General features: G+C 52.3%; 4 protein-coding genes and 1 non-coding gene across 6 annotated transcripts; 1 reads left to right on the top strand and 4 right to left on the bottom strand.

The window, feature by feature from the left end:
• Positions 1-957: 957 nt before the first annotated feature.
• TRNAA-AGC lies at positions 958-1,029 on the bottom strand. The gene has a single exon. It is a non-coding gene; the product is annotated as a tRNA-Ala (tRNA).
• A 17,456-nt stretch (positions 1,030-18,485) lies between these two features.
• Positions 18,486-27,802, top strand: CALM3 (calmodulin 3). Its single transcript, XM_027515388.1, has 6 exons — positions 18,486-18,817; positions 23,058-23,088; positions 25,249-25,392; positions 25,533-25,639; positions 26,017-26,152; positions 26,235-27,802. The coding sequence occupies exons 1-6, from the start codon at positions 18,815-18,817 to the stop codon at positions 26,261-26,263; spliced, it is 450 nt and encodes a 149-aa protein (XP_027371189.1). The 5' UTR covers positions 18,486-18,814; the 3' UTR covers positions 26,264-27,802.
• A 3,241-nt stretch (positions 27,803-31,043) lies between these two features.
• Positions 31,044-37,517, bottom strand: PTGIR (prostaglandin I2 receptor). Its single transcript, XM_027515387.1, has 2 exons — positions 36,183-37,517; positions 31,044-35,128 (listed from the first exon to the last, which is right to left on the bottom strand). Exons 1-2 carry the CDS (start codon positions 36,948-36,950, stop codon positions 34,742-34,744), a joined length of 1,155 nt encoding a protein of 384 aa, XP_027371188.1. The 5' UTR covers positions 36,951-37,517; the 3' UTR covers positions 31,044-34,741.
• Positions 37,518-44,015: 6,498 nt separating this feature from the next.
• GNG8 (G protein subunit gamma 8) lies at positions 44,016-47,324 on the bottom strand. Of its 2 annotated transcripts, XM_027515386.1 has the most exons (3): positions 45,943-47,324; positions 44,643-44,728; positions 44,016-44,272 (listed from the first exon to the last, which is right to left on the bottom strand). In XM_027515386.1, the coding sequence occupies exons 2-3, from the start codon at positions 44,724-44,726 to the stop codon at positions 44,144-44,146; spliced, it is 213 nt and encodes a 70-aa protein (XP_027371187.1). In that variant the 5' UTR covers positions 44,727-44,728; positions 45,943-47,324; the 3' UTR covers positions 44,016-44,143. The 2 variants fall into 2 exon arrangements, with proteins under 2 accessions (XP_027371187.1, XP_027371186.1); XM_027515385.1 differs by lacking the exon at positions 45,943-47,324 and having other exon boundaries at positions 44,643-45,485.
• Positions 47,325-55,877: 8,553 nt separating this feature from the next.
• DACT3 (dishevelled binding antagonist of beta catenin 3) lies at positions 55,878-65,709 on the bottom strand. Its single transcript, XM_027515384.1, has 4 exons — positions 65,403-65,709; positions 59,721-59,817; positions 59,408-59,560; positions 55,878-58,113 (listed from the first exon to the last, which is right to left on the bottom strand). The coding sequence occupies exons 1-4, from the start codon at positions 65,649-65,651 to the stop codon at positions 56,714-56,716; spliced, it is 1,899 nt and encodes a 632-aa protein (XP_027371185.1). The 5' UTR covers positions 65,652-65,709; the 3' UTR covers positions 55,878-56,713.
• Positions 65,710-69,161: the final 3,452 nt, after the last annotated feature.

Here is a 69,161-nt window from a genome sequence, read left to right as displayed (position 1 = left end):
AAAGACAATAAATCAATCAGTAAATCAAATCAGCTTCGATAAATCGACAGATTGCAAATAAACCCAAAACATTCATCTTATTTTCCTTTACAACCAGAAGGCTTGAGTGAATTTTTCTGTTACCAACCTCCTCTGTTCTCTGTTCATTCAAGCCTGTCCTGGGAAAGATATTTTGAATAGGGGTCTTGGAGATTCTCATAGAAATTGTTGCAATTTCCAAAGAAAAATAACCTCTCAAAGAAGCCTAGGTTTCTGATTGGCTGTCTTCCTGGATTATTTGTTGCCATGGTGATAGCAAGACTAAATAGCCTTTGTGTATTTTTTTTTTAAAGAATAAATAACTGTAGGTCTTCTCTATCAAACCAGGAAAAGATTACTTCTATCTTTCCACAAACATTATGAAATAAAGGCCCAAGTCTTTTCTAGACTTGCTTTTAGATAAAGAAATTGAAAGACTCAGACCTCCCTGGTGGTGCAGTGGTTAAGAATCAGTCTGCCAATGCAGGGAAAATGGGTTCCATCCCTGATCTGGCAGGATCCCATATACCACAACTACTGAGCTTGCGCTCTAGAGCCGACTCGCCACAATTAGAGACAGCCCGAGCACAGCAATGAAGACCCAGTGCAGCCAAAACTAAATAAATAAATAATTTTTTTAAAGAAAGAAATCAAAAGTCTCATCTCAACTAAATTAACAGAAGCATTTAGCAGTGTCTGCTCTTCTACCTGTTGTGTTAGTCACTCAGTCCTGTCTGACTCTTTTCAACCCAGTGGACTGTAACCTGCCAGGCTCCCCTGTCCATGGAATTTTCCAGGTAAGAATACTGGAGTGTGTAGCCATTCCCTTCTCCAGGGGATCTTCCCAACCCAGGGATCTAATGAAATCTGGGTCTCCCGCATTGCGGGCAGATTCTTTACCGTCTGAGCCACTAGGGAAGCACAAAATACAAACAAAGATGGAGGTACTGGGGATTGAACCCAGGGCCTCATGCATGCTAAGCATGCGCTCTACCACTGAGCTATACCCCCAAATATTTCTCCAGTCTCAAGTATTAATATTACATCCAGTGCGCTATCTGGTGGTCAGTGGGAGAACAGCAGGATTGTATTTACTTAAGTTGTAGACACTGTGATGGTAGCCCTAAAAAGGCGATGGCACCCCACTCCAGTACTCTTGCCTGGAAAAATCCCACGGACAGAGGAGCCTGGTGGGCTGCAGTTCATGGGGTCACGAAAAGTCGGACGCGACTGAGTGACTTCCCTTTCACTTTTCACTTTCATGCATTGGAGAAGGAAATGGCAACCCACTCCAGTGTTCTTGCCTGGAGAATCCCAGGGAAGGGGGAGCCTGGTGGGCTGCCTTCTATGGGGTCGCATAGAGTCGGACACGACTGAAGTGACTTAGCAAAAACAAGTAGATAGGGAAACAGTGGAAACAGTGTCATACTTTATTTTTGGGGGCTCCAAAATCCCTGCAGATGGTGATTGTAGCCATGAAATTAAAAGACGCTTACTCCTTGGAAGGAAAGTTATGACCAACCTAGATAGCATATTCAAAAGCAGAGACATTACTTGGCCAACAAAGGTCCGTCTAGTCAAGGCTATGGTTTTTCCAGTGGTCATGTATGGATGTGAAAGTTGGACTGTGAAGAAAGCTGAGCGCCGAAGAATTGATGCTTTTGAACTGTGGTGTTGGAGAAGACTCTTGAGAGTCCCTTAGACAGCAGGGAGATCCAACCAGTCCATTCTAAAGGAGATCATTCCTGGGTGTTCTTTGGAAGGACTGATGCTAAAGCTGAAACTCCAATACTTTGGCCACCTCATGCGAAGAGTTGACTCATTAGAAAAGATTCTGATGCTGGGAGGGATTGGGGGCAGGAAGAGAAGGGAACGACAGAGGATGAGATGGCTGGATGGCATCACTGACTCGATGGACGTGAGTTTGAGTGAACTCCAGGAGTTGGTGATGGACAGGGAGGCCTGGCGTGCTGCAATTCATGGGGTCGCAAAGAGTCGGACACGACTGAGCGACTGAACTGAACTGAATAAATAATACAAAAGACTCATTCCTGGTAATCTTAGACTGATTGGGCCAGAACACCTGATTGCTTTGACCAACAGAATATGACCGAAGTGGCATTATGCCAGTCCAGGACCTAGCTTTTAAGAGGACAAGCAGTTCCATCTTGATCTCTTGGAGACTTGCTGCTGCTGCTGCTGCTAAGTCGCTTCAGTTGTATCCGACTCTGTGCGACCCCATAGACGGCAGCCCACCAGGCTCCCCGTCCCTGGGATTCTCCAGGCAAGAACACTTGGAGACTTGAGCTGCCATGTAAGAAAAGCAACTACCATAAGAGCTTCCCAGGTGGCGCTAGTGGTGAAGAATCTGCCTGCCAATGCAGGAGATGCCAGATACTCGAGTTCCATCGCTGGGTGGGGAAGATGTCCTGGAGGAGAAAACGGTAACCCACTCCAGTATTCTTGCCTGGGAAATCCCAGGGACAGAGGAGCCTGGCGGGCTACAGTCCACGGGGTCGCAAAGGGTCAGACACGACTGAGCTCACACAGGTACACACACAAGGGCATCCTGCTGTGACAAAGCCCTGGAGAATGAAAGGTCCAGACCTGTGAAGGAAGAATTTGTGTGCTTTGCCTCCTATCATAAATGTATGTGGGTAAATGTAAAATTAAGTTTGAGCGTTTTCAGGGTTTTTGTAACAGCTTAATTGATATATAATTCACATACCATAAAACTCACCCTTTGAAAGTGTACTAGTCAGTGGCTTGGGGTACATTCCCTGAGCTGCACAACCATCAGCACCATCGATTTTAGAGCATTTTTCATCACCCAAGAACAGAAATATTGAAGTATTCAAACAAAAACTTGCATACTTATGTTCATTGTAGCCTTATGCATGATGGCCAAAAGGTAGTAACAGCCCAAATGGCCATCAACAGATAAACAAATAAAGTATGGCAGGAGGCTTCCCTGGCGGTCCAGTGGCTAAGACTCTGGGCTCCCAAAGCAGGAGGCCTGGGTTCCACCCCTGGTCAGGGAACTAGATCCCACCTGCTGCAACGAAAAGCTCCTATATGCCGCAACTAAGGCCAAGCAAAGCCAAATAAGTAAATATTTTTAAAAAATCCAAAGTTCGGCATATCCATAGAATGCAACGCTGTTGTTATTTAGTCGCTAAGTCATGTCCGACTCTTTACGACACCACAGACTGCATCCGACATTGCAGGCAGATTCTTTACCACTGAGCCACCAGGGAAGCCCTACAATGGAATATTACTCAGCCATAAAAAAGGAACAAAGGACTGATATATGCTACTTCTTTTTGCCCCCACCATCCTTTCTGGCTCTGGCTTTTCTGACCCTATGGACACCTTGCTAGTAAATCTCCTGCATTAAATTTTCTCTCTTCAAAATACTTAGAGGAGCTTCTGTTGAGAAGCTGCAGCTGTACAGAGCTCAGTTTCTGTGTGTGTATTTTTATTGTGTACATAACACAGCTGGAAAGGGAGTAAGATGAAGACTGGTTATTATGACAAAGCCTCAACCAGAGAAGAATTCTAGGAAAATAGAACTTTTTCTCAAACTCTACCCACTCAGACTGATCTGGGACAAAATCCCTTGTTCAGGAGTGTTTAGGGGACAGAGGTGAAAGAGAGGTGTGTGTTAGTCTGTGGGCCACTGAGACTATGGGCAGAAGAAGGGAACTCAATATTTTAGTCTGCTTAGGCTTCCATGACAAAATCCCCTCAATTGGGTGGCTTTAACAACGGACATATATTTTCTCACACTTCTGGAGACTGAGGAGTCCAAGATCAAGGTGCTGCTTTTTTCTGTGATGTCAACCCAAGAGATTCAGAACCAGCTCTTTAACATGCAAGTCCCCAACTATTAACCAAGGGAGTGTGAAAAAGTGATTTGAAATTTTTAATAAAAATAATGTTTAAAATGTAAAAAAGAGGCAAAGATGTCCTTTCTCCCCTGCAGCTACACACAGAGATGCTGTTTTGCATATTAAACCATCTAAAGGATCCATCCCATAAGCAAGCAAACTGAGAGCACCCATCTGGTTTTCCTGTGCAACCTGGAGGCTGAGTTCCTGTCACCAACCTGGTCTGTTCATTTAAGACTGTCCTTGAAGGATAAGTTGAACAAAAGAGTCTCTGAGAGTCTCCTAAAAATTGTTGCCATGTCTTGAGAAAAATAACCTCCGGGAGAAACCTGCAGTTCTGATTGGTTGTCTTCCTTGATCATTTGTTGCCATGGTGATAACATCATCTCTATTATTAAAAGGAATAAATACTTGTCGGTTTTCTCTCTCCATCAGAAGAGGATGGTTGGCACTTTTCTTCCACAAATATAGTGAATATAAAGGCCCGTGACTCTGCCAGATTTCTTAATTTTAAGACAGACATTGAGAATCCTGTCTCATTTAAGAGAGCCAAAGCCGCGTGCAGTCAGATCTGCACAGACCGGGCTAGCTACGGTCACCGCAATGGAGATGAGTTGTAATCCTAACTTCATCAGAGCGCCCGCTGCTGGGAAATGAGAGAACAACAGGGCTGACCCGGCTAGAAGAACCCCACCCCTCCTTTTCTCTCTGGACCTCTCACCACCACCACTTACCCGGTCAGACTCGAGGTGGAGGACAAAGCGAGGACGAAGATCCCTGGAGATTCTGCAGAGGATGGAGGGAATACCCGCTCCTCTCTCAGCACACAGTATGGACACCTACTGTATGCCAGGCATTGTGTTAAGCCTTCCACACTAGCCAACTTCATTGCAACCCCTTAGGGAGGGAATATGACCTCTTGACTTTCTGCAGATGTGGACTTCAAAAACAGAGAGGTTAAATCTCTTGCACAAAGTTACACAGCCAGAAACTGGAGGAGGCTCAAGTTAGTTAAACCTAGATCTCTCTGACTCTGGGCTTCCCAGGTGTCTCAGTGGCAACACTCCACCTACCAGTGCAGGAGGCACAGGAGGCACAGGTTCGATTCCTGGGTCTAGAAGATTCCCTGGAGTAGCAAATGGAAACCCACTCCAGTATTCTTGCCTGGAAAATTCCATTACAATCCACGGGCTGCAGTCCATGGTTTCACAGAGTCGGCCATGACTGAGTGAGCATGCAAGCTCTCTGACTCTAGGCAGAGAAATTCAGCCCAAAGGAAGTGTGGTGAGATTCAGAAGCCTCCCAGCCTACCTTCTAGAGAGAATATCCAGCAAGAGACTTTCCACATCCACCCATAGAACAGTCCTAGTAAATTGTGACTAACAGTTATTGAGCACCGGTTACATGCTATATTCTTGGCTAAGCACTTGAGATACATAATCTTACTAAATTCTCCTGATTGATAACTCGTGCCTGCCTGACTCCAAGGGTTCTGCTCTTCTGAAGGATTTGGATGAGAGTGTGGCCCTGACTCGGTGCAAAAAATGTTTTCTGGACCTAGGCAACAGCTGTGCCATTTTCTGATTACAGTCCCTCTGTATCCATGGGTTCCCCGTCCATGGGTTCAACCACCTCAGATCAAAAATATTTGAAAGAATTCCAGAAAGTTCCAAAAAGCAAAAGCTTGAATGTGTGAATAGTTGCTCCAACAACTATTTACATAGCAAATACACTGTATTAGGTATTATAAGTAATCTAGAGATGATTTAAAGTCTACATGAGAACGTCCATGGCCTCTACACACATACTATACCATGTTATGTAAGGGACTTGAGCATCTCAGGATTTTGACATCTAATGGGAGAGTCAGGGGAGAGATCCTGGAACCAATTCCTTGTGGAGACCAAGAGACAACTGGTAGCTACTTAGTTTTTCGTGTGTGTCACAGTTATCTATTGCTGCGTAACAAATCACCCCCAATACCCGGTGGCTGAAAACAACAGCTATTCATTTTGCTCACAAAACTGCAATTCAGGGAAGGTAATGACAGGACTCTGCTCTACATGACATCACCTGCTTTCAGGATGGCACACTCTGGGGGACTTCCTTGGCCATCCAGCGGTTAAGATTGCACTTGCAATGGAGGGGACACAGGTTAGATCCCTGGTTGGGGAGCTAAGATCCCACATGTTGTGTAGCATGGCCAAATTTTTTTTTTAAATGCCACACTCATTTGAGTGTGTCCTCACACTCATTTGAGAAGTTCAGCTGGAACTGAGGGCTTGAGACTTCATTTCCTCCTCTTCCTCTGGCTGCTTGAGCTTCCTTACAGTATGGCAGTAGGATTCCAAGAGCAAGTGTCCCAAAAGAACAGCTCGGAAGTGTGTGGCATTTTTATGAGCTAGCTTTGGAATTACATAACATCACTTCCACTTTATTAGTCAAGGCAGTCACCAAGGCTCTCTCAGTTCCCGAGGAAGGAGACACAGAATCCAGTCTTGATGCAGGAGTAGCAAGATTCTAGAAACCTTGCTGCAGCCTAGACGGTTTTTGCAGCCATTTCCAGAAAAGAAAATCTGCCATACTCTTGAAGGCAGCCTAGGGCAGAGTGAAATCTCCCCGTGGATCTCTCCTTACCCCCTCCCTAGGAGGAGGGGACATTTTACTGGGGGGGGAGATGGGAGGATGAAGATTCTGCCTAGCTTTGGTCTTGAAACCCTAAGAATCCAAGAACTTAAGAATTGTTTTGAGGACAAAAGGTGTCATTTGGGAAGAGAGTATCTCTTTGGGAGAATATTTAAGGATTCATGGGCTGGATCTGCCTTTTATTGAATAGCTTATCAAAGACATTTAGATAAGTCCATGGATAATTCCAGAAGCAGAATAGCATCAAAGTCAAAATCCTGGAAAAGACCCTGATGCTGGGAAAGATTGAGGGCAAGAGGAGAAAGGGGCGACAGAGGATGAGACGGTTGGATGGCATCACTGACTCGATAGACATGAGTTTAAGCAAACTCAGGGAGATGGTAAGGGACAGGGAAGCCTGGCGTGCTGCAGTCTATGGGGTCTCAAAGAGTCGGACGTGACTTAGTGGCTGAACAACAACAAGATCCCAGCCTTTGGGGCCAGGCAGGCCAGTGCCCAAACTCAAGCTTTGCCACTATCTATGTATCCCTGGTCCATGGTAACCTTACTTTCCTAATTTTAAAAGTGGGAATCAAAAGAATATCCAGTTGGGACCTGGGGAAGACTGGGGCGCCAGGTGTATGGATCAGAGCGGGATCTGGAGGAAGAACCGGCATTGGCATTGCTGGCGGGTGCTTCAGGTCCGCCAAGGCCAACGTCTGCTTCCATCAGTGCCAGAGCTGGTCCCAGCCCCTGGGAGGGGGGGAGCCAAGCTGATACAACTGTGCCATCCAGGTTCACGGTCCCCGGATGACAAGTTTCCCATCAGAACTGCCCACAAGCTGGGATGCTCACCATATGAATGGAATAAAGCAACGACACTTGCCCCAAGGTGAGACATGCAATGAGTTCGCAGAGTACAAAGCCACCCCCTCCGGAAATTTTATGTCTGTGACAGTTTTGCCAGGAAAGAAAAGAAGGTGGCAGAAATATGTGCGAATGGTCCTGTGCACTGCTATTTAGTGGTTACAGACACGGATGTGGACGCCTGGGAGCATCTTTGCTGAATGTAGTACCCATCATTTATGTCCTGGGAGAGGGTTAATGGAGGGATGGAGATTAGGCTGTCCTACACTTCTGGGGTGAAAAAGATGATGAGGGTTTACGATTTATATATAATTCATATAAAGACAGAAAAGCACTCATCGCAGCCATGCCTTTGAAGAGTTCTGTACTTGTGAGGCTTCCCTGGTGGCTCAGATGATAAAGAATCTGCCTACAATGACGGAGACCCAGGTTCAAACCCTGGGCTGAGAAGATTCCCCTGGAGAAGAGAATGGCAACCCACTCCAGTATTCTTGCCTGGAGAATCCCTTGGCCAGAGGAGCCTGGCAGGCTACAGTCCATGGGGTCACATAGAGTTGAACACGACTGAAGTGACTTAAGACGCATCCACATGTATGTTTGGGGATTTCATCTTTTAGACTGGATAATTTAGATCCCATCTTTTAGGATGGTTCTTGAAAAGCAATCTGTGGGGGGAAAATGAAGTCATCTAAAGAGAGCAAGTGGAGGTTTGGTGAGAACTGATATTCACTCAGTGTTGGAGTATTTCCCTATGGATTAGTTATTAATTACAAAGGGAGAAAGAGTAACTTTACAGTGAGAAACATCACCATGGGCAGTAATGGGACAAAATGCATTGTCTGCCTCCTGATAAGAGGCACTGAGGACACAGAATGACTTTTACAACAATTTTTATTCTTTCAAAGTATATAACCTGAATCTGGTTGTGAGAAAACATCTGACCAACCCAAACTGACAGTCTACAAAATAACTGACATGAAACCTTCAAAACCGTCAATGTCGTAAAACAAAAAGAAAGGTCAAGGAACTGTTCCAAATGAAAGTGATATGATAACTAAATAGACTATGTCATCCTGACTGGTAAATTAAAGGTTTAAAACAAACCTTTTTTTTTTTTTTTTTTTTTTTGCTATAAAGGTCATTTTTTGAACAACTGACAAACTTTGATAAAGGTCTGTAGATTAGATTATTGTATCACTGCTGAATTTCCTGATTCTGATCATTGTACTATGGTTGCATTGGAGAAGGAAATGGCAACCCACTCCAGTACTCTTGCCTGGAAAATACCATGGATGGAGGAGCCTGGTAGGCTACAATCCACGGGGTCGCAAAGTGTCGGACATGACTGAGTGACTTCACTTTCTTTCTTTCTATAGTTCCTTTTGGAGAAGGAAATGGCAACCCACTCCAGTGTTCTTACCTGGAGAATCCCATGGATGGAGGGGCCTGATGGGCTGCAGTCTATGGGGTTGCAAAGAGTCAGACACGACTAAGCAACACACACACTGTGATCCCATATGCAAAAGTCTTTGTTCTTAGGAAATTCACATTTAAGCATTTAGAGGTAATCTGACGTGAGGCCTGCCACTTATTATCAAACGATCCAGAAAATATATAAATAAATGTATTCATGGATAATACTGATTCTCGGTTGCTCATTTTAAAGTCTTCCTCTTCGACAAATGTTAGTCAGGTAGCAGTCAACCTGCAGATGTCATTGGCTCTCTGCACACATCTAACCTTGGGCATGGGTGACAGTGACTTGGAAGAAAATCCTGGAGACAAAAACAGAGCATCCTTTAAGAAAGGTTGCATCGTGATGGCAGAGACAGTGATGTCTTGGGACTTTCTTGGTGATCCAGCAGTCAAGACTCTGAGCTTCCAATGCAGGTGGCGCAGCTTCCATCCCTGGTTAGGGAACTAAAATCCCACATGCTGCACAGTGGGGCCAAAAAGAAGAAAGAACAATATCTTGAGCAGCAATGGCCCTGAGCAAAAAAGTAAATCTGTAGTAACCTAGAAATAATCCAGAGAACAAACTGGTATAGTATTAGAATCAACCTCAATAGGAGGTTTCTCTGGTGGCTCAGACAGTAAAGAAGCTACCTGAAGTGTGAGAGACCCAGGTTCGATCCCTAGGTCGGGAAGATCCTCTGGAGAAGGGAATGGCAATCCACTGCAGTATTCTTGCCTAGAGAATTCCATGGACAGAGGAGCCTGGCAGGCTATGGTCTACGGGATGGCAGAATCAGATATGACTGAGCAACTAATGCTTTCAATAGGAGGCTGGATTCAAGATCACTTATAAAAACTCATCATGTCGATAGATCCTGGGCTGCTAGAGAATGTTGTAGGAAATTGGGCTCCTTTCACATTGTCAGCAAAAATACTTTAAAATACCTAGAAATAATCCAATCCCACATCAGTAGGAGTCAAATGAGGAAATTTCAAAAGAGAACATGCCAATTCTTCCCAAAAATTAATTCTTAAAGCTAAGACGATCATAGTTTTAGAAATCCATAAAGTATCAGTTTTACACAATCAGCCTCTCTTATAGCTAGAAGCAGCCATGAACAATATTAGACCAACAGGATGCAAGCAGAAGTGACGTTTGGAACGTCTGGGTCATCTCCTGTGGCAAAAAATGTCCACTGTCCATCAAATCTTGTTTCCTCTTGTTGGGCAAATGGCCAGATAGGTTTCCCAGTAACTCTTTTGCAGTTACAGCTGGCCATGGGGCTGGGTTCTAGCCAATGAAACACGGTCAAAATACATGCACTGCTTCCAGGACAAGTAACCGCATGACGCTCTGTGCCTTCTCTTTTCCCAAATTCTGGCTGGATAGAGGATCCAGAAGAGAAGTCTGAGTGTGCAGGGGATGCATGCGTGTGTGCTCAGTTGCTCAGTCGTGTCCAACTCTGCCACCCTGTGGACTGTAGCCCACCAGGCTCCTCTGTCCATGGAGATTCTCCAGGCAAGAATACTGGAGTGGGTTGCCATGCCTCCTCTGGGGGATCTTCCTGACCCAGGGATCTAACCTGTGTCTCTTACATCTCCTGCATGGGCAGGCAGGTTCTTTACTGCTAGCGCCACCTGGGAAACCCGCTGGGGAGAGCAGGACCATAAAAGAAAAGGAACCGGGGCCCTGTAGACCATCTGCCTAAAAGGAACTGCTGTGTTAGACATCGTGTAAGTGAGATACATAGTTTTGTGTTAAGACACTGAGACTTAGCAGTTTGTTTGTTACAGCATCTCGAATTACTTACCCTAACTACTGATCTTCTCAGTGACAATCCTAAATGCTCTTCTTTTAAAGATATATTTATTTATTTACTTATTTGGCTGCACTGGGTCTTTGTTGCAACAGGTGGGATCTTCGATCTCCACTGCAGCATGTGGGATCTTTAGTTGTGGCATCTGAATTCTTAGTTGCAACATCTGGGATCTAGCTCCCTAACCAGGGATCAAACTTGGGCCCTGTGCACTGGGGAGCATGGAGTCTTAGCCAGTGGACCACCAGGGAAGTCCCTAAATGCCCTTCTTGGCCTGTTTTTTTGCCTTCCTGCTAATTGGGACTTCCCAGGTGGCGTTAGTGGTAAAGAACCCGCCTGCCAATGCAGGAAACAGACACAGGTTTGATCCCAGGGTCAGGAAGATCCCTCAGAGGAGGGCATGGCAACCCACTCCAGTATTCTTAACTGGAGAATGCCTCCTCATAGACAGAGGAGCCTGGAGGGCTGCAGTCCATGGGGTTGCAAAGAGTCAGACATGACTGAAGTAACAGGCTACTTAGCGACTGTAACAGCTGCTTGGGTGCAGACATGGAAGCCACACGTTGATGACAGTAGGGCCAACCCTCCAGCCCTGGATGCCCTCATGCAGTAATGCTGGGATGAGTCAGCTTTGGGAGGAAGAAGGTGAATTTGAGGAAACTGCTTTGGGAGAAAAAGTTTGGAGACAAAATAGAAACAAGTCAAGCAAGGGGCTTGGGCTTCCCTGGTGGCTCAGATGGTAAAGAATCTGCCTGCAATGCAGGAGATGTGGGTTTGATCCTTGGGTTGGGAAGATTCCCCTGGAAAAAGGGATGACAACCCACTCCAACATTCTTGCTTGGAGAATCCCATGGACAGAGGAGCCTGACGGGCTATAGTCCTTAGGATCGCAAAGAGTCAGACACGACTGAGGGAGACTATCACACACACACACAAAGAAGGGGATTAAGAGTCTTTCCCCATATCATAGACAACTTAACTCTCCTCCTTTTTTTTTTTTCCCCCCAGGAATTTCCCAATAAAAATCCAAACCATTTCCACGGGATGGACCTTTTTCCCACCACACATCCCTCTCGCGCTAACCCAACCCCAGTATTGTCCAGGCGTCAGGTGACAGTGTACTAAGGAAAGCAAGTCTTGCCCCAAAAGATGAAGCCTGATTGGTCTAAACCTTGTTCCTGTTTGCTAGCGATTGACTTAGGAGTGATCATGTGATCCATTATGTGCCAATAAAACTTGAAGGGGTTTTGAGAAAAGGTTTATTCTCTCTGATAAAGAGAAATGAAAGAATCTTATTCCATTCCATCCTGACTTCAGTTACTGCTTTGAGAAGTAAGGTCTGAAGCCGTGGCAGCCATCTTGCCACCATATTTCTGTCTTCAAGCAATGAGCTTGAAGACAGAAAATACTGAAGATACTAGAGCAGAAGGGGAAAAAAGTCTGGGCTCTTTGTTACATCATTGAGCCACTGAACCAATCCTGGTCTCACCTGCCTCCAGACCACGTGAGACAACCATTAAGATTTTTAAAGAAAAATTAATGTGGTAGTAATTACAGATAGGTGATCAATTTAAGGATACTTGGAGCAATAACTATAATAATGCAAAGAGGTAGAATTTTAAAAAGCAGTCATCAATAGCAACAAGGACACTCAGAGCCCAGATCTTCATTTCTAACATCATTCTCCAACCAAAGGGGCCAAGGTTCCTTAGAGAAATGATTGATTCTAGAACTGAAGCAGGAACTATACAATTTGAGTCTGAAATGGTTTATAAGGCAAGAAACCATATAAGGAAGTGCTAATACACACACACACACACACACACACACACACTCACATACTTACACACACATAATGAGGCTGGTAGAATCAGTAGGTCACAATGAGCATAACTTCTGAAACATGAAATGGAATAGTTTCAAAAACATCAAGAGTGCCTTGCCCATAATAAGAATAAGTTCTGTTTCTGAAATTTTTGTTTCAGACTAATATATAGTTTCTGAATATATATATATATATATGTATATGAAACATGGCTGGGTTATGATGTAAAATGTGGTTCTTATTGTGAAGCTCATCCAAAACAATTTGAGGGACTTCCCTGCTGGTCCGGTGATTGGGGTTCCATGCCTCCACTGCGGGGGACACAGGTTCAATCCCTGATCAGGGAACTAAGATCCCACAAGCCATGGGGCATGGCCAAAGAAAAACCAAAAACAAAACAAACAAAAAAACAATTTGAAATGACCAAGGAGTGCTTGCTTCGGCAGCACATATACTTAAAAAAAAACGAAATGACCAAGGATACATTTAAGAGCAGAATTACTAGATTTTTAGCAAATGTACATGTTCGAGTTGTCTATAGAGGTGGTCAATTAGTTCTCCATGACCAAGACCATGATATGGTCACCACATTCTGTTTCCTATTTCTTCTTCTGAGGCACAGAAGAAAATACACTTCTCTATCCCCCAGCGGTGACATGGGACCGTGTGGCCAGTTCTGGACAATGAAATGTGAGCTGAAGTGACAGATGTCACTTCGACTAAGACAATGAAAACTCCCTGGGACATTCTCCAGTCTCCCTTCCCCTGCTGTAGCAACACAGAGGACTTCAGGAGACAGAAAAGAGCCCGGGACACTGAGTGACCACAGGGAGGACAGCTGTCCCATGGAGAGACTAAGACCCTTGGTGGATTTTATGTGAGTGAGAAAGAAACTTACTGTGTTAATTGAGGTTTTTGCAGTTGTTACTGTACTATAACCTAGCCTGTTCTCAATGGGACACTCACTAGAGTCTCTGTATCAACATATTCTCCCAGCAGCACTGCAAGAGAATTTCCACCTCCCCATTTTTATCTAGTTATTTTTTAAAACATTTACTGAGCACTTGTTATATTCCTGGCTCTGCTTTTGGTACTGAAGATACAACAATGAATAAAATAGAAAGTCTAGACCCAAGCTTCCCTGGTGGTTCGGTGGTAAAGAATCTGCCTGCAGATGCAGGAGACACGGGTTTGACCCCTGACTCAGGAGGATCCCACATGCTGCAGAATAACTAAGCCTGTGTGCCACAACTACTGATTCTGTGATCTAGAGCCCGAGAGCTGCAACTGATGAAACCAGGCACAACTCCTGAAGCCCGCAGCACTGTAGAGCCCGTGCTCCATGACAAGAGAAGCCACTGCCATGAGAAGCCCATGCACCACAACCGGAGAGTAGCCCTCTGCTCTTTGCAATTAGACAAAAGCCCATGTAGCGAGGCAGACCCAGCACAGGCAACAGTAAATAAATAAACAAAAATTTAAAAAGAAAAAGAAGACCAGACCTCATGGAGCTTGTATTCCAGTGGAAGAATCAAACTGTAAATAGAATAAATAAGAAAAGTATATCATAGTTGAGAAGGCGGTCATGCCTATGAAAAACTAAGGCAAAGGAAAGGGAGTCTGGAGTGTTGAGTTACAATTTTAAATGGGATGATCAAGGGAGGCCATCACTGAGGACGTGTCACTTGAACAAAGCTAAGGAGGAGACGAACCGCATGACTATTGTGGGGAGAGCATTTGAAGGAGAGGAAGCAATCCAGAGGTTCATACACAGGAATCAGCCACATGTGTTCCAGCAACAGCAGAGAGGCTGATGCAGCTGAGAGCGTGAAGGTGAGAGCACAGGGAGATGAGGCCAGAGAAAGAACAAGGCCACCAGATGCTGCTGTGGGCCCAGCAACAGATAGCATTATGGCTTGGTGGCTGGCCAGGATGTGGACTGGTGTATTATTGTGATTTTAACTTGAATTTCCCTGACAATAATGGGGTTGAGCTTTAGTTAATTGATCGTTCCTAAAGTTCAGAAAACTTGAAGCTGCTGTCACGATTCTTGCCGGGCTGTAGCATAGGACACTGCAAAGCCTGTTGGTCCCCTGTAAGGTCACTTAAGATCATTTCCCAAACCTGGAAAGAAAGTGCCTTGACATTATGATCATCAGATTTAGCAATTAGAAATACAGGACTCCAGTTGAATTTGAGTTCCAGATCAACAAAAAATATATTTCAGTGTAACTATGTTCCATGCAACTTTTGCTTAAAAATATTACATTGAGTGAAGGAAGCCAAGACCAGAAAAACGCATGCTATATGGATTCCATTTCTACAAAATTCTAGAACAGGCAGAACTAATCTCCAATGACAGAAGCCAGAACAATAGTTGCTTGAGGGGAACAGGAATCGACTAGAAAGAGCCACAGGGATCTAACTTCTGGGGTGATGGAAGTGTTCTATAACTTGTCTTGGGTGGTGGTTACATGGGTGTACACAATTCAACTGAATACTTAAGATCTGTGGTATTTTATTGAGTGTAAATTATGTCACACATGCAAAAAAATACAAAAAAACTTTAAAAAAGAGAAAAAGTCATACAATTGGCTCTGAAGCAATCAGAGGTAATGGAAGTAGGACATGATGACTGGTTAACACCTGAACCCCATGACCTCTCACTAAATTAGGCACAAGTCGGCTTCCACCAAAACAAGGGCAGTAACCAAAGAGAGGACATGTACATGTTATAACCAAGTGATCCAAAATATCAGTGGCTTAAGCAATATAAAAGTTTATTTCCCTCTCAAATAAAAGTTTGACCCTGGGGAAGGAAAAGTGGGCTCTCCTCAGGAAAATCATCAAAGTCCCAGGTGAGTATGGTCACCATTGGTCTCATGGCCGCTCTACCAGCAGGCAAGAAGAATAGGGAAGGTATGTCCTGTCCCTTTAAGGTTATACCCAGAAGTTTCACGTATTACTTCTGCTCACATCCTTTTGGGCCAGAATTCCGTCAAATGAGAACTCATAACCACAAGGACGGTTAGGAAATGTCATTTTTACTTAGGATGGCAATGTGCCCAGCTAAAATTCTATTAGGCTGGAAAACAGAGAAAATGGATAATGGAAAACAAGATCTCTCCCACCTGTAGTATAATGTGGTTAAGAGTGTGGGGTTTTCAGTCAAACTGCTGGCATTAAAATCCTGACTCTGCCTCCTACTGTGTGACCATAGGCAAGCTACTTCACTTCTCTGTTCTTGGTCAAGGCTTTATACCTCTCTGATCTCATCTAATTCCAGTGGCAATAAAACATTTTCAAAAGGTGGAAAGTGAAAGTAACAAACTCATAGGGAGGTTGTAAGAGTTATATGAACTAACACAGTCAAAGCAGGTGAAATGGTACCTGGAACACAGTACGTCTTCAAACGTGCTGATAGTAGTACATCTACTGTTTCGTAGGCCTAAGTAATTCAGAAGTTAAGGTCTTCCTGGTAGAAACTGAGACTCAAAGACACGGACAGGAGAAACAGGGAGAGAGAGCATGTGTGTGACTTCCTTTGCTTATTTGTTCAGCAAATGATGACTGGGTCCTTAGCCCTCTCTGTTTCAGGGCCAACGCTGACGACCAAGACAGAGTTTAGCCTGGGTCACATCCATCACAATTCTTTGGTTGTAAGTGACAGAAACTCAACTCAAACCAGCTTGGGATAAATGGGACATTTTTAATAACTCATATAATCAAAATCCTGGCATGATAGTGTGCAGCTGGCCTCAAGCTGGAATCAGGGAAGGAAACGGCACTCCACCTCTTCATCGCTTCTCCCTGGAATCAGTTTTATTGTCTCCTCTAGGGTGTGAAAAAGGTCATCAGTTCAGTTCAGTCGCTCAGTTGTGTCCTACTCTTCGCGACCCCATGAATCACAGCATGCCAGGCCACCCTGTCCATCACTGACTCCCGGAGTCCACTCAAACTCATGTCCATCGAGTTGGTGATACCATCCAGCCATCTCATCCTCTGTCGTCCCCTTCTCCTCCTTCCCCCAATCCCTCCCAGCATCAGGGTCTTTTCCAATGAGTCAACTCTTCTCATGAGGTGGCCAAAGTAATGGAGTTTCAGCATCAGTCCTTCCGATGAACATCCAGGACTGGTCTCCTTTAGGATGGACTGGTTGGACCTCCTTGCAGTCCAAGGGACTCTCAAAAGTCTTCTGCAACACCACAGTTCAAAAGCATCAATTCTTCGGCACTCAGCTTTCTTCAGTCCAACTCTCACATCCATACATTACCACTGGAAAAACCATAGCCTTGACTAGATGGACCTTTGTTGGCAAAGTGATAATCTCTGCTTTTTAATATGCTATCTAGGTTGGTCATAACTTTCCTTCCAAAAGGTCATCAGATCAGATCAGTCACTCAGTCGTGTCCGACTCTTTTCGACCCCATGAATTGCAGCACGCCAGGCCTCCCTGTCCATCACCAACTCCTGGAGTTCACTGAGACTCATGTCCATCGAGTCAATGATGCCATCCGGCCATCTCATCCTCTGTCGTCCCCTTCTCCTCCTGCCCCCAATCCCTCCCAGCATCAGAGTCTTTTCCAATGAGTCAACTCTTTGCGTGAGGTGGCCAAAGTACTGGAGTTTCAGCTTCAGCATCATTCCCTCCAAAGAAATCCCAGGGCTGATCTCCTTCAGAATGGACTGGTTGGATCTCCTTGCAGTCCAAGGGACTCTCAAGAGTCTTCTCCAACACCACAGTTCAAAAGCATCAATTCGGCGCTCAGCCTTCTTCACAGTCCAACTCTCACATCCATACATGACCACAGGAAAAACCGTAGCCTTGACTAGACGAACCTTTGTTGGCAAAGTAATGTCTCTGCTTTTGAATATGCATAGATAGGTCCAGATCTATTTCTTCACAGCCTCACCACACAGAAGGAAAAGACTTCCTGCCCCCAAAAGTCTAGATCCAAAACCCCAGGGAAGGCCTCTCATTGGCTCAGCCTACATCCTGTTCCAGGTGTAACATAAAGATTGGTCCAGCTGGACTCACTTGACACTCGTCAGCCAATCACCGAGAGGGGGCAGAGCACAGACGCAAATATAGCCCTAATTCAAAACAAGAGAAGTTAGGGGGCGGGGTGGGGGGGGGGGTGTTGCCGTTTCTGAGCGCCAGTAAATAGTCTCAGCTAACTTTCCCACTCTTCTTCCTTCTGTGGTTGGAACCCTGGAACAAGGAGTGCAAGACTCAAGTGGTCTGCAAGACAGCAAGACAATGGTTGGGAAGTTTGGTCTCCCCCTCCCAGCCAAGCACCGGTCCCTGAATTACAGCAGGCACCGCATTGAGGCTTATTGAATGAATGACTGAATTAATACCTTGTTCCCAGGGCTGTCCTGGAACAGCCCGTTTCACAGACCCTGAACCGATTATAAGCGAAGTGAAGCGAGGACAGGGGCTTCGCACACCTGTGGAGTGTGTCTCACGGTGAAGACACCTGCCCCGACGGCCGAAGAGCAGAACTTTCAGGCTAAAAGCTGAACCTTGAAGACCCCGCCACCCCGAGGGCCCATTTGGGGGCGGGGCTTCCAGACCAGCATTTTGGATTGCACCATGTTCCACCTGTCGGAGGGGAGAACCAAGAAAGTACTTCTGCACCTTCCGCCATCCTTTTTACCATTCCCTGACCACGAAGACGATGTATTTGCTTCTCTAACAGTCACACAATTTCCCCCTTCCCCTCGTTACGCCTCACGGTTCCACACCGTCACACATTTCAGCCTGCCCACCACCACCACACAGTGGCTCGCCCCAGTTTGACGCATTGCAGGGAAGGCCAGACCAATCGGCACCGCGCTCTTATTTCCGCCGTGGCCCGGACCCAATAGCCGCGCGTGTCACACAGGGACGCATCACGCGCCAGCCGAGCAGTGCCCCTCCGCCGAGGAGGAATGTAGAGTGGGCACAGGGGGCGGGGCGCATGGCGACGGAAAGTAGTCCCGCGACGGGTGCGCGCGCGCGCGCGCGGCCGACCATAAACCCAACTCTGTGAGGAGTGAGAGAGCCGCGGGCCCGACAGTCCGGAGAGAGGCGCGGAGGGATCCGTGGGAGCCGCAGTGCGGCGGCGCGCGGGCCGGGCGGGGCGGGGCCGGGCGAGGCGGGGCGCGCGCGGCGGCCGTTGAGGGACCGTTGGGGCGGGGGGCGGCGGCGCGGCGGCGCGCGCTGCAGGCAGTGAGTGTGGAGGCGCAGACGCGCGGCGGAGCTCGAGCTGCTGCAGCTGCTGCCGCCGCCGGAGGAACCTTGATACCCGCGCTCCGGACACCCGGCTCTCGCCATGGTGAGTGAGACTGAGGGCCGCCGAGGTTGGGGCCACTGAGGCGGGCACGGCGGAGCAGGACCCCTGAGAGCACGAGTGGACTCAGAATGGAGTGGGGTGGGGGGAGGGTTTGGGTCCCAGAGAGCGGCTCTGGACCCTTCTCTGCCCCTTGATCGGGGGCATTTGAACCCACAGTGGGGCGTTTGGCTCCCCAAAGGGAGTTGTGGACTTCCAGAAGCGACAGTTAGTACCAGGTGGGGTGTCTAGACCCCAGAAAGGGCACTTGAGCCCTCTAGGGGGGCATTTGAGCCGAAGATGGAGCATCTGGACTCTTGGACCCAGGATGAGGCGTTTGGTCGCTAAGGTGGGGTGTTTGGATTCCAGGGGGCCGAGGTAAGAGCCATTGGCTAGGGAAGGAGGTGATTTGTGGCCTGATGAAGGATTTTGGGTCTTAATAGGTAGCAAGGAAGGGGGATCGGAGGGAAGCCGGGCTGCTGGGGAACTCCCTAAGAGGGGGTGGTGGTTAGCTGGGCCTGGGTGGAGGGGGAGCCGTCCCAGGAGGCAGGGAGGAGGGTCGCTTCTGCAGATCAGACCCTTGAGGGGAGAAAAGGGGGTTCTCCAAAGACCGACATTGCAGAGGAAGGAGGAGGAGGGTGAGGTGCATGCTCTGGAAGGAAGAGCCTGGGGTGGGTGGCAGCCAAGGTTAGAAGATGCTCTGGAAGCCTTTTGAAGATGCCCTGGAAGCCTACAGGGACTGAAAAGGATGGAGTCGGGGAAGGGGTCAAAAGGGGGTGCCGAGCTTGTCAGTGGTGGGGGGACAGGGGCAGCCAGAGAAGGTTCTGAGGTTCCTATTGGGTTAAGACTATTGAACTAGGAAGGGAGATTGGGGGTTTTTTGGGGGAAGGGGGTTGTTGTATTTGGGTTCATGAGGAGGTGGGTTTTCAAAGTGAGGGGTGGGAGAGAACTTCAGCTTCTGTGGTGGGAGGTGAGATGGAAGGCGATCCGGGGACATGTTAAAGAAAATGAATGGCAGCCAAGGTGGGCCTAGGGTTGGAGGTGGATGTGGTGGGTAGCTCCCTGGAAGTTTCCAGGGCAAAGCCGGGACAAAGACTGTTCAGTCTGGATGGGGAGTGGGCTGCAGAGGCGAGAGGGAGTGGCTCAAGGGTCCCTTTCCCAGGAAGAATGGGGCTGGGCAGGAGACACCCGGCAGTGGGAGCAGGTGGGCGGAGTTGTTGGGGCCTCTATTGCGCACTGAAGCCGCATGAAATGGGGGTGGGGAGGAGCAAAGTTTGGGATGCATCAAATGAGCCAGCTTTTAAAGCCTTGAACCTCACCTGCTCACTGCCCTTTTCAGACGCAGAGAGCTGTTTTTCCCAAACAGGAATGCTGGTTTTATCTTGGTCTCCAGCTCCACGCACCGCTCTGCATCTCCTCACTTGTGCCGAATGACAGTGCAGTACAGTGTGGCGTCGGCGACAATCGCACGCCTGTTCTTGTGGCCTCGGGGTGGGGGCTGCAGAGAGGACCTCCACAGGGACCCCTTCATCGGCCCCAGGGCCACTTGTTCCTTTTGGAGCCCTCCCTGAGTGCTTCTGTTAATTCCCACAGCTTGGGCTTTGAGAGAAAACCAGCAGACTAGTTCTTTCCTGGTCCCTGCCACCCACAGTCCCCCAGCCCCCCCAGGCTCAGCCTCGGAACTGTGTGCAGCCATCCTCCCTGGCAAGGCTGGGGAGAACAGGCAGCCGCTGCTGTGTATCAGATCTCATACTTGCTGACACAGGCCTGATGGCTCCTCTCGCCGCTACCCCATTTTCCCCCAGCAGAGCCTTGCTAAAGGGGCACCAAATCATTGACAGGCGCCAGGAGGCCCCCACCTGCCAAATAAGACCTGAGCTTTGGCCCCACTAGTTTCTCTTTCCCTTTGTAATCAGCAAGGTATGGGTGGGACAAGTCACTGTTAACTGGCTTTGGACTTTGGCCTGAGCCCTGTGGCTCCTCCTTGGCCCGGGTGAGGGGCCCTGGCCTTGGTTTCTGATCTCATCTAACACTGCTGCCTGGCACTGGCTGGGGGCTGGGGCAAGGCAGAGAAATAATACCCTCTTCCCTCCCCCACCCCAGGATTTTTTTTTTTTTCTTGTCCAGCCTCTTGCTGGAGCCTAAAGGGATGGGGAAGCAGGGGACCAGCTGGGTTATTTTGCAGGTAGTTTTTGGTGAAAGCTGAAAATCTGCAGATCTGGAAAGGGAAAAAGCGCTGAGAAGGAAGGGATCCCCGGCAGTGATCAGTTGTCTGGGCAGCAGCCTTGCTTTGAGATCTCTAGCTGGGAGCTGGGCCCTTTGCTTCCCTAGCAGGGGAGAGGGTCTCCTAAGAGGAGGGAGGGAGTGTGACGGCCCTACCGGCAGAGAGCCACGCCTATTTGCAGCAAGCCTGGAACAGTGGCAGTACCTCCTCTGCGCGTTGCAGCCTGGCGGCAGGGAGCAGTAGACACCAGCTTCAGCGCCACTCGGGCATTCAGCGACCTGCCCCAGCCTCCTTGCCCCCAGCCCCTGCGGGTGCTGCCCAGGGTGATGTGGCAGGGGTGCGAAGGGCCCTGGTTGGGTAGCCCTTACCACGTTGGCCAGGGGAAAGGATGAAAGCTGGGGGAGGGCAGCCCTCTCCCAGCCCTCCTCCACGCCCCTGGCACTGCCTGGCCTTGGCAACAGAAGCCCATCCTGTCTTCTCAATTTCCCCCAGCAGCTTCCTCGGGTGTCAGGACCTAGGCGATCAGCTCAGGCTTCTTTGCCCATAGAAGCCAAGGGAAGCAGAGGAGCAAAGGGCTCATGGGCCTGGGGCTGCCAGGCTGGCATGCAGGAGCCTGGCAGCCCTGGGTCTCTTGAAAGCGAGGCAGAAGCATCTCCATTTGGCCTCCTAACCTTCCCTTTAGACTTTGGACTTTTCCAGAATGTACATGTGTGGTGTGTTTCCTTCTCTACCTTCCTGCTTCCCCCTCCCTTAGCCATTTCCCTTCTGTAATCATCACCCTGATTTCCCCTCCTGTTCTACCCATTTGGGGCTTAGCCTCAAGTCCTTCTTCCTTTATGTTTAAAAGAAAAAAAGAAAAAGGACATGTCAGACTTGTTCTAATGTGATTGGTCTTCACATTTGGGATGGGGCAGAAGGGGGGGTGGTGGGGCTCTTGCTAGATTCCCAAGGAAGTTCTAGAACCTCTGTGTAGAATAACGCTAGTGCACACAGTGGCACGCCTTAGTTTGAGGGGCTCTCAGACTCAGAGCTGGAAGCCTGCTGTAGATGTGGAGCCCCTTCCCCTAGTTGTAAGAGGAAATGAGGAAGGGGGCAGTGGTCCAAGGGCGAGCCATGCCTTCTGGCAGCGTTCACGGACCCCAAGGAAAATTCCTCTTTTACTGCCTAAAGCTAAACGTTGGGATTCAGCTCCATCTCCGCGTGGCTCCTCCCCCAGAGGATCCCTTTTCTGGGCTGGTTCAGGACAGGCTGGCCTCTGCTTCTCCTCTGCCCCGCCCCCAAGCCCAGCATGCAGCAAGGGCTGCCCGACCCGACTGGCCCGGCCCCAGAGTGGCCAGGGCCAGCGAGGGTTACAAACTGCAGCGCAGCAGGGGGAGGGGACTTGAGTCCTCCAGCCTCTGCCTCCAGCGTCATGCCGGCTGCGGTCCCCTCCCAGCATTCACCCTTCCTGCCCCAAAGGAGCAGTGGAGTGAATGGTGCCCCGTGGCGAAGAGAGCGGGGTCTGCCCCCTGCCTGCCCAGGGCTCTTCAGGCACTCCACAGACACCAGTTGGGAGAACTGTTGCCAGTTGGATCCGCAGTGCTTGGACCTGGTGCTTCCACATTGGTGACATAGAAACTAGGAAAGAGCCGGCTGCCTACCCTGGGCCTGGCCTGCTTCAGTTTGGAGCCTTCTAGAAGAGCTGCTTGATCAGGCTTCCAGGGCAACTGCTCCCTTCACTCAGCCTCTGGGCGCCCAGCGGCTGTGACGCCGCCGAGATGGGAACCAGTGCAGGTGCAGCTGGGCCGGGGCTGGCTCCAGAGCCCTGACTCTGCTTGGAGACCCTGGGGTCGGGGGTGTCATCGGGTCCTGGGTCTCCAGCCTCCCGAATCACCAGACTTGATCCCAGTCCTGGCTCTGGCATGACCGCCCTTGCCCAGGTACATGGACTGCCATGTGGAGCTGGCCGCACCAGCGGGGGCCGGGCTGAGCAAGGAAAGATGTGCCAACCTGTGACTAACTTTCTCCTTCCTGCTTTTCCAGGCTGACCAGCTGACCGAGGAGCAGATCGCAGGTGAGCTTGCTTCCCTCCTTCCCTCCCCCATTCCCCCTTCCTGCCCTCACCCTGCCGCACGAATGCCTCTGCACCCCCAGCTGAGTCTTAACTGCAGCCAGGAGGGCATCTGACAGAGAAGCTCCCGTGTATGAGAGCGCGCCAGTGACACCAGAGCCCACAGTCCTGAGCCGGGCCCTCATCAGGTGGCAGGGCTGTGCTCCCCTCCCGCCAGGGATCACTGGGCCTTTTAATCAGTGGCTGCAGGGCGAGCCTGGCCATCTGTCCTGGCTCTTGCCAGTTAGGCTCAGAAGGTGAACTCCCCTCGGGGGTCCTGGCCCACTTCAGGAGCCACCCAGGAGAGGGCTCGTCACACCCACCTCTGCATTGCCCTTCGCGCATGCTTGCACTCGCTTCTTCCTGGGCCGGAAGTGCCTTCCCCCAGCTCTTTGCACCAGGCAGCTCCTTCTCCTCCTTTGGGTCTTGATTCAAATGTCATCTTGGAAAGGCCTTCCCTGGTCCCATCTCAAATAAACAGCCTTCCACTACTCTCTGTTTCCTTAATAGCCTTTCTCACCATCTGAAATTAATCTCTGATGTCTGCCGGCTGCATCTGCCTGTCACTAGACAAGTCCCTTACTGGGGGCTTTTCTGTGTGTTGGTCCCTGCTGTGCCTTTGGTGCCTGCAGCATAATGGTTGCTGCGTACATTTTTGTTGACTAAATAACTAAATGAACAAGGGAGCCATCACGTATCTTCCAGTAAGTTTGAAGAAGTCCTTGAGTCCCATGTCATTCATTTTTGTAGACTCCCCTAAAGCCCAGTAAGCCACAGCTACAGGAAGTACTGTGTGCTGAGAAGGTTTCTGTGTCCTGTCTCCCCCGCCCCCCCCAGACTGTGAGCTACTCTAAAGGACAGGGACCAGCTCCCAGTTAAGTCCCACAGCCATGGGCCAGCACAAAGTAGCCCTTGGACCTGGCTTTACTGTCAGGGTCAACAGGCTGCATGTGACAAGCATAGAAAGCCCAGCTTCTGAAGTCCAGGAGGCAGGAGTGGACTTGCCTTCTCTTCTTTCTTCCCCTCCCTTCCCCCCTCCACCGACATTTTCAGCTTCTGAACTTTGGCCCCAGGTGGGTGGCTACAGAGACCCACCAAGGAAAACCAGAGAACTGCGTTGTTGTTCAGAGATCCTGAGCACAGGGTGCCTGCATGACCCCTGAGAACAACAAGGCCTGGGCACAGGGAGGCGCCAGCATCCCCCAGGAGACTCGGGGTCTCCAGGGCCCAGAGGCTCAGGCTGGGGCAAAGCCTCTAGGCTCTACGTGTGGCTCCTGTGCCGGCCACGCACAGCCCCAGCTCTGCCCTCGCTTGACACCAACACACGCTCCATGCTACCCGCCACCCCCATCCCCATTAGCGAACTGTCCGCCGCCTCACCCCAGCCCACACCCTCTGGGAATAGGCTGCCAGGCATCTGTTCCCTGAGGGTTTGGGGGCAGGGAGCACCAGGTGCCAAAATGGGCCCAGTGGGAGGGCAGGAGCCACGTGCTTCTCCCGCTCCTGATGCGGGCCCAGCTGTGGCCTTCCCACTCAGCACCCCCAGCTCCTCGGCCGCCTGGCTTGGCAGCCGTCCCCTCTCCTTCCACACCCCCCACCCCGCCTACCCCACACAGTCCATCAGCCGTGCTCGCTGCCGGCCGCCCCCACACTCCGCCCCACGTGGCTCCTCTGGAAGCTGAGAGCCGGGCTGGTTGTCCCCATCGGGCGAGATGCCGTGGCGCATAGCGCCGTCCTGCAGTCTCTCCTGCCTTTCCTCTCTTGGCCCGCTGACCTTGGCTGGCACACTTCAGACGAAGCTTCCTTGGCTCTCCTCCCTTCCAGGACACTGGTCCGTTTCATCACTCGAGGAAGAGACTGAAGCCAGGGACCAAAAAGAAATGTAGAGGCTCTAAGGCCACCGTCAGCCCGTTTTGCCCCCATGTCCTCTGAGCTGGGCAGAGCAGGCAGTTTTCCCCGTCACTGAGCAGGTGCTCTGTGAGGGGCGCTGGAAAGAAGGAAGGGGCCTGTCCGCAGTACAGAGGCGAGAGGCTGGGGCTGGCACTGGGCCTCCTGTTTCTCGAGGCAGGCCTGACTCAGGCCTCCTCGTGCCCTCACCTCGGGTTCGCTGTCCTCCCACCGCAGAGTTCAAGGAGGCCTTCTCCCTCTTCGACAAAGACGGGGACGGCACCATCACCACCAAGGAGCTGGGGACAGTGATGAGGTCTCTGGGACAGAACCCCACTGAAGCCGAGCTGCAGGACATGATCAACGAGGTGGACGCAGATGGTGAGCCCGCACCCAGGGCTGGAGGGCAGCCCCCTCCCAGTGCCCCCAGGGAGCCGCCCTCCGGGGTGGATGACCAGGGCCCTGGGTTCGTCTCCTCCGGCCCAGGCCCAGAGCATCTCCCTCCCTCCCCCACCTCGCAGGGAACGGGACCATTGACTTCCCCGAGTTCCTGACCATGATGGCCAGAAAGATGAAGGACACGGACAGCGAGGAGGAGATCCGAGAGGCCTTCCGTGTCTTTGACAAGGTGAGCAGGCTTTCCCTGGGGGCTCTGGCACTCCGGCAGAGAGCAGGACAGAGGGCTCGCGGAACACCCCGCCTAACCGGAGTCACCACTTTGGGAGGCAAGGTTCCAATGCCAACCCCATTGCCAGCTTGCTCTGCCACCACAGGAAGCCCTTGCCTTTGCCAAGGGAGGTGACTGACAGGCCCCATGCTGGGGTCTCTCTCTCGCTGCCCCCCAGGAGAGAGCCAGGCGAACAGATGCCTCGGGCTCGGAGCCTTTGTCTGTCTCCTGACACCCGGGACGGATGTGCTGGGGTCTCTCTCCCACTGCCCCCCAAGAAAACGCCAGGCAGACGAACGCCTCATGCTCAGAGCCTTTGTCTGTCCCCCAATACGCAGGACGGCAACGGGTACATCAGCGCCGCAGAGCTGCGCCACGTCATGACGAACCTGGGCGAGAAGCTGACCGACGAGGAGGTGGACGAGATGATCAGGGAGGCCGACATTGACGGGGACGGCCAGGTCAATTATGAAGGTGAGCTGCCGGCCCCGTCTGCGTGCCCGCAGGGGCTGGGGGAGCCCGCTGTCTGCTGACCTCCCTGTCTTTCTCTCCACAGAGTTTGTACAGATGATGACTGCAAAGTGAAGGCCCCCGGGCAGCTGGTGATGCCCGTTCTCTCGATCTCTCTCTCCCCGCGCGCGCACTCTCTTCAACACTCCCTGCCTATCCCGGTTTTAGCAAACACCAGTTGATGGACTGAGAATCTGATAAAGCAACAAAAGATTTGTCCCAAGCTGCATGATTGCTCTTTCTCTTCCTCCCGAGTCTCCTTGCAGGCCCCCGCCATCTCTTCTTTCGGCCCTCCCGCCTTCCATTCACACCTTCCAAGGCCTGATGCATTCATAAGATGAGCCCCCCAGTCCCCTTCAGGGGGCCTCTGCCCTCCTCCTCCAGCCCGGGTGGCTCTTGTCCGTTTTGGTTTGTTCCTGTTCGTTTGTCATCTTGTTTTGGGGTGCCGGGGTGGCCGCCGGCGCTGTCCTAGGACCTGATGGGGAGGGGCCGAGGCCCTCAGGAGGGCCAGGCGCGAGAGGCACGCCTTTTGCTGTTGCATGCAACCAGCCTGTGATACCCTGTGCCCATCCCAGAGCCTGTCGGGGCAGGAGTGCCCAGTGCGGCGTTCCAGAAGGACTGAGGGTGGTGGGGAGGGCCCGGAGCTGCGGTGTTGCCTGGATGTGGCCCAGGAGGAGGCCAGGGGGCGAGGGAGGCTTGGCAGCTGGCATGCTCTTAGCACGTGAGGAGGCCGGCCAGGCTGGGTAGCGCTCAGATCCCATTGGCTGCTCTTGTGAAGCATCAGACTGGCTCCTTGAGGCGGGGTGAGTGGGGCCAGCTCCCCTGGTGCCCCTGCACGCTGCCCCCATCCCGTGTTCCTGAAGCGATCTCAAGCTGTCCTGGTGCTAACGTCCCACGCCCACCCGCATCCCAGTCCCCTCGAGGGAACGCATGTGGAGTTGGCCGCTTTGTCACATGCTACTCATCCTTCCATTTTTTCTTTATACTCCTTAAAACTCTTAATTTTGTCTGAAACCATGCCGGGCTAGCTGAGGGGCGGGGATTGGGAGGATGTGCCCCACCAAGCGCTCAAGAGAACATAACCTGCAATAAAACAGCCCTGCCGGGCCGCTGGCCCCTCCCGCTTCCCGTGGTGGCTCGGCAGCTCCCCAGCCCCATCTGTGCTGTCTGCGCGCCCGCCTGCCTGCCCCCACACTCCCCAGCGGAGAGCATGATCCGCAACCTGGCTTCTGACTTTCGCCTCTGGGACAAGTAAGTCAACACGGGCAGTTCGGTCGTCTGGATTTTTTTTTTTTTTCTGTTCATTTCATCTGCCCCCAACCCTCATCCCACCCCACCCCTCAGGTCGATCAAGTGGCTTTTCCTGGGACCTGCCCAGCTTTGAGAATCTTCTCGTCCACCCTGTGGCACCAGCCTCCAGGGAAGAGGGGGTGGGGCATAGCGGGAGACCCAGCCAAGAGCTGAGGGTAAGGGCAGGTAGGCGTGAAGCTGTGGACGTTTTCGGAGTGTTTTGGTTTTTCTTTTTTTTTTTTTTCAAACCGGGCAATATTTGTGTTCAAGCTGTGAAGAAAAATATATATCAATGTTTTCCAATAAAATACAGTGACTACCTGACTGCTCCTCCCCTCTTGGTTTCTGGGCCTGCTCCCTGCACAGGCCTGAAGCCCTGCCCAAAAACAGTCTGTCTGCTGTGGGATCTGACTCCCTGACCAAGAATCAAACCTGGGCCCCTCACATGGAGTGTGGAGTCTTAGCCACAAGGGAAGTCCCAGCCTGTCAGCTTTGAGTGCTCGGCACCTACACGGGTGTGCAAGACCAACCCCGCCTTAGTAGGGCCACCTGTCAGTCACACACAGGACCGCACGGTGAGGCCCCAGAAGGCCTGAGGCAGGTCCATCGTGTCACAGGAGCGTCCTCGTTTAGGGGCAGACCAGTGGCAAGCTGAAAGGGAGGTCACCTGCTGTGCAGGAGGAGGAAGAGGAAGACCAGGTCAGACAGGGTGCCCAGGCCAGGTCGGGGATTCTTGACGGCCCTCTGGCTAAGAGGTGACCACTGCCCATTGGCAGGTTAAGTGCTGAGTTGAACTGAACTGAACACAGTGGGGAGAATAGAGGTGTGTTCCTGAGCTCACAGCTTCAGTTAGTCCTGAGAGACAAAGGACTAAAGTTCAGAACAACTATTGTAAACCCTAGAAAGCTCCTCAACTTCCCCAAGGAAGGCAGAGCTATGGAAAAGAAGGCATGGGACTTCCCTGGCTGTCTAGTGGTTGAGGCCTTGTCTTCCAATTGAGGGAGAGCTAAGATCCCACATGTGACTTCCCTGGTGGCTCTGATGGTAAAACGTCTGTCTACAATGCGGGATACCCGGGTTCGATCCCTGGGTTGGGAAGATCCGCTGGCGAAGGAAATGGCAATCCACTCCAGTACTATTGCCTGGAAAATTCCATGGACAGAGGAGCCTGGTAGGCTACAGTCCATGGGGTCGCAGAGTCGGACACGACTGAGTGGCTTCACTTAAGATCCCACCTAGTGCCAAAAAAACAAAACAACAAAAACAAGCTCCTGTTGAAGTTCAACAGAAAACAGAATTCTGTAAAGCAATTATCCTTCAATAAATAAAGTAATATTGTAACAAAGTCAAAGACTTTTTAAAATTGTCTATATCAAAAAAAATCTTAGGTGGGGAGGCCCAGTCCCCAGCTACAAAACCCATCTGATTCCCTCTCGGGCAGGAGTAAACGGTCAGTAGACACAGTCTAACATCTGAGCGGCTGTCTCTGACCACGAGGACCAGGCAGGAGGTGAGCAGAAACAGCTCAGTGGAGTAAAAAGCCACTTATTCACCTTCGCCTGGCCTTGGGGGGATGGAGAAGCCTGGTGAGGCCCAAACTCAGGGGCTTTCCTGTGGCTTCAGAGTAAATGGTCATTTTAAAAAGGGTTGGTGGGGCAGGGGGGGAGGGCGGGGTGTGGTTTCCCTGGTAGTCCAGTGGTTAAGAGTTTGCCATTGTTGGATCCTGATGGGGAAGATCCCACATACCCCAGGGTAACAGCTCACGCACCACAACTACTGAGCCTGTGCTCCACAAAAAAGTCACTGCCTTGAGACCCCAAGCACCACACCTAGAGAGCAGCCTCCAGTCTCAGCAATGAGAGGAAGCCCACGGTAGCAACAAAGGCCCCGCAAAGCCAAACATACTCAATCTCTTTTAAACAATGACTTCAGGTAGGCCAGAGGGCTGCCCCTGGTGGCTCAAATGGTAAAGAATCTGTTTTCAACGCAGGAGACTCAGGTTCGATCCCTGGGTCAGGAAGATCCCCTGGAAAAAGAAATGGCAGCCCACTCCAGTATTCTTGACTGGAGAATTCCATGGACAGAGGAGCTGGGTGGGCTACCGTCCATGAGGAGGCAAAGGGTCAGACACGACTGTGCAACTAACAGGCCAGAGATAAGGGGAAGGCTAGGCTGAGGCTAGGGTCAAAACAGTGGAATCTGGGATGAGAGCTGCCTTCTTAGCAGCCAGGAATACCTGTGGAAAACTCTGGTCTTATAGTTCAGAAGAAGACAGGTCTTGATGACATAGAATTGGGCTCCAGCACAATGCGACCACTCAGTTAAGTGTCTATACTCACTAAGCCTCAGGTCTTCTAATGCTGCCTGCTTCATAACCTTGGAGCAGTGACTTCACTTCTCTGAGCCTCAGTTTACCCATCTGCAAAATGGGAAACTCATCTCTCAAAGGAGGAACATAAAAACATCCATCTCAGAGGGGAGTGCCACTTTCTAGACATCATCTCATTTATGTCTCACTCAGGCCAGGTTGAGTCCTAATAAAAATTTTTTCCCATTTTTTTCTTTCCCATTTATGACATGTACCCTCCCCAGTGAGCATATGAGCACAAGTTATCAAGAGCTGACAGGAGGGACTTCCCTGGCAGTCCAGTGGTTGAGACTCTGAGCCTCTACTGCAGGGGTGGGGGGGGGGAGGTGGGGAGGGGCGCACCCAGGTTTGATCCCCGGTCAGGAAACGCATGTCACATAGTGTGTCCAAAAATATATATATTAAAAAAAAAAAAAAAGCTTACAGGAAAGGAACAGAGGCCTGGGCAGTAAAGCCTCTCACAGCACTCTTCTTGGAAGTGGCTGCACTGGGACTTGAACCCCAGGTTATTCACATCCCAAACGCCCACGCTTTTAACCACCGCAGCGCATTGCCTGCACTTCTCTATTGCCTGTCGATTATTTCCCTCCTTGGGCCCTAGTTTTTGAAAGACTTTTACTCCCATACAACCTGCATTATTAAAAAGGCATGACTTCCCCTTCCCATTCTTTATTAACCACAGGCACAGAGATGGCACTCTGCACTGCTAATGGATACGGGCAGACGCGGAGGAGCACGCATCAGCTGATGCTGGTCGTGGAAGTCATTTCCAACTCAGGCTCATGGATCCGCTGGGTCAGCTCAAAGCCTGTCACTGAGAAAGTGACGAGGCAGGGGGACACTCGTGGAGGTGCCCAACCGGGGCCCACAGGAGAGAAACCCCAGGCTCCCCTCACTTGGGGGAGGGAGTGGCTGTGGGACCACTTCTCAGTGTCATTCCCACTGTGGCCAGCAGGTGGGGCAGTGACTACAGAGGGACCAGAAAGCGGCAACTCCCCAGGACCCGCCAGGGTGTATATGGGCGTGCATGCTTAAGTCCCATCTGTGCTCCAAAATCAGAAATGAATAAAGAAATGAAGTTAAAAGTGCACAAAGTCTCCTTGAAGGAGACATACTTGCTCCTAGTCTCTCACTTCTTGACCCCAACTCCAGACCAGAGCTGGCACCTCCCTTGCCCTGTGATCTCGGTACATTTCACAGCTTGTAAGTTTGTATTTTTACTGCTTATTATAATACATATTTCTGTGATTATTAAATTGTCACCCCCTGAGAACTGCCTGGTGGTCCAGTGGTTAGAACTCTGCACTTCAACTGGCATGGGGTACAGGTTTGATCCCTGGTCAGGGAACTAAGATCCCACATGCTGCAGGGGGGAAGAAAAATTGTCACTCTCACTGGATTGTAAGCAAGGTAAGCCCAAGGCAATGTCAGTCACTGCTGTCTCCCTAACGGCACAGGGCCGCCTTGAGCCCAGAGCAGGCTCAAGGGAATGCATGTTGAATTGACGAATGAATGAGAGATGAAAGAAAGGAAGCATTAGAAACCAGAGGTAGAACCCTGAGCAGAACAGAAGCTCTCCTCTTTACTTGGCTCACTTTCTTACAGTCCTCAGATCCATCCTGGCTAAGCCATCTCCTCCATGCAGCCCTCCCTGATCTTCTCCCTAGACACCACTTTCCCTGGTCCCAATCCCCCAGCCCTGTCCACTCTGAACGGTGAGCTCCAGGAAAGCAGGGCCAAGGCTATCTGTCATCACCGTGTCCCCAACATCACAGGGACAAAACCTGAATACAGTAAGCCCTCAATCAAAGCCTGCTGAATAAATGAACAGATGTCTGTGCTACAGGCTACAGCGAGGGCCACCATAGAGCCCCGGAAGTGCCTAGAGCCTCTGAGAGAAGTGATGACGTCTTCAAGGATGAGGAGGAGCCTCAGTGGGATCTTGAAAGGCAAGGGTGCTCTTGATGAATGGAGAAGGGAAACACTCTTACAGGAAGGGTGAGCCCAATGAGTAAAGAGGTTGAGGCCTGAAAGGTCTTGTGCTCTTTGGGGAAATCTTGATTTTCTGCCGTGGCTAAGCAGAGAGCGTGGGAGTTTGGCCCTTGGCCTCCAGGCAGTGGGAGCCCTTGGAGCTTGGCAGGCAGGGGAGGGGCCACTCAGACAGGAACTCCAGACAGGACCGTGGCCGACAGCGGAGATGCTACCCCAGCAGTCAGGAACCAGCCGGGAGAGGAGCTTCCAGATCAGAGCAGATGGGGCAGGAGTTGGACAGCTTAGACATCCACAGCGGGACGCAGAGGAGGGGGCGGAGTCCTGAGCTGTTAGGCCTGGTGGGTAAAAGTCAGCAGAAAACCAGCTTCAACACTGAATCCTCTCCTTCCCTTAATCCACATCCGAAAACGAGGACTGATAGTGGCACCCACCTTGGGGGGCTGGGGGTTCAAAAGCCCAGCCCTGTGCTGCCATTCAGTGAGCTGAGGGGCCAGAACAGAGGCCGGGAGAGGAGGCACACCCCCACCCCAGGGAATCTTACCTGGATAGGCAGGGGTGGGGCTGGAGGGTGCGCCCTTGACTCCTGCCTGAAACACAACCCCTCCATACCAGGTCCCTTGAGTTGGTTCCTGTTGAGGCAGATTTGGTAACCAAGGCCGGACCCCCATCTGCTGTTGCTTGACCCGTTTTCTGGTTTGTTTTGGTACAAGTCAACATGTTTATTATTAAATTCAAGCGATACAATATGACTCTGGCAAGACTGCTATAAAAGTTTCTAAACTTCCTCAATTTTTGTCCAGTATTACATGGGTTTTTTTTTTTTTCAAATTGTGGTAAAATACCCATAACACAAAATGTACCATTTTAACCATCTCAAAATGTACAATTCAGTGACATTTGGTACGTTGACGACATTGTACAACCACCATCACTCTCTAGTTCCAGGATATTTTCATTCCCCCAAAAGGAAACCCCCTACCCATTAAGCAGTCATCTTGATCTATTTTCAACTCTCACAGCCACTCCTTCAAATGAAACAAAGTGACTTGGTGGGGTGGCGGGGGAGCGTGGAACAAAGTCATAACAATGGAGAAAAGTTTTGTTTTCAAGCCACGTGTGCTCAGATGCCAAAGACAACAAACACCAATAGCCACGGCAATAGCAGCAGTAACAGTAACACATACTGTGGGCTTTACTCCAGGTCTTATGCTAAATTGCTTTTTAATGATTAAATTGAATAATTTAATCCTCAGCACAGCCCTGTAAATTAAGTACTAGATTACGATCACCGATCACCATTCTACACGAAAGGAAACCAAGGGAAACTCACTAACCCCATCTGGATTAAGGAAATAAAAGGATAAACCAGGGAATTCCCTGGTGGTCCAGTGGTTAGGATTCCACGCTTCCACTGCAAAGAGCCCTGGGTTTGAATGGGGAACTAAAATCCCACAAGCTGCACAACACAGCCAAAAAAAAAACAAACCAGCTCCACCTGCAGGCTGTTTGTTCTCCTCGCTGTGTGCCTTGGGGCTGGTGATTGCCTCCTCGGGACCTTGATTCCAGCCTATGTAGAGTGGCTCTAATAATAGCAGGCTGGAGCGAGGAGGGTGCAACTCACGAGGTGGAGGACTCACTTTAGCCACCGTCTTTATAGGAAGCTCTTGCCTCATCTATTCTTCCACCCACCCCACTCTCATCCCGCCCAGGGGCAGAATGATTGCTTTAACCCTGAAGCAAGTGGGAAAGTGGAACCAGGGCTGGGGAGAGTCTGGGGGCTTTCCCATTCACCTCCTCCCACCACCCGAAGCACCACTTCCTTTCATGCTCACTCCTGGAAAACCCTTGAGTTTGGTGCCTAAAGGCAGGGGATGGCTAATGAGGAGAGAGGGGTGGATGGCTGGAAAAGCCCCGGCTATCAGAAGGGGAATTGAAGGCTGGAAATCACCCTAGAGGAGTCCCAGGTGAGGTTGAGACTGGTTTGTGTCCCCAGCACCTGGTAGATTCAGGGCCCACTATTTGTTGAATGAATGAATGGATGAATGACATTTTTGCGAGGGTTCCAAGGACACAGGGGGTGCGGTCAGGCTCTGCAGGGGTGGTTGGGGGGGCAGCTGTTTATCCAGGGATAGGTACAGGACTTAGGTCTGAGTCCTTGGGCCGTCCCTGGGTTCTGTAGCTCTCACCCCTTCATTCTCCAGCCTCTCCTGCCACCCGCCGTCCACATCTTGCAACTCACCAAGCCATGCAGTTTTTCCCAAGCAACTGTCCAGTGGTGTCACTCCCAAGGCAACAGTCGCCCCTTCTCCCCTGGTGGGGTGGGGGGTGGACCAGGCCTCCCAAGTTCAATGGGGAATCGGGAAGGAAAGGGAGGCAGGGAAATTGTCAGGAAATCCCAGGTTTCATGAGGCAGAGAGAGGGTGACTCTTGGGCCCCCTGCCTCCCCGCAGAGCCGGGCTCAGGGCTGTCTGCTGGGGCCTTGGGGTGGGCATCAGGGGCACCCTGAATGAAGGAAGATCAGAGGCAGAACCCTAACCAGAGCAGACCTGAGCGCACAGAAGCTGCTGGGAACATTTCTGCCTTCTAAATATTTAGACAGTGAGATGGATGGGCAAGTGAGGGCCAGACCAGGCCGGCCAGGCCGCCGGATATTTTGAGACAACTGTTCTTTTTATGTTCCAGGGTAATTCCTCTCCCCATCTCCCTCCTCCCGCAGCCCCTCGTGGCCACCCGGAGAAAGGAGAAATAGCAGCTGATCATCCCCTGAATCCAGAGGGTCCATGTTCCCGCCAGCAGGGCTCCAGGAACCATCTCTGGGCTGATCCGCCCGCAGCCATCGGTCATGTCCCTGAATTTCTGGCAGCTGCGGCCGGAAGACAGGGCGGGAGCTCACCAGGCAGATGTCAGCAGAGGGAGCAGGCTGCCTCAGACCCCGCTTTGGAGGGTGTTCCCACGGTACTGGTGGGTAGCTGTACAGCCGGTAAGGGCCCGCCCTGCCCCTCGCCCCAAGCTGACAAAGGCACCCAGTTCCCCTTTTTCCCCTCAAGAGCAGGGGGGGCACTTGAGTCCTTCCTCCCTGAGGCGGACTGAGAGAGGGACGTCCGAGAGTCGCCTTGGGCAGGCCTCGAGTACAGGCAACAGAACCAGAGCTTCAGCCGCTGGAAGACGGACTTGCGGAAGAGGATAAAGACCCAGGGATCCAGAATGGGGTTGAAGGCATTGAAACGGAAGGCCAGGAGGTCTCCCATCTCACTGCTGTCCGGGGCGATGGCCTGGGTGAAGCCGCGGATCTGAGGGCAAGCAGAGAGTGATCAAGAAAGCACCCCAGGACTCCTCTGCCCCACCCCTCAACACACACCCCATTCTGGACCCCCTCCTCTCCCTTGCTCACTGGCAGAAATGAGGGAGGCGCGGTCTGTCAGAAGGGGAAAGAAATAAGATGAGAACTAAATAAGAAATGCATCCAGGGCAGAGGGAGAGAAAGCCCCAGGAGACAGTCAGCAAAGCTCTAGGAGGAGAGAGGTGGGGCAGCGAGGCTGGGTCCTAGAACTGTGTGTGTGTGTGTGTCCCATCTCTGAGTCCTCCGTCACCCCCTCAAAGGTTTGGTGACTCTCAACTCTAACCCTAGCCCTTGCATTTTGCAGAAAGAGAAGCTGAGGTCCAGACAGTATCAGGAGGACTGGGTGCCACAGGACCAGGATCAGCCCTGCTGCCCTCTGGGAGGGGCAGGGCAGGAGTTCCTGCAGGAAAGGGGTGAGGCCAGGAGAGCCCAAGGGCACCTACATGGGTGGGGCTGGAGAAGTGGGGAGCAGGGTGGCAAGGCGATCAGACCCTGGCATCAGAGAAGCCCAGGGTGCAGCCCTGCCTCTGTGTGATCGTGGGCAAAATACATCATCACCCCCCACCCTTTGTAGAAATGCCCACAGAAACTTCATCACATTTCTTGCTAAATGCTTGTGGAATAGATGCATAAGATCATTCTCGAGATGATCAGAGAAGGGATTTCTAAACCACTGAGCACAGAGTAGACAAGTGCAGTATTGAATGATGGATCTTATTAGTCTTGCAGGGGTAGGGGAAGGTTGGTGGGGGGGTAACACTGGCGGAGAGGTGGGGAGCTAGGGATGTGGAAGAGGGGAGACAAGGGTCAGGAAGAGTCAAATGGAGCATAAGCAAGTGGGGAGAAACGTCTCTGTAAAGTTTGGAGTTGTCTGACTGTGGACAAAGTCTCTGACCTCTTTGAGCCTCAGTTTCCCCATCCATGAAGTGGGCGCAAACAGTGGCGACTAGAACTGGGCGTTGCCCTCCTCCCCACTGCCCACCAGAGCTGCCCAGGGGGCTCACCGTAAGAGGCAGGGAGCACACAGCCATGATGCCCGTCATGAGAGCCAGCAGAATCAAGTGGTCAACCTCGTCCTCGCCTGCCCGGGGGCCGGGGACCAGCGAGCCCTGGTGGCGCCTCTGCTGGCGGTACATGCGGCAAAGGCTGAGGGTGACGGAGCCGTTGCAGAGGACGATGGCGGCCACCAGCAGGGCCACGAGGCTGGCGTACGCCAGCGAGAAGGCGCAGCCGCCCGGCTCGGCCGAGCGCATGCGGATGAAGCACCAGCTGCCGGGGCAGTACTGCTGGTGTTGGCCCAGGCCCAGGAAGGGCAGCGAGCAGAAGATCGTGCAGAAGGCGTAGATGGCCGGCAGCGCCAGGCGGGCGCGGCGGGGTCCGTCCAGCTGGGCGTAGAGGTAGGGGTGGCTGAGCGCCAGGCAGCGCTCCACGGCCATGGCGAAGAGGATGAGCGTGGAGGCCAGGCCGAAGAAGGTCATGGCGAAGGCGAAGGCGTCGCACAGCGCCGGGCGGCCCCGGGCAAGGCCCAGCAGCGAGCTGTTGCGGGCGTAGGCCGCGAACACTGCTGGGCTCAGGAAGCACGTGCCCAGCAGGTCGGTGACCGCCAGCCCGGTGACCAGCACAGCGAAGGCCGAGGGGCGCGACTGCCGCCGCGCCCCCAAGATGCCCAGTGCCAGCCCGTTGCCCACCACGCCCGCCACGAACATCAGGGTGCTGGTGGCCGGGCCCACCGAGTCCCGCACGTACGTGAGGTTCCGGCACGAATCTGCCATCCCGGGCCTCCGGCTGCCTCCCGGGGAGGGGGGCTGGAGGGGTTCCCGGGAGGTGGAGGGTGGGAGGTGTCGAGGGAAGGGGAGACGGGTCCGCCCCAGTGATGCCCAGCACCTCGCTCCCTGCTCCCTTGGGGTCCTTGGTGCAGCTGGAGGCAGAGGGGAGTCCCGGGCTACCCTCCGCACTTCTGGGGCATCTATTTCTCTCTGCCCTCTGTCTCCCCAGGCTCCCTCCCCGTCTCTCCCTCCTGTTTCTTTCCTTCGCTACCTCTGTCTCTCCGTCTAGTCCTTCCCTTGCCAAGCCCCTAGTTCTCTCTTCCTCTGGCTCTGGCTCTGGCTCAGTCCCCTCCCTGGTCCACTCCCTTCACCTTGCCTTCCCTCCCTCCCTGTCTCCTCCGACCTATCCCCTCCTCTGCATCTCTGCTTCCCCAGCCCCTCCTCACCGCACCTCTGCCGACTCTCTCAGCCCCTCTGTCCCCCTTCGCTCCTTCTCCAGGGTCTTGCTCCCTGGGTCCGGCTCCGAGTGGCAGCTTCTCCAGACTTCCCTCCCTCCTCGCTCCTGAACTCATCTAGCCCCGATCGCTCGCCCCGGCCTTTTCATTTCCTCTCTCTGCCCCGCCTTCCCTCCCCCTGCTTTCTCCAGAGGCCCCTTGGCTCCCTCCCGCCTTCCCTGGCGCGCTCCCTTCCACTTCCCTGCCCAAGACACCCATCCGTCTCCCGCGCCTCCCTCTCCCTCCTCACGTCCTCTCAAGGACCCCATCCTGAACCACCTGCCACCTCCTCGGCTCGCTCTTGCCTCTGCACCCTTCTGCCTTCCCCCGCACTGCCCAGCGGCACCTTGGGGGGGATCACCTGAGTCATCATGTCCCTGGAATGGGGAGCTCGCCAATGGGGACCTGGACAGGACCTGAGCGGCATAGCTGGCCAGTCTGCGAGGCGGTCTGGGGGTGGCCTCTGGCATCTATTCTAGGCTCAGGCCCCTCGGGGTTAGGGCATTGCCTAAGGATTTAGAAACGACCGGGAAATTCTTCCCTTATGGAGTGTTTTCCAGGCGCAACTGAGATTTCTGTTCCCTGGACACACTTCACTCCTTCCACAAGGCTGGGGGAAGAGGTGGCCCTGCCAGAGAAAAGAAATGCCAGTCCCTGGAGCCCCGTTGGTCCACAGGCTCCCAGCTCACACACACTCCCGCCCCCGCTGAGCCCTGGGCAGGCCGTCGGGGGAGGAGGGACCTGACATCCACGGGAAGGGGACAGCTCCCCCCCCCCCCCCGCCAGGATTTCCACTGGTCAGTATCAAAGGGGAGCGCCCTCCCGCCCTCTTGTCTCTCACCCCAGCAGCCCTCCCGGGCCCCAGGCCAAGCACTGGTGACCTTGACATCAAGGAATAATATTTTAGCCACAGACAGCCCTCCAGTCCAGGGCTCCAACATTGCTCTTCCAGAATGTCTCCCAGCCCTCCACAGACACATTGCCAGCCGCACCACCCTCCCGCCTGTGTGGTCTGCCTGTGTGTACCCGCGGCCAGCACAGCGGTCACCAGTCCCTATTCCCACTGAGCCCATTTCCCATGCTGCCTCCCCACCCAAGGGTCAGATAAGACCTCAGAGACATTCTCAGATGCCCCATATTTTTCAGGGAGGCTATTTAAATGCAGAGATGACAAATTCAAGATCTTATGCCATTTGACTGGAGTTCCTGTCCCCATTTAACCACCTCCTTGCTATGGGGTGGTCCCAAGGCCAGGAAGGGAAGCCAGGGGACCTCAGTGTCCTCGTCTGTACAATGGGGCAACACTGACTCCGTGGGCCTGATGGACTGACCGTGGCCAGTGGCCCATCCGAGACCCCTCTTTGAAACAAGGCGAGAACCTGTGTAGATATCCCAGCTCATCCAAGGCTGGGAAGAATGGTCCTGACCCGAGGACTGGACACTGGGCAGCTCCCGACTTCCTCTCTCTGTCCTCATGTCACCCCGGCCTCCATGACCACGATCCCCTCCCCTCTCCCCCATCTCCCGGCTCCCAGCTCCCTATCACCCATGGCCAGCTGGCAGTCCCAGCTTCCGCCAGGATGGGTGCCCCAGCCCCGACCACACCAGGGGCTCTGGAGAGGGACCACTCAGCCCTGCTCTGAGGGTGCCTGGTGTTTGTGTCTCAGGCCTACTTGGCCACGTGGTTCCCCCCTCATACTCTGCGTGATCCCCAGCCAGACCAAAGGGAACTCAGGAAGTTCTCTCATATTAATGAAGGATGACGCCTGGCAGGCTAGTGTCCTGTCTTGGCATCAGGGGAATTGCAGGGGTGGGAGGGGGTGCTCTGGTGCCCGGAGCCTCCCTATCACTAGCTTCCTGCCCCCGCCAGGCACTGTTGAGCATTCAGGAAGTCCATGCTGCTCCCCTGACCTGCCGGGTCTCAGACAGTACCCCCCTCCAGGCCTCAGTTGGTTTCCCCACCTTTGCCGCTGAGGGTCAGAAGCCCTGGTGACCTTGCCATGAATTCTGTGCTCCAGAGCAGGCAGGAGAAGTGAGGACTCTCACTCTTTCCTAAGAATCCCTGGGGTCCATGCCGGGGTCAGACACGCTCACCTTCTGGGGAGCCCCCAGCCTCCTGCTCAGCTGTGAGGGGTCACCCCAGCTGGGCTGTGCTGGAGGGTGGGGTGGTGGCTTCCGGGGGGGTGGGAAGAGCTGTGGGAGGGAACTGCTCTGAACGGGTGAGTCAGCACCCTTTCCCTGCCACGCAATGCTGAGAAGGGACTTGAGCCTCCCCAGAGGGACCCCGGGGCAGCACTACAGAAGACGGAGGACAGCCCCGGAAGGACTGGGAATGGACACGCAGCACCGTGTTGGGGAGGAATGGGTACCTGGAAGGGAGCGTGCTAGAGACTGTGGACCTGTGAACTTCGTGTATGGGTTTGGGTCACCTAAGTGAGCATTGTATCAGCATGGTGTGTGTGTGTGTGTGAGAGAGTGAGTGGTGGGTATTCTTTCCTGTAAGGTCTCTTTGTGTATCTGTGTCTATAGATGTGTTGTGTCTGTTCATTGGTGACCACGTGTTTCTTCATGGCTGTGTCCGCCCACGTGTGTCCGTATGTATCTAAGCCTTGATGTTCTTCATCAAATGGCTGCCTTGCCTTTGTTGGGATGTTGTACTTTGTTCAGCGACTGAACAAAGATTCAGTTCAGTCCCTCAGTTGTGTCTGACTCTTTGCGACCCCATGGACTGCAGCATGCCAGGCTTCCCTGTTCATCACCAACTCCCAGAGCTTGCTCAAACTCATGTCCATCGAGTCGGTGATGCCATCCAGCCATCTCATCCTCTGTTGTCCCCTTCCCCTCCTGCCTTCACTCTTTCCCAGCATTAGGGTCTTTTCAAATGAGTCAGTTCTTCGCATCAGGTGGCCAAAGTATTGGAGCTTCAGCTTCAGCATCAGTCCTTCCAATGAATATTCAGGGATGATTTCCTTTAGGATGGACTGGTTTGATCCCCTTGCAGTCCAAGGCACTCTCAAGAGTCTTCTCCAACTCCCAGTTCAAAAGCATCAATTCTTTGGTGCTCAGCTTTCTTTATAGTCCAACTCTCACATCCTTACATGACTACCGGAATAACCATAGCTTTGACTATACGGACCTAGATTAGAGACGAAATTCACTCTGCCTGCTTTTAGAAAGCTCTCAGACAGTTACTGGTGGGGTTGTTATTCACTCAACAAACCACCATGAGTAGAGGGCTGAGGGACTCAGAGGTGGTACCATCCGATGGGGGCGTGGTCCCAAGTGCCATGCGACAAGCGGTGGGAGTGGAAGGCCATAGCTGGAGCCTGGGCAGGCCCTCAGCTGAGTCATTCCATCCGGGCGAGTGTCCTCATGGGGACAAGCACCAAGCAGGCCAGGAAATGGGACCGGGACAAGCTGTCCCACTCCTGCCGGCCTGCGCCTACAGCTGCCCGCCCAGGCCTGCATCTGGTTGTGCTGTTGACCTAAGATGCCAGCTTGCCCTGGGCCTGACCCTCTCCTGGCTCCCCGGCTTCCGTCCTCCAGGCTCTGCCCTGGGAGGAAGCTGGCCCCACCTTGTACACACACACACACACACACACACACGCACACGTGCCACCAGCTGCTCATGCCTGCCAGGCCCGCTTGTCATTTGTGCCCACTCACTGCTGTGAGGAGCTGCCGTGTGTCCATCCTGACCCATCCCTCCTTAGCAGGCCCCAGCCCCTTCAGCTAGAGGCCAATATTCTCTGCCCACCACCCCGTTTTCCAGCCCACAATGGGCCCTTGCCGACCTACTAGCCGCCGCTTCCTTCACCGGCCCCTGGTATCCCTACTCCGCCCCTGCCCTGCCTTTGCCTGGGCTGGGTGCCTCCCCTGGGATCCCCTCACTTCTGTCCCTCAAGGCCCCCTTTGAACCCCTCCGGCCCCTCCGGAGGTCATCCATTTGCTCCTCCCACTCCAACCTCAAGCCCCAACTGACCAGGTTATCTCTCCGTGCCGGTCTTCCATGTCTGTAAAATGGGGTTAAGCAGAGTCCTTGTGGGAGCTGCCATTAGAATGGAGTGAGATGGGTTTGTGAAACCGGACTCCTGATAAGTGATGGCCATGATTATAGCTCCTTCTGGCCCTGCTAAGTCCACTCCTACTCTCCGGCCCCTCAGTGCCAAGCATGCGGGGTCGGATGTAGAAGGAGGACAGCTGGGTGGGGCAGCCTGAAGCCCTGGGGTTTGGAGTGAAGTGGGAGGGAACTGCTGAATGCCAGCGCTTCCCCAGGTATTCACCTCTGCCTCTTGGCCTGGCTCTGACTGGCCTGAGCCTGACCCCAGAGCTGACCTCACAGCTGGGGATGGCAGGAAAAGGGAACTGGAAATCATACCCAGCTGATGAGATTATCCGGTTTGGAGGCTGGTCACCCAGGACTCACTCTGGCTTCTGCCTTCCCAGCCTCAGTCTGGGTGCAGGCTCACCCAGCCCCTCTCCTCCAGGCAGGCACGCATTCCTCCAGCTCCCTGCCCACCACTAGGTCAGCCAACCCCACTTGCTTCTCCCCAGCTTCCCATTCCCCAAGACCAACTCCAGGGTTCAAAGGGTCTAACAGGCCAGGCTCAAGAAGTCCGTACACTTCTGAAGTGCGGAGTTCTGGAATCCTAGCCCTATTAGGGGACAGGACCCCATCATCCTGGCCCCACAGGGTTCAAAGACTCCAGAATTCCAGCCCTCTGAGTTTCTGAGATCCTTTGCATTTCAGGTTCTAAGATGCAAGGATGCTGAGTCTGTGAAATTCCAGAATCCTTCTGGCAACTTCCCCTCAGCATCATTCCTCCTCCCTTCAGCTCATCCTTGGCTCTCTCTGTCCCCCGCTGTCTCCCCCGGGGCTCCCACAGACATGATGCAACCAGGGCCGGAGCCAGGCTGAGAGGTGGGAGGCAGGAGGGAGATGTAATTACAGCGTCTCTTGCCTCAATTCAACAGGAAGCTCAGATTTGGGGCCCAGGGGACCCTAATTCAATGTGAATAATGGAGCACTTGCCAGACACAGGCACGGCCCCTCTGGGAAGGGGAGGCCTAGGGACTCATCTCCACCAGATCCAGGGGTGCAGACTCAAGACAAGAGGGCTCGAGGAGAGGGGAGGGGTCGCAAACTCAGTGGACCTCAGACCGACCAGGTTAAGTAATCAACAAAGCCCATAGCTCACTCAGTCTGGGTTTATTTTCAACAGAATCATGGGTTCAAGGCATTTAGCCTTTCTCTTCGTTTCTCTGTAAGAAGCTCCTGGCATAGGCTCTGTGATAAATAGTGTCTGACCCCCCGTATCCCTCACTGGGAGACAATAGGGTGTGCTGGGGACTTTGGCAAACTGGAAAGCTAGGGCCCCATCTCATAGCCTCTGGTCACCCTGGAGGTTGTGCAGTTCTGAGGTCACCCAGACCTTCCAAATGGAAGAAGCCATCAAGGTGGGCTTTTATGTGAAGAACTCTCATTTAACTGCCGGCTACATAGGTCCTAAAAGGGCTTCCCTGGTGGCTCAGTGGTAAAGAATTTGTCTGCAATGAAGGAGACATGGGTTCAGTCCCTCGGTGGGGAAGATCCCCTGCAGAAGGAAATGGCTACCCACTCCAGTATTCTTGCGTGGAATATCACACGGACAGAGGAGCCTGGTGGGCTACAGTCCATGGGGCCCCCAAAAGTCAGACACAACTTAGCAGCTAAACAACAAATACAGGTCCTGGAGATCACCAGTATATGAAGTGGGAAACACAGAAGAGGAATCAGGGCTGTCACCGTAATCCGTGTCCCCAGAAAAAAGGAAATAGAAAAGAATGTACATACTGATTTGTCTCCTGTAGCCCCACTTCTCTCTTCTCTAGGTCCCCATGTTTAATTCCCACCATGTACCAGCTCAGATGTCCCCTCCTCCAGGAAGCCCTCCCTGACCTTCAAGATGAGTCAGGCCTTCCCTCTGAATTCCCCCATCCCAGCCCTGCCCACTCTGAATCATCACTATCCGAGGACAGGTCTGTCACTCCCACTGGATTCTGAACCCCAGGAACCCAGGGCCAGGGCTGTCTTGGTCGTGTCCATAACCCCTGTTTCAACCCATTACAGGACCAACAGTGTTTGGAAGAATGAATAAAGGAACAGGGACAAGTTCAGTGCTTGTGGGGGCGGGGCTGTGGTAGGGAGTAGGCCCATATGTAAAAAGGGGCTGGAACCATTCAGGGGACGAGAAAGGTGGGGACTGGGTATTCTAAGGACCTCCAACCCAGGAGAGAGGTGAGAAGAGCCGCCAGCTGAGAGGTTCAGGGAGCTGGAGCGGCCAGTCTTCACCCCATTCTCTCTTAGCTTGTGACTCTGAGTAAGGGACCTCCTTTGGCTCAGTTTCCTCATACAAGTAGCCAATTGCTTTCTGGGGCTGTTGGGACGATTAAGTCAATTCAGGATCGCGGGAATACTCCGTGGAGGCCAGAGCCAGGACGCAGGATGTCCTTTGATATCCCCCTGCCCCACGTCCACATAACCTCGCCCCACACACCCACACTCCACACACACGAAGAAGGAATGAGAAAGGACACGGGCTCCTCCATGGTGGCCCCAAGTTCTGCATGTGCCTCAGTTTCCCTGAGAGCACAGGCACCCCCGAGGTCACCACGTTTATTGGATTCATATTTTGAGGGGGTGGGGGGTCAAACTGTCGGGAGGGCTCAGAGCAGGACGCAGAAGAGGCGCTTGTCTCGGAAGGGGTTCTCTGCGGCGGGTACCGGCGTCACCAGCGGGTCATCTTTGGCGTGAGTCTCGCAGAAGGCCAGGAGCTCGGCCGCTGCCTGCGACACCTGCGAGCACCCAGAGGGGAGATGTCCACGCCCCGCCCCGCCCCTGCCTGGGCCACGCCCCCTGCTTGGGCCCCGCCCCCGCCTGGGCCCCTCCTCTAGTCGGGCCCGTCCCTTTGTCAGGCCCCGCCCCCGTGTCCGGCCCCTCCCATTACCAGGCCCCGCCCTTAGGCCCCACCCCAGGTGTGGCCCTGCCCCTTCTCGGTCCCTCCCCCTTGTCCAGCCGCTCCTCACCCCCACCCCGCTTCCTTGGAGCCCAGTCCGGTTCCGAAGGGGATCTTTCCACCCGGGCTCCCGGCTCCACTCCCAAGTCTGACCAGTCCAGACTCCAGCCCCGAAGCCCGCGGCCTTCCTCCCCACCCCGACCCAGCACCTTCATGCGGTCGATGTTCACCTCCAGCTTCAGCTGCTCAACGGTCTTCCGGGCCTCCGCGATCTTGGCCATGTTGTTGGACATGGCTGCGGCGGGGAAAGGTTAAAAGCCGGTGGGAGTGGGGGCGAAGGAGTAGGCTAGGGCAAAGGTGGGTCCCTAGATAGGGTTGGCGGTGGTGGTGGAACCCAGTAATAGCGGCGTGCGTGGAAGGGCTCACCGATGCGGTGCACAGAGTGAAGGAAGAGACAGGAAAACAGAAGAAAAGGGGAGAGATGGAGATCTGCGTAGATGGGGGACCAAGAAGCCGGCCGAAAGAGGGACCAATGAACAGGGACGAGAGGGCCAAGAGAAGGCTTGGAGGGGTGCACAGATGGGGTACCTAGAGGCAGGTGAAGGAAGGAACACAGGGAAGAGAGGGAAGGCGAGGGGAAGCACAGATGGGAGGCCGAGAGGCAGGTGGAGGGAGGGACAGAAGGACAGGAACACAGGTGTTGGATCCAGAGATCCAGGTGTCCTCACCTCCCGGGGAGAGCGCAAGAACCAGGAGGGGGCCCTCCCCAGGCCAATTAGCAGTGGCTCCAGGGAGAAGAAGGAATTAAGATCACGGCGGGAGGGGCACAGAGGGGGCCTCATTAGGGCCTTAGCAGCAGCTGCCCCCTCCGCCCCCCTCGGGGAGCCCCCCATCCCAACCCTGGCCACCTCAAAGGCTCCTCTGCTCATTAGCAGCCAGAGAAAGGGCTGGAGAGGGGGGCAACACAGCCAGGACTGGGAGAAGGACAGGGAGGATGGCGACAGGGACAAACAGAGAGAGATGGGGAGGGGGAGGGGGGATAAAGAGACTGAGGGAGAGAAAGATGGAGAGACAGGCGGGAGGGACGGAGTGATGGAGGGAGTAGAGACAGGGAGAGAGAGGTGTGAGGACAGAGACAGAGTAATATGGGAGAGAGAAGCACAGAGCGGATGAAAGGACAGAGGGAGGAAGGAGAAGGGGTGATGGAAGGCTTAGGAAGAGATGGAGTGACGGAGATGGGAGAGGGTAGACAGAAGGGCAAATGCAGCACTAGAGGCAGGGACAGTGATAGAGGGGAGAGAGGACAGAAAGGGCAGGGAACGGACAGAAGGAAGTGCAGGGGCAGGAGGGGACCCAGAGTGATGAAAGAGGACAGAGGGGGCACACGGAGAGACAGGGAAAGACAGGCTGGCGGAGACGAGCAAGGATAAAGTCACTCATTCACTCACGCATTCATTCATTCCCAGGCAGAGGGACCAGCTGTCAGGGTTCAGGACCATAGCCTCCTACCTGTTGCTGCTCAGGGCTGGGAAGGCCGGCGGGTGGCAGAGGCACAGCGTCTGGGTACCCACCTCAGTTCTGCCCCGCCCCCTCTCCTGGGGCACAGCCCCTGAGGACCCGCCTCCTCCTGCTACCACCACCAGCATACCCATCACCCTCGCTTCCTGTCTCTCTGGGTCCTCTCGTTACGTCTGTCCATCTCTCTCTTTGTCTTTGTGTGTCTGTGTCTCTCTCGCTTTCTCTCTGTGTCAGTCTCCCTTTTCAATCTCTGTCTCTGTCTCTGTCACACTCACATACACACACACACACACTCACAGGAAAAGTGTCTTGGGATGGGCCCCCCTGCTCTGCCGCATTTATCCCACAGTCATCCAAATCTCTCCTGTGGGTCCCACACAGCCTCACACTCCATTACATACGCTCTGCCACCCTGTCACACCCACAATCTCCGTATCACCCCATCCCAGATGATCCCCTCTCAGCACACAGAATCACACTCACAGTCCCTAGCAGAGATGCACAACTCTTCGCTGTGTCACATGATGCTGCGTACAGTCTCCTGAACCACCCTAACCTTCTGCGGCGCCACAGCCACTCAACCTCTCGAAATGTCACACGGTCCCTCACGATCTCTCTGAGAGGCCCATCACCACCAGTCACATCCTACACAACCACAGTCAGAGGGACAACCTCTGAGCGTCAAGTGTAGACACACACATACACAGTTCCACACACCCCCTCTCAGGATGCCTTGCTGAGCCTCACACAATCTGTATCACACACAGGTGCTGCCTTCATACCGAAGCCTCCCGGTGTCACAACTTAACACCCATGAGCTTTCTCTTGCATGCTCACCTGAGCGCCCTGGACAGCTGCACATTCTCTAATGCACTGTCATGACACTCTGCCAGTCTCTCAGGGTCCCACACGATCTGTGTTACACACAGGCACACCCAGCATCTCACACGTCATCACTGTGGCTGACACATCCTTGTCGCACACTCACAAGGTCATTCACACTCAGCTTCCCTCCCCACAGGTCTCTCACACTGCTTCTCACACCATTACTTGGTGGGCCATTCTCATTCATTCTTGCCCTCTCTCACACACCATCTCCCCGTGGACACACACAATTCTCCCATCCTCACCATATTGCACACTGTCACACACGACCACTTGCTCACACATGGTCTCTCGATGTCACAGTCCCCCAAATAGTGTCTCAGAGACACCCAAACTCATGGTGTCACACGCAGTCACCGATACGTCATCTCAGTCACTCACGTAAATGGTCACACACAATGTCTCAGTGTAACACGATTTGAAGAACTGACTCATTTGAAAAGACCCTGATGCGGGGAAAGATTGAAGGCAGGAGAAGGGGACAACAGAGGATGAGATGGTTTGATGGTATCACCAACTCAATGGACATGGGTTTGAATAAACTCCGGGAGTTGGCGATGGACAGGGAGGCCTGGCGTGCTGCAGTCCATGGGGTCGCAAAGAGTTGGACACGACTGAGCGACTGAACTGAATACGATTTCACAGTCACGCCCAGTTTCTGGTTGTCAGAGAAAATCTCACAAGGTCACACAGCTACGCACAACCTCTGGACGTCACGCGCGATCTCAGAGTAGTACACACTCACAGAGCGAGTATCACCCACGGACGCCCATAGTGTCCTGCCCTGAACACACTCTTGTGGGCGCTGCACACTCAGCCCGCAGTCGTCTCCTGGCAGCTCCCTGCTGGACACACGGGGGCGCCCGCGGTCCGCCGAACCGCCCACCCCGCCGGCGCCAAAGCCGTAGGAGGTAGAAACCCGAGGGCAAAGCGCCCCCGCTGGCAAGCTGGGAATTAGAGGTGGGAGAGACACAGAAAGGTGGAGGGAGCTAGAGAAAGCTCACTGAAGATGGACTGGACACAGAAATTCAGAGAGAGATGCCGGGAGAGACAGAGGCAGAGATAGGGTCACGGAGACGGAAATTTGGAGAGATGGACACCTAGGGACTAAGAGAGACAGACAGGCAGAGGGTTGCAGAGATTGAGAAGTGCAGGGTACAGGAGAGACACGCAGACAGAAAAGTAGTCAGAAACAGTGACTGAGAAACACGGACACCGAGACACAGACAGAAGCGGGTAGAGAGACAGACACGACCGACAGCGCCTTCCGCTGGGGACCGGATCGCAGAGGCGGGGTCTGCAGAGGCGCGTCCCAGAGGCAAGACCTCTGGGCCGCCGAGGGGGCGTGGAAGTTCGGGGCGGGGGTGAGGAGGGGCGTGTTCGGGGCGTGTCTTTGGGGGGCGTGTCCTGGGTGTGGTTTGCCGCGAGGGGCGGGTCATGGGACCAGCTCCCGACTTCGCCTCCCGAGCCGGCTGCGGGAGGGGCGGAGGCCGAGCCCCGGAGAGACGTGGAGGTCTGGGAGAGAAGCGTCTTTACTGCAGTCATTCCATCCCAATTCGGTTTTTACCGCCTGAACAGGGAAGCAGGACCGGCCGGCAGGGGATACGGGCCTGGGTCCCCAGTTTGATAGCGGGATATCGGACCCTGGCTCCCCAAACCTCTATCGCGCGGGAGCAGCAGGGCCAGGTTGGAGGGGGGAGGGGAACTAGGCCCACATCTGGAAAGCATCAGGCGCGCCGGACGTGCCAGGGCCCCGGGCCCGGCTGCGGAAGAGCGGAGGGGAGTTAGGGCGCCCCCGTCCCCCTCCCTTAGCGGGGTCGGCCGGCGCCGGGGAGGGGCCTGGGTTTACGCCTAACCTCGGCGCCTCCCGCAGCTGCTTTCCATCAGCAGTTTTGGCCCGGGCAGCCCCCAAGGAGGAAACACGGCTCAGAGCGGGGAAAGACAGGGTGACGACCCAATCTTCCCTCCCTGTCTCTAATGGCAGCCAGAGGCTGGGGGCGGGGAGATGGACAGGCGGACGCTGTCTGAACCAAGCGTAACCTCCATTTCTCTTCCCGGTTGTGGACCTTTTCACTCTACGCATTACCTTGGTTTCCAGATGTGCAACCCTGCCCTGTGCTGCAGAGGAATTCCCCAGCTTCATGGCAGTGGTACTCCTGATCCCATTTTCTGGAGGGAGAAACTGAGACCCTGGATTGCAGATTCAATTCTGACTTGAATTATTAAGGAAACGTACGATGACTTCCAAGAGTAAATCTAGCATGGAATACCCAGTCCCTACCGGACGTTCCATATGAATGTCTGCAGTATCTCAAACTCAGTTGCCCAAAACTGAGCTCCTGATTCCACCTGCCAAACCCTTTCCTACCAGTCTTATTCATCTCAGTTGATGGGTCAATCTTGATTCCCCGCCTCCTTTTCTCACACCCCACAACTGCTCTAGCAACAAATCCCATTAACTCCATCTTCAAAGTCTGTCCACAATCCAGTCACTTCTCACCTCCTCTGCTGCCCCCATTCTGGTCCAGGCACCATGCCCTGCAGCTTGAACAATTATAGTCCCTACTCACTGGGTCTCCAGCTTCTATTAATATCTCTGTCTCCCTCAGCCTGTTCGGCACAGAGCAGCCAGAGGGACCCTGTTTAAAACAAAGTCCCAAGATAACCGTAGCAAGTGCTAGTGAAAATATGGAGAAACTGACACTCTCATACACTGCCCATGGGGATGTAAAACGATGCTGCCATTTTAGAAAATACTCTGGCAGTTCCTCAAAAGATAACAGAGTTACCTGATGACCCGGCAATTCCTCTATTATGTATCTACCTAGGAGAAATGAAAGCAGGTAGTCACACAAACACTCTGTATTTGAATGTTCCTAGCAGCATTATTCACAAAAGCCCCAAAGTGGAAACAACCCAAATGTTCATCAACTGATAAGTGGATAAACTATATGTGGTCTACTCAAACAGTGGAACATCATTTGGCAATAAAAAGAAATGCAGTACTGACATGTGCTACAACATGGATAAACTTTGAAACATTATGCTAAGTGAAATACACAGTTACAAAAGACTATATATTGTGTGATTCCACATGTATTTCCAGAACAGGCCACTCTATAAGGGTAAAAATAGATCTACAAAAGTGGATCCCCACAGGCTGGGGAGACTGTAGGATGACAGATAAGGGATGCAGAGTTTCTACCTGGAGTGATGGAAATGTTCTGAAATTTACTGTGGTGATAATATAATCACAGGACAACTCTGTGACTATAATAAAAGCCATTGATAAAACCTTGATAAAAGACATTGAAGAAGACAGAAATAAATGAAAAGACATCCTGTGTTCATGGACTGGAAGAATTAATATTGTTAAGCTGTCCATACTATCCAAAGCAATTGAGAGATTGAGTGCAATCCCTATCAAAATTCCAGTGGCATTTTTCACAGAAATAGACCAAACAATTCTGCAATGTGTATGAGATCAGGAAAGACCCTAAATAGCCACAGCAATTTTGAGAAAGAAATACAAAGCTGGAGGCATCATGTGCCCTATTTCATACTATATTACAATGCTATGGTAATTAAAACGGTATGGTACTGGCATAAAAACAGACACATAGGTCAACAAACTAGAATAGGGAGCCCAGAAATAAACTGACACATACATGGGCAATTAATTTATAATAAAGGAGCCAAGGATACACAATAGAGAAAAGACCGTCTCTTCAAAAAATGGTGTTCTGAAAACTCAACAGCCACATGCAGAAGAATGAAACTGGACCCCTATCTTACACCTTGTGCAAAAATTAACTCAAATGAATTAAATACTTGAACCTAAGAACTGAAACCACAAAAGTCCTAGGAGAAAACATAAGCAGTATGTTTTGACATCAGATGTGGAGATTTTATTTCTTGGATTTGACACTAAAAGCAAAAATAAATGTGGGACTATATCAAATTAAGAGTTTCTGCACAGGAAATCATCAACAAAATGAAAGGGCAACTTACTGAATGGGGCACATTGCTAACCATGTACAAGATAAGGGATTAACATCCAGCATACATAAAGAACTAATATCCAAAATATATAAAGAACTCATACAAGTCAAAAGCAAAAGGGAAATCTGATTTAAAAAATGGGCAGAAGATCTGAATAGACATTTTTCCAAATAAGACATTCAGATGGCCAACAGGTTCATGAAAAGGCGCTCAACATCACTAAACACCAGGGAAAGGCAACTCAAAGCCACAATGAGATATCACCTCACATTTATCAGAAAGGCCATCATCAAAAAAAGAATGACAGGTGTCATTCAAGGATGTCAAGAAAAAGGAACCCTCGGGCACTATTCCTAGGAATGTAAGCTGGTGTAGCCAGGATGGACAAACAGTATGGAGTTTCCTCAAACAAACAGAACTAACATATGGTCCAGCAATTCCACTTCTGGGCATTTATCTAAAGAAAATGAAAACAGTAATTGAAAAGGATACATTCAGCCCTGTGTTCATTGCAGCATTTGTTACAATAGCCAAGACTGTGGAAGCAACCTAAGTGTCCACTGATGGGAATGAATAAAGAAAATGTGAATATAATGGAATATTATTCAGGCATAAAAAAGAAGGAAATCTTGCCATTTGTGACAACATGGACGGACAACAGATGACCTAAGTCAGACAGAAAAAGACAAATGCCATGGGGTCTCATTTACATATGGAATCTAAAAACAAAAAGCTTGTAGACACAGAACAGATTGATGGTTGCCTGAGGGGTTGGGGGATGAGCAAAATGGGTGAAGAGAGTCAAAAGCGAATTTCTAGTTGTCAAACAAGTCAGTCATGGGATATAAAGTACAACATGGTCAGTATAATTAATAATCCTGTGTTGCATGTTTGAAAGGTGCTAAGAGAGTCCATCTTAAAAGCTCTCATCACAAGGGAGAAACAATTTAAACAAAAACCACTGAGTCCCATATTTTATATGGGAGAATTTTATGGTAGTGAATTATGTTTCAATAGAGCTGTTAACCCCCTCCTCCCACACCCCAAACATCTAAGTTCCTCTTCGGCTCTGAATTCTCCCATGGCTCTCATCTCTCTGGAGGAATAAAAACCAAATTCCTCACCGTGGCCCATGAGACCCCACGTGATGCAGTGGTCCCAGACCGTCTTCTGCCCTCACCTCCCCCGTACCCTCCCCAGGCCCCATTCTCCCCCGTCTCTCACTGCTCCAGACATGCTGGACTCCCAACTATTTTGCCAACATACCAGGCACTGTTTGGGCTTCAGCACTGGCTGACCTCTCCGCCTGGGAGGTTCTTTCCCAAGAGATCCACAAGCCTCGACTCTCCACCTCCTTCAGGTCTCTGTTCAAACTCACCCTCTCAATTAGAGCACCCCCCGGATCAGTCTACTTAAAAACTCCTCTGCCTCCCCATTCCTCCCCATTCCTTCATCTCTGCTGTTTTCCCCTCGCAGTCCTTATCACCTTTTAAAAATTACAGAATTTATGTATTTATTATGTCAGCATCCTCTCCTGCCGGCCACCAGCTCAGCCTCCATCCCTGTGAGCAGTTCCTTGTGTATCTGTCTAGAAATAATCCATACAGAAATAGGCTGATGGGGCAAAGGCTAACAATGTGGACTCATAAGCAGTCTAACTTAAAGCTCTGGCTTTGCTACTTCTTGGTTTCTGGTAAGTGACTCGAGAGAGCTGTGCCTCGGTTTCTCCATCAAAATGGACCTAAGAGGGACTTCCCTGGTGGTCCAGTGGCTAAGACTCCATGCTTCCAATGCAGGGGGGCCCTGGGTTCGATCCCTGGTCAGGGAATTAAATTCCACACGCTGCAACTAAAGGTACCAAGTGTCACAACTAAGACCCAGCACAGCCAAATAAATAAATATGTGTTTTTAATGGGTATAAGCATCATATCCACCTCCGTGAGAATGTGAGAATTAAATGAGTCACTGAGAATAGTCTGGCATATAGTAAGTGCTCACAGAGTGTTAGTTGTTATTTTTTTATGATTAAGCACTAAAAGCTTAAAAAGGAAGAAAGGTCAGCCATCTGCACTTCAACCATCTTGACCACTGAGTGATCTGTGTATCCTTAGACAAGTCCCTTCCCCCTTTCAGCTTTACTTGCTCTTTTTATGAAACAGAGATGGGAGAAATATTCCCAAGGGCCTGAGAAGCAATGACTTTTCCCGGAAACTTTAAAAAATAACTTTGTGAGTTCCCTGGTGGTCTAGTGATTTTAGATGGCGCTTTCAGTGCAATGCCCCAGTTCTCTGGTCAGAGAAATAAGATCCTGCAAATCTCATGGCACAGCCAAAAAAAAAAAGGCAAAAAAATCAAAACAAAGCAAAAAATAAACTGTTACTGTTGAAGGAAGTATCTTTTAATCCACACACACACCACCACTACAACTCACACCTACCAGAAGGGAAGCTCCATGGGGCAAGGACTTTTTTTCTGTTTTGTTCCTTACTATATCCAAATTGTGGAGAAGGCAATGGCACCCCACTCCAGTACTCTTGCCTGGAAAATCCCATGGACAGAGGAGCCTGGTAGGCTGCAGTCCATGGGGTCACTGGAAATCAGACACAACTGAGTGACTTCACTTTCACTTTTCACTTTCAGGCCTTGGAGAAGGCAATGGCAACCCACTCCAGTGTTCTTGCCTGGAGAATCCCAGGGACCGGGGAGCCTGATGGGCTGCCATCTCTGGGGTCGCACAGAGTCGGACATGACTGAAGCGACTTAGCAGCAGCAGCATATCCAAATTGCCTTAGTGGGCCCTGGACATACAACTCAGTACAGCAGACCTTACTCTCTCAGAAGTCAAAGCAACAGAGAGGTGGATGCACCCATGTAGCCATGTAGTCACAAGGGTCAAAGCAGCAACAAAAATACCCATTCTTCAGACTGTGGAGTCAGGTGGAGATTGGATCCTAGTCCTGGCTCCCTCTTGCTTTGTGACCAGGGTAACAGCCCCTCTCTGAGTCTCTATTTACCCATCCATGCAGTTAATATAATTATTGCTGCTGCTGCTGCTGCTGCTGCTGCTAAGTCGCTTCAGTCGTGTCCGACTCTGTGCGACCCCATAGATGGCAGCCCACTAGGCTCCCGTCCCTGGGATTCTCCAGGCAGAACATCTGGAGTGGGTTACCATTTCCTTCTCCAATGCATGAAAGTGAAAAGTAAAAGTGAAGTCCTATTCTTAGCGACCCCATGGATTGCAGCCTACCAGGCTCCTCCATCCATGGGATTTTATTGGGCTTACCCAAAAGAAAAATGGGCAAAAGGTGTGAACAGGCAATTCAGAGAATTACAAGTGGGTCAGCCTCCCTGGTGGCTCAGAGGTTAAAGCATCTGCCTTTAATGCGGGAGACCTGGGTTCGATCCTTGGGTCAGGAAGATCCCCTGGAGAAGGAAATGGCAACCCACTCCAGTATTCCTGCCTGGAGAATCCCATGGATGGAGGAGCCTGATGGGCTACAGTCCACGGGGCCGCAAAGAGTCGGACACGACTGAGCGACTTAACTTTCAACAAGCATACAAAATGCGTTGTATAAAAGTAGGGAGACATATTAATTAAAATAAAAACATCATTTCCCCCCCCAGATTGGCAAAATGAAAACGATTAATAGCATCTCTTGTTTGGTGAAGGGGTGAAAAAAAATGGGCATCTCAGAAATTACTGTTGGAAATGTCAACTGAGGGCAGTCTCAGTGGAAGGAATTGTGACTATGTCAATTAATATTTCAAATGATTGTACTGTAATGACCAAGCAAGTCTATTTCTAGGATCCTACAGAAATATGGATATGCACAAAGAGGCATATACAAAGATACAACTGCACTAAAGTCCAAAATAGAAAGAATTGAGGAGCTGACAAGGTTAGATCATGGAATCATACGCAGCTACTACAGTGATAGGAAAATGTCACCTAAATTTAGATGAGATGAAAAAATTCCTAGAATACAACCTAGTTAAACTGACATATGAAGAAATAGAAAAGCATAAACAAATAAACAGAAAAGCTAAACAGTACTAAATCCTCAAAGAAATTCAACTAATTAAAACCGTTCCCATATAGAAATCTCCAGGCACAGATCAAAATTTGATAAACAATGTATACATATGGCTCAACTTATGTAAACAGTTTTAGCTGTATAGAGTATAACTGCTGCTGCTGCTAAGTCGCTTCAGTTGTGTCCCACTCTGTGCGACCCCATAGACCGCAGCCCACCAGGCCCCACCATCCCTGGGATTCTCCAGGCAAGAACACTGGAGTGGGTTGCCATTTCCTCCTCCAATGCATGAAAGTGAAAGTGAAGTCACTCAGTCGTGTCCGACTCTTATCGACCCCATGGACTGCAGCCTACCAGGCTCCTCCGTCCATGGGATTTTCCAGGCAAGAGTACGGGTATGTATATTAATATATATGGGCTTTCCTGGTGGCTCAGCTGGTAAAGAATCCGCCTGCAATGAGGGAGACCTGGGTTCGGCCCCTGGGTTGGGAAGGTCCCCTGGAGAAGGGGATGTACCCACTCCAATATTCTGGCCTGGAGAATTGTATGGACTATACATCCGTGGGGTTGCAAAGAGTCAGACACGACTGAGCGACTTTCACTTCATGCATATGTAGAGTCACATATATTTATATAGCTACTAGGATTCATACATGTATGCAAACACATAAAGAAAAACATACAAGGATGTACATCAAACTGATTATGACTTCTGAGAGAAGGCATTTGGGGCTGTCACTTTACCTATATTATTTGTTTCTAAACATTTTGCTTTTTATTATTTCCATTTTATGAAACCATATTTATGACCAAACAAAACTCAACCTAGGATTAGATTCATTGATATAAAATATTCAGTGGTTAAAAAAAAAATGGTATTGAGACCTGAGCTAGGATTTGACATCTGGTTCTCACACTACCATACCCAAAGCAAACAGCAGTTGCTCAATAACTATTAGTCCAAAGGAAAAGTCCATTTAACCACAAAAGGAAAGTCCGCCACCATTTATGTAACACTGTGCATTTATTTACAAAGAGGTTAGAGAAACACACAGATTCTGGCCCCCCTGTGCACTGGGGAGTCACCATCGTCATAATAAATACAGTAATTTTTTTTTTTTTTAAAAGGAAAAAATACTGGATTGGAACAACTGAGGGTCATCCTGGGCTCCCCCCACTCCCTCTCACAGGGGGTACCACGAGATAGAAGCCATCTTCCTTTCCCTCTTCTACCTCCCAATCCTCATATCTGTCCAGGGAGGGAGGTGAAAGAGTCTTTCTCTCCTGGTGTTACCAACTCCTACGTGACCCTCAAAACCCCAAAGTCAGTGCTCCTTCCCTTTTCAGGGCACTCTGCAAGCACCCTCTGGGTGAGCCACAGCGTCTCTGATCAGGGTGCTAAGGGGATATCCTAAGGGTTCAAGGATGTGGAAGGGGGGCCATAACTGGGCATGGAAACGAGGAATAAGAGGGCTCAGTGAGAGAAACGAAGAGGAAAAACGGACTAACTGTCTAAACTAAAATGGGGAAATTCAAACTGAATTACCCCTTCTGTATACCATAGTACACCCATAGTACAGATGAAGAAAGTGAGGCCCACAGAAAGGGAACTTTCTAGCCCAAGGGCTGCAGAGTCCGCAGCTCAACTGGGTCAAACAGGACTCCTCCCTGTGGTGGAGGAGGAGCCTTTTCAACCAAGACTGCAGTGGATGGGGCAGTGAAGAAGGGTCTTTGGAAGCAGAGAGAATGGTGGTCTTTGGAAAGGAGGTGTAGAAGGATCAGTGAGTGGGGGTGTGGTGGTGCAGAGGCCATGAAGGGGGATCCCAAGCAAACCTCTAAACTCACACTGTAGTCATGACCTTGAGAGAACCCGAACGGAAACGCAGTATCTTCTTTTTGAGCGCGTGGGAGGCCTTGATCTTCACAAAGACTTTGGCGGGGCCCGCAGGCGCCCCTCCACCCGCACCAGCCCCTGGCCCGGAGGCCGCGGTGGCTGCCACCAGCTGCTGAGGCCACACGAGGCCACCGCTGCCATCGGAGTCGCTGGATGCGGAGCTGAAGGCAGGCGACTCGCCTTCGCTGGCGCTCGATTCACTCTCCCCATAGCCGCCTCCGCCGACGCCGCTTGCCGGGCCCCGGCGCCCCAGGGGCCCCAGGCGCCCGGCCGAGCACTCCGAGTCGCTGCCCGCGCAGCCGTAGAGCAGACGGCGCTGAGGAGCTGAAGGGGATGGGCCAGGACCCGGGCCTCGGGCGGCGGGGCCGCGGGGCCTGCCCCGGCGCCCATCGGCAGCGTCGATCTCGGCCGTGGAGCGCCAGCGGCGGCAGGACCCCGCTGCCTGAGCCGCGAGAGTGGGCGCCGGACCACGGCGAGGCCGCGGCGGCCGGGGCTCTTCCCTTTCGGCTGTGGGGTACTTGGGGGGACCTGGCGGAACTGCGGCGGCGCGGCCCAAAAGGCTGGTCTCGGACTGGGAGCGCGCAGCCTTGCGAGCCCTGGGCGAGCCCCTGCGGCCTGAGGCCTCGGCCATGCGTCCGCGGCGGCCCGCGGCCCGGGGACGCTCCCGAGGTGGGGACTGCTCCACGCTGCGGCCCCGCGTCAGAGGGGGCGCTTTGCGGCGCGCCGCGCGGCCAGGGAGGCCGCGAGTGGCGGCCTGCGCGCCCGGGATGTACTGTGCCTTCACCAGGCGGCCCTCCGCCGGGCTGTCGGGGGGCGAGGGGACAGCGGGCGGCGCCACGGGCTCGGGGGTCGCCTCCGCTTCCCACGGCGAGGCCCAGGCGCGGCCCAACGGGGCCGGGCTGGCGGGACGGACCCCCGCGCGCTCCACCGGGGGCTCGGGCGCGGATCGCGCGCCTCCGGGGGGCGGGGACGCGTCGGGCGGCCGCTGGCGCACGCTGTTCTGGCGCCGCGGGCCCCCGTCCGCGCCCCCGGGACTGGTCCGGGGCTGGCCCGCCCCCCGGCGGCGGCGCCTGCGCAAGAGCGCCGAGATGTAGCCGTCCAGGGGCCGCCCCGCGCCCGAGGCGTCGGGCGAGTCCTGGGGAGGGCGGCAGCATGGTCGCGGGCTGCGCAGCGCCACGGCGTGCAGGGGGCTGGGCGTCAGGAAGGGCCCCGCGCGGGCTCGTCGCTCCGCGGAGGAGCAGGCCTCTGGGCCCGCAGACCCCGCAGCCGTCGGGTAGGGCGCCGAGAAGGACCGCGGCACGGCTGCCCTAGCGCCCACTGTCTCGGGTACGCTGGGACTGGCGTCTCCTAGGGGAGGGAGGCAAAAAAGGAAGAGAGAGGAGCTCTCAAAGCCCTTTCCCTATGAGCCTAGGAGGAGCAGTTTGCCTGCCGCCTGCCCTACTCTCCCACTCCCATTAAAAACGACAGTCGCAACGAAGCACCTGCTCTCACCCCTTTCCACACATCAGGTTCATAACGAAGTCTTCACAGTGGCCTCCAAGGCCTTGCATGGTCCGTCCTGCCTCTGCGTGTCTGACCTCCAGCTCCTCTGCACTTAGAGAGCTCCACCTCCTGGATGCACCGGGCCAGACGCACTTCCACCTCACGGCCTCTGTATTGGCTGCTCCTGCTACCTAAACTACCCTTCCCTCAGGATGTCTGCTTGACCAGTCCCTCTCTTACTTTAGGGCACCACTCCAATGTCACAGTATCAGTGACGCCGTCTCTGGCCAAATTTTCTACAGTTGCAGTTCCCTCCCCGGCTCCAAGAAACATGCTCTCGTCCCCTTCCATAATTTTCTTTTCATGGTACATGTCAATATCTAACATCCTAGGGACTTCCCTGGTGGTCCAGGGGTTAAGACTCCGTGCTTCCAATGCAGGGGGCATGGGTTCAATCCCTGGTCGGGGAACTAAGATCTTAACATGGGACATGACCGTTAAATAATGAAAAGTGAAAGTCATTCAGTCACGTGAGACTCTTTAAGACCCTAGGCACTGTAGCCCACCAGGCTCCTCTGTCCATGGGATTTCCCTGGCAAGAATACTGGAGTGGGTTGCCATTTCCTTCTCCAGGGGATCTTCTCGACCCAGGGATCGAACCCGTGCCTCCTGCATTGCAGGTGGATTCTTTACTGTCTGAGCCACCAGGGAGCTTATTAAATAAATAAATAAAAATCTAGTATCTTAAATGTTTTACTTGTTTATCTTGTATATTATCTATTTCTCACTTGAATGTCAGTTTCATGAAGACAGCGATTTCTTTACTGCTGTATTCCTCACCCCTATGATATGTGCCAGGAAGGCACATAGTAGGGACTCAGAAACGTAGTTGAACAAATGAAGAGCAGCGATTTCTGTTTACCGAATGGCTACCATGTGCCAAGTTTCAATGTCTTTGGGCAGAGGCTCACTGAATAGTCAAAACTTCCCTGTGAAGTAGATGCTGTTATGAATCCCATTTTAATGGATGAAGAAGCCCAGAAAGAAGGAATGTGCTCAAAATCACACAGTACAGCCAGACTTCAAATCCAGGTTGGTCTGACTCAGATGCTTGTGATCAAAAGCCTGGCTCGCAGGGGCCCAACCCCACCCACCTTACCTAGGGACTTGGGCCTCTCGCTGGCATAGATGCCCCGGGGTTCAGAGGGACCCAGGCGTCCATAGGAGCCAGAGCCAGAGAAGCCACTGTCCCCACAGAAAGTCGAGGGTGGTGAGTCTGGGCCTCCCGTGGAGCTGGGGTCTTCATAGAAGCCTAGATTTCAAAGAGAAGGGGAGAAAACAATCAGTGGGAGCTGAAAAGGGGACACGGGGTGGAGGAGAGGAGATCAAGAGGCAGAGTGAGGAGCCTGTGAAACAGGAGACAGCGGGATGGGGTGGCCCAGCAGACCCCACTACCTCTAACCCATGCTTACCCGAGCTGCGCCCACTCTCCTGTTCCAAGCCCCCAGACTCCAGGCTCAGGTCTCCCAGCTGCTGGCCCAGGTCCCAGATGAGCCCAGGCAAGGCCTCCTAAGGAAGTAGGGAGAGCAAGATGGTCAGAAGACTCCCCAGTCCTCTGCCAACTCGTCCTCTATTCTAGCAGCTCATGGGCAGAGTTTCTCTTTGACAGTGAGGCTCAATTTCAAAAAGGTAAAAGCAGTACCCAACTTCCAGGATTCCCTTCAATATCTCTGTCCCTTCAACCCATTAGAAAGTCTTCCTGGTCGTCTAACTCCAGTCCCTCATTCTGCAGTCACCTCATTTGCTCTTAAGTGTGAGTGAAAAGGCTTCAGAAGGCCCCATCTCTTGTCCCTTCTCTACCAGCTGTTCCCTCTATCTGGAGCTCATGGCTCCTTAACCCCTATTAGAATGCTCTTTGAGCATAACTTCAGGTTTTCCTGCTGTAAAGGCAGGTCACTGCTAGAAGTTAGTGTTCAGGACCCAGCAGATCTCTCAGCCATTCATTCATCTGCCTTCTCCCACACTTTGACTCTCTCGTCTCAGATGCTCCCACCTCCCCCACCATGGCCCCCTTTTTAATATTTATTTATTTATTCACTTGGCTGCTCCAGGTTGTAGTTGCAGCATGTGGGATCTAACTCACTGACCAGGGATCTAACCCCGGCCCCCCCCTGCATTGGGAGTGTTCAGAGTCTTAGCCACTGGACTGCCAGGGAAGTCCCCCCAGTGCCCTTTATCACCAATGAAAAGTCCATCTGCAAGTCGTCCGTAAGTTTTTCTTGCTGTAGGTTGACTCTGTCCCTCATTTGGGTAAAACAGGGTGACCACGATTCATATAAATTTTTGCACATCCCAGAAAGAATCCCCTCATGCCTACTGGAGGGCTTCCCTGGTGGCTCAGTGGTAAAGAATCCACCTGCCAATGCAGGAAATTCAGGAGATGCAGGTTCGATCCCTGGGTTGGGAAGATCCCCTGAAGGAGGGCATGGAAACCCACTCCAGTATTCTTGCCTGGGAAATCCCATGGACAGAGGAGCCTGGTGGACTACAGTCCATGGGGTCACAAAGAGTCAGACACGATGTAGCCACTGATCAACAACAGCAAATGCCCTTCTGTGAATCTAGCCTTAGTGGAACTACCATAGCAAACCCCAGGGGGTTCCATTGCCTCCAGCAGCAACCCCTCCTCCTCCTGCCCTAGCTCCATCCTCACCCAGAAGCCCTAGTGTGGGTCACAGCACCTCATCCCCATGGGAAATGTCGATGGAGTCTACCCCGGATCCTTTGTGCTGCAGGAAAAGACCGCCTCCTATCAGATGTGAATAAATAAATGAAGGTGAAACCCTTAAAGGGGAGTGACTGGGACACGGTGGGGGCAGGGGCTGAAACAACACACATGGGGTCTCCAAGACACTAGGACTTAACCCCCTTTTGAAAAACAGGACCGGAGCCAGGAAGAGTCTCACACAGATCTGGGTGAGGCCAGAGGTGGGGGCAGCTTCGGGCTGACGGTTGACCCTCAGACAAAAGCGGCTTGTCTGGACGGCAGGCAGGCAGCGGGAGGGAGGGAAGGGGGGAGGAGGGGCTGAGAGGGCAGCCGCCCAGGCTTGCCTATTTAGGGCAGAAAGACTGGCCGGCTCCCCCGCAGACAACCCCCTCTCCAACTTCCTATTCCTGTGGCTGCTCTCCTGGGCCCTGGTCCTTACCCCTCCCCCCTAGAACAGAAGCCCCCATCTGGGCTTGTATCTGGGAGGAAAGTCAACAGATCATTTCACTTTGAGCTCAGTGGACAGAGATGCTCAGAGTGGTGTCATCCTTGAGCAGATCCCAGGGATGCAGCCGCATGATGCAGTGTCAGGGATGGCTAAAACACATCAAGGACCACCCCTATATCCCACATCCTGCCCCACACTAATCATGTCCTTGCTCACCCCGCTGTAGCCACACTGGCCTCCTGACTGTTCCCTGAACATACCAGACATGCTCCTAACTCAGTAAGATGTGATTCCCCAGCACACTCTCCTGGCTCCCTCCCTTGCTTCATTCAGATGCCTACATGCTCCCTTCTCTGATCATTCTTTCCAAAATAGCTCCCCATCATTCTGCACCTGGGTTGCCCTGCCTTTCCCCCACCCCCCACCCCCAACATAGCAGCAATGACCTCCTGACTTAAAATGATGTATCAGGCTGTCATTTGTTCATTTTCTCACCAGATCGTCAGCCCCAGCCCCAGAAGGGCAGAGATTCGTGTCTCTTCTGTATACTGCTGCGCTGTCCCTGTCACCACCTCCCCAACCCAGTCCCAGTACCTAGAACAGTTCCTGGCTCAAAGTAGGTGCCCAGGAAATGTTTGGGAAAGGAATGAATGAATACAGCAGAATACTATACAGCTGTTAAAATGCAACGAGGCCATTTCTATATAACAGAACCATCATCAAGACCTATTGTGGAGTGAAAAAAGGACAATGCAGAGGGACTTCCCTGGTGGTCCAGTGGTTAAGCTCCACCAGGCAAGAGATGTGGGTTTGATCCCTAGTTGGGGAACTAAGATCCCAAACGCCCCGAGGCAACTAAGCCCACACTCCACAACTAGAGAAGCCTATGCATCGCAACAGACAGCTCAAGAGCCGTAACAAAGAGCTAGCACAGCCAAAACAAGCAGAATGTACAGTATAATGATGAGTCAGAACTACTACCTGGGGGTTGTATTAAAAGCTAAGTTACTGGGTCTGACCCCTGATTCCAGGCAGGAGCCTAAGAAATTGAATTTCTAACAAGCTCCTGGGTGATGCTACTAGTCCATCAGGCCATACTTTTTAAGAACCATAGTCTCTGATACCTCACCCAAGAAACTGGAATTTGAAAAAAGCAAAGCAAACTCTATGTATTTTGGAATGTAGCCTGTTTTTGTGCATAGATGCAGAATTCACACCAGGGTGACAATGGTGATCACAGACAAGAGGGTGGATTTTAGGGGGTCAGGGGATGGATGAGGGGACTGGATGGTAGGCTGAAGTGTTCATGGAGGCACGGCTGGGAGCCAAATTCCCAGGGTTCAAGTTCAGCCATTTGCCAACTGTATGACCTTGAGCCAGTTTCTCAGCTCTGTTTCCTCATCTCTAACATGGGCATCTTTTGATTCCAATGGGGTTGTTGTAAGGATTAAACAAATTTAAACAGCAGTTCCTTTTAAGCACTTAATAAATACTGACTTTTATTATTACATGAAAACCATGAATTTCCAACAGGGAAAATATAAAATCATGCTTTACTGGTGTAATTAGAAATAAATGAAAAAAGATTTTTTTCCCCCCAATAAGTTCTGTAGGTCCAATTTCAGTTCTTCCACTGCAGGGAAGAGCAGGAGTAAGGAAGATAAATAGCAGAGGCCTCTTCTTCCCCGGTGCCTGGACCCCACAACACCCCCCTATTTGCAAGTCTGACCTCATTTCTTCATCCTCCCAGCTGCAAGAGGATGAATCTTTAAAAGACCAGAAGGTCCTTGGCCTGAATCTGGCTCTCTGCCTATTCACAGTGCCCCTCATTGGTTTTTTTTTTTTTTTGCAAGCCCATTTGCAAGTGGACCTGATGCTGTCTGACTCAGGCAGGTTTAAGAGGAATGTGGTTTGGACCCCTGGAGACCCCTTTGCCCAAACTTTCCCAGACATTTACTGCCCCCACTCACATGGCCCTGGTGTGTGTCCAGTTCCCTTGATCTCTGTTAGGAAGTCCTTCTGCAAGTCTAACTTGAGTCCTTCTTGCTGAAGGGGACCATTTTCCTTGGCGGGAGAGAACAGCACTCCTGCCCCATTCAGGATTCTTGCCTCTTTTCTCTGAGGTTCCCCCTAATCTTTCCCTGCATCCCTATCTTTCCTACTAGAAATGAATCAATTTTGGCCTCAATCTTTCTTGTTTCAAAGGGAGTGTATCCCTGGGTGGCAGGATGGAGGAGTCGAAGGGGTGAGCATCACACAACAGAGGCTCAGGGATCAGGGGAGGCCCCCCACCCCCTCTTTGGAAGGACCCAGGAACCCCCAACACCAGAGGAGTTTATATTTAGCGCTTCTCTGCTCCTCCCTCAGTGGCGCTGTCTCCCTCCCGTTGCCTGCCACCGCCTCCTCCCTGATGCGGGGACGGAGCTCTGCTTGGAGATTGTTGGGGGGTGGGGTGGGAGTACTGATGGCTGGGAGTAGACAGAGGGGCAGAAAAGGGGGAGACTGAGGCAGAGAGAGGGAGAGGATGAGGGGCAGGGAGGCAGGACACAGCTGGCCCATCCCCATGCCTTCTGCCTCTCTTTGGAGGGATGGGAGGTGCCTTCCCAAGCCCAGCCAGTTTAGGGTGGGGTGAGCTGGTGAGGGCCCCCACAACGCGCGGCTCTAACTTTGGGAGGGGGTGGGGCCTCCCACAGCTGTTTCTGTTTCCACAGAAGAATGTGCAGGGTCCCTCTCCTGGCGGGGGTGGGGGAGTGGGGTGGGGTGGGGGGAGGGGCTGGCCGTCCAGCCCCAGAGTCTGGCTTCAGTTTACCCCCACCTCCCCGCCATTCCCCATCCAAGGAGGGGGCAGTCGAGGTCAGTAGCAGGGAGAGCCTCCTCCCCCTGCTACCTCGGCTCAGGTTTCCCCAAACGGGAAGCTCTGACCACACACAGGCTTGGGGATGGGATCAGCAAGTGGAGCTGGGGTCTGGGGCCTGGCAGGCTGGGGGGAGGGGAAGAGAGAGACAGGGATGTGGGGCAGGAAGAAATGCAAGAAAGGAAGACCAAGGGAGACAGAGAGACAGAGGACTGAGAAAGGCAAAGAAACAGGCACAGAAAGTCACAGAGATGTGGCAGGAGGGAAAAGAGTGCAAGAAACCCAGGAGAATTAAGGAATAACAAAGAGAGGGAGAGAGAGGTGATGCTCCCTAAGTCATTCTGGACACCTTGCCTCATCTTCCACCATCAAGCACCCAGGGCGTCTAGAAGTCAGACTCCCATGCTGCTTCAATTTGCCACCACTTGGGTTAAGCAGGACTGTGACCAGGTAGCAAAGGAGGCAAAGTGTCACCAAAGGGTCGAGATCACCGTGGGATCCTAAGGGACTGTGAACTTCCTCTCAGCAGCAATCCTTCCCTCAGGAGGTTCGAGGATCCCCTCCCCCCCTCCCCGCCCCCTCCGGAGATCTCCAAGCACACCAGGACTTAGGGAAGACGGGGGGTGGGGGGAGCGCTGATAGGGAGGCCAGGAGAGGGGCATGTTTGGATCCGGCTGTGTGACCTTGGGTGAGTCGTTTGCCCTGTCTGAGCCTCAGGTTTTTTCCTCTATAAAATGGGTACTATCACCCCCTTATCCCCCAAGCTGCAAGAAGACAACGCCTGCCAAATACTCAGCCCGGGCTTGACACGTACTTGGCGCCCAGATGGATTTTCTTTGGGGAAGGGGTGTAGGGAATGCGGGCCTGTGCATCACACGAGGGACCGGCAGAGGCGAGGTAGCCCCCTTTCCCAGTTTGGGGGCGGGGAGGCCTGATCCCGCCCGCCACCCAGACTCTCCAGCCCCACCCCCCTCTCCTTTTCCCCTCCTCCCTCCCCCACCCGGACGGGTGTCTGAGCATCCAACCGAGACAGACAGACAGACACAGACGAGAGCACAGGGACGGAAGGACAGGCGGCCCCTCACCAGCTGCTCTTCCAGGGCCGCTGCGGCCCGGCGCGCCGCCGCCGCATCTTCGTCCTCGTCGGCGTCCTCCTCGTCCTCGGCCTCGGCGCCCCCCATTCCGGGCTGGGCCAGCCGCAGCGCCTGCTGCACGCGGTACTCCTGCCTCTCCCGGAGCCAGTGCAACTCGCAGAGCCCGGCCAGGCTGCCCTCTAGCCAGCCCCGCAGCCGACCCCGCTCGGGGCTCACCGGGAACGAGAAGGCCCGGATCATGGCTGCGGCCCCCCGCCCCAGACCGGCCGGGCCCCGCGGCCACCCCTCTCCCGGTCCCACCTCCCCGCCCCAACAGCCCGCCTGCCAGCCCGCCCGCTGGCCCGGCTGTCACCGTCTCATCTGCATAGGCGCCCGCCCATTGGGCCGCCCACCCGCGCCTTATCTGCATGGCCACGCCCCCGGCGACAGAGCAACCCCGGCTTATTGGCTAGTACCCTTCCTTACGAAGATGCTCTGCTGTGCACCCCCCAACGCGACGCATGCTCGCAGCTGCCTACTCGATCGGCTTACGGCCCTCCTCGCCACGCCCCCCTTCTCACCGCCTTTTGGGCCCTGGCCACGCCCCCACGCGTCACAATGAAACAAGTCCTCCCTTGCCCGGAGGTCATTGGTCCTGGTCTCTCCCGTCCCGCAGCTGGTTCCGCCCCCTTGCGGGAGAGCTCTGGCTGTCATTGGACTGTCCCGCGAGAAGGGCAGGGGTGATATATAAATAGAGAAGGGGTCCTTGTAACATTTTGGCAGCTGCTCCTCTCTCCCCACCTCCTAACCTTCAGCTTTTGAAGCGGCGCGCGAGGCGGAAAGGATTTGAGAGTCTAGTGCTGATTTTGCCTCCTCTTCCAGGAAGCCTTCCCAGATATTCAGCTGAGGGCCAGGCCAACTGAGACGACATCCACCCATAAAATTGTGCTTCTAAGCGAGGTCGGCTTCACGGGCATATGACCCGCTCAGGGGGCCCCGAGTTTGGTTTAATACTCTGCTGTTACTGTCTTGAAATTCTTATTTTTTTGAAAAAGGGCCTTGCACTAGGCCTTTCAAATTCTGTAGCCAGTCTTACGTCTAAGAGTCTTAAGATCGGTCATGTCCCAAATTCGGGAATTATAAGACCCTGGGCCGAACAGAATCTAAGTATCTTTTATCTCCCAGATGCTGTGAGGCTTTGCGCTCACCATTCAACGATTCCAGGGGCCTTTGTACTACGTTCTAAGAGGCTTTGTTCTCGGCCTTCTAAGATGCTCTGTTCTCAGCGCTCTACAGTTCATGAGTCTGAGCCTGACATTCGTTTGCAAGGTTCCCTCCTCCCTCCCCTGGCTCCTTGAACAGGGCTGAAGCCCCCTCAGGCGGCCAGCCTGTGTCACTACGCTGAATGTGCGTCAAGCTCTAGCTCCAAAATTTATACCCATTTCTCAGACTGACTTTGACTCCCTAAAAACCAGGACCCAGAAGATCGTGCAAAATCCTTCCTCCTTTATGATCCCGGGTTACCTTCTGGTCCTGGACTGGAGAGAAAATGTTAGAGATTGCGAGCAAAGACTCCAGAACCAGACTGCCTGGGGTGAGCCCTAGCTCTGCCACTTTCTAGCTGTGTGACCTTGGAAAACATGCTTGCCCTCCCTGTGCCCCTTTCCTTAGCTGTCTAATCGGGGCTGTAATACTGTCTACTGCATAGAGTTGTTATGAGGACTAAGGGAAATGTTTGTCAAGTGCTTGGCGCACTTCCATTATAAAGAGCCACAAAAGGGTCTGATAAATAAGTTAAACATAATCTTGTGAGTCCCACGGAGAAAAAATGAGTCTGGATTTTAGTAGAGATAAACTTTATTCAATCCTCCTCTTGTTTAAGACAGATGTAGACTGCCATTTATTGTTGATGTTGTTCAGTTACTAAGTCGTGTTCAACTCTTTGCAACCCCATGGATTGTAGCCCACCAGGCTCCTCTGTCCATGGAATTTTCCAGGCAAGAATGCTGGAGTGGGTTACCATTTCCTTAAGTTACATTAATTTACCAACAGTGGGGAGATGATCAGGTTGATGAAAGGGGATATGGAAAGCTCGCTCTCAAACAAGATTTTCTTGGCAGTAAGTGTGTGGGGTGATGTCAGGATTGGTTTTCATCCCTGCTGTTTGTGCAAGACCAGTGGAACCATTTTCTGTGTAAAATGTTGGATCTGGAGCTGACTTAGGGTTCTGGTCACCAGCCATTTGAAGATAAGTATCCCTAGGAAGATAAATAAAAAGAGAATTGCTCATGATCCAGTTAGGGAGTAAAACCAAAGATTAGAGACAAGAGTGCAGCCAGATGAGAGGGTTCCAAGTAGGAGATGAAGAGAGATCCTTAGTAGGTGGAGTCAGAAGAGTGGTAGCAATTTTCTGGATTTCCTTGTTGGCCTTTGGATGGTGGGGATGATGATGTCTGTAGAGTTCCTGGGAATGAACGTACCACACATGACTCCTGATCCATAGATAGGGTAGGGGGAGCTTCCTGTGCAGATGGAGCACTGAGTTGGGAAGGGTCTTGGAAGGGAGTATGGAAGGAGGGCATGGCAATCCAGTCTAGTATTCTTGCCGGGATAATCCCACGGACGGAGGAGCCTGGTAGGTCGTAGTCCATGGGGTCGCAAAGAATCAGACACCACTGAGCAACTGGGCATGCACGCAGACACCCATGGAGAACTAAGATCTCACATGCCACATGGCTAAGGCCAAAAAAATTAAAAATTAAAGTGTGGCAAATTGTGGCATCTCATCAAAATCATTGCTGGACCCTGAGGGTGGTTGAAAGGTGGATAGACAATGAGATACTTAAGGGGTGGGGTGGCCCCTGTATCTACAAAGCTGGGGGTAGCATGCCCATTAATGGGGATGGTCATTTGCCTCTGTGGGTTGAGGGGTGTTTATGGATGAAGAGGAGAAGATCTGCTGGGAGTCACCGGGGAGAATGAATCTCAGGTTCAAATTCCTTTTATTTATTTAAATATCTATTTGGCTGCGTCAGGTCTTAGTTGTAGCATATGGGATCTAGTTCCCTGATCAGGGATGGTACCCAGGCTCCCTGCATTGGGAGCACAGAGTCTTAGCCACTGGACCACCAGGGAAGTCCTTCAAATTCCTTTTTTGTATTTTAAAGCTGGATAGGCTCAAGTCCAACGTCCCTTTTCTTTATAGTACCTGTAGGTGTCTCTCTGAAGATTAGGTTTAGTGGTTTCTGATGGCCCAATAGGATCGATTTTTACCTATTTATCTCCAATTGTTTAAGTATCAGGACCTTAAATTGGATTGTGTGGATTTTTTTTTTTTTTTTGTATCCTCATGTTGGACTCTCTTGGAGTTCTGTAATCAAGCTAACACAATGTTTTTGATTGTCTTTGGTTTCTGACCCCAGGATGTTGACAAAAGTCGTGGCCAAGATAGAAGCAGTGTGATTGTCAGGGATCAGGCCTGAGTAGTCTTTCCATCTATTTCCTGGCCTGGCTCTATCACTGCAGATGGATTTGTCCCTCTGTTGTCTACCCTCCTGAATTTTAGACCAGTTAGTTTTAGGAGAAACACTCAGGATGGGGTCTAAGAGACATGCCCCAAAAGTGTGGGCTTGGAATATGCCTCAGAGGTGTTCTGGTTTGTTTGGAGATCCTCATTGACTAGGGTTCATTCAACCTTTTCAAATTAAAGAGCTGCAACTCCCCAACCGACCAGCAGATGGGCTAATTGATATAAATTGGGAAGACATGGCA

This window comes from Bos indicus x Bos taurus, chromosome 18 (genome assembly GCF_003369695.1).
Source record: "Bos indicus x Bos taurus breed Angus x Brahman F1 hybrid chromosome 18, Bos_hybrid_MaternalHap_v2.0, whole genome shotgun sequence".
Classification (NCBI taxonomy): Eukaryota; Metazoa; Chordata; class Mammalia; order Artiodactyla; family Bovidae; genus Bos; species Bos indicus x Bos taurus.
This window is presented reverse-complemented; position numbering and strand designations above follow the sequence as displayed.

Excerpts from the sequence above, each read along its gene's own strand:
- GNG8 (XM_027515386.1), bottom strand. The coding sequence starts at position 44,726 with ATGTCCAACAACATGGCCAAGATCGCGGAGGCCCGGAAGACCGTTGAG. Across the intron at positions 44,273-44,642 it reads TGAACATCGACCGCATGAAG|GTGTCGCAGGCAGCGGCCGA; the intron begins GTGCTGGGTCGG and ends GGGTGCTCGCAG.
- PTGIR (XM_027515387.1), bottom strand. The coding sequence starts at position 36,950 with ATGGCAGATTCGTGCCGGAACCTCACGTACGTGCGGGACTCGGTGGGC. Across the intron at positions 35,129-36,182 it reads TGTGCTCCCTGCCTCTTACG|ATCCGCGGCTTCACCCAGGC; the intron begins GTGAGCCCCCTG and ends GCTTGCCCTCAG.
- CALM3 (XM_027515388.1), top strand. Across the intron at positions 23,089-25,248 it reads GACCGAGGAGCAGATCGCAG|AGTTCAAGGAGGCCTTCTCC; the intron begins GTGAGCTTGCTT and ends CTCCCACCGCAG. Across the intron at positions 25,640-26,016 it reads CCTTCCGTGTCTTTGACAAG|GACGGCAACGGGTACATCAG; the intron begins GTGAGCAGGCTT and ends CCCAATACGCAG.
- DACT3 (XM_027515384.1), bottom strand. The coding sequence starts at position 65,651 with ATGATCCGGGCCTTCTCGTTCCCGGTGAGCCCCGAGCGGGGTCGGCTG. Across the intron at positions 59,818-65,402 it reads CGGCCCTGGAAGAGCAGCTG|GAGGCCTTGCCTGGGCTCAT; the intron begins GTGAGGGGCCGC and ends CTACTTCCTTAG. Across the intron at positions 58,114-59,407 it reads CGAGAGGCCCAAGTCCCTAG|GAGACGCCAGTCCCAGCGTA; the intron begins GTAAGGTGGGTG and ends TCCCTCCCCTAG.